This window comes from Silene latifolia, chromosome 1 (assembly GCF_048544455.1).
Source record: "Silene latifolia isolate original U9 population chromosome 1, ASM4854445v1, whole genome shotgun sequence".
In the NCBI taxonomy this organism is placed as follows: domain Eukaryota; kingdom Viridiplantae; phylum Streptophyta; class Magnoliopsida; order Caryophyllales; family Caryophyllaceae; genus Silene; species Silene latifolia.
The window spans coordinates 187452168-187524256 of NC_133526.1; the positions used below are offsets into that span (position 1 = coordinate 187452168).

The 72089-nt window shown below is 38.2% G+C and overlaps 6 protein-coding genes across 7 annotated transcripts; 1 reads left to right on the forward strand and 5 right to left on the reverse strand.

Annotated features, from left to right (window-relative positions):
* Positions 1-4159: 4159 nt before the first annotated feature.
* Positions 4160-23099, reverse strand: LOC141613617 (subtilisin-like protease SBT1.4). The gene is made up of 3 exons (XM_074432361.1): positions 22250-23099; positions 5695-6290; positions 4160-5572 (listed from the first exon to the last, which is right to left on the reverse strand). The coding sequence occupies exons 1-3, from the start codon at positions 22771-22773 to the stop codon at positions 4407-4409; spliced, it is 2286 nt and encodes a 761-aa protein (XP_074288462.1). The 5' UTR covers positions 22774-23099; the 3' UTR covers positions 4160-4406.
* A 106-nt stretch (positions 23100-23205) lies between these two features.
* On the reverse strand, positions 23206-29642 carry LOC141613638 (guanine nucleotide-binding protein subunit gamma 4-like). Of its 2 annotated transcripts, none has more exons than XM_074432390.1 (5): positions 28126-29642; positions 26503-26555; positions 26367-26411; positions 26211-26258; positions 23206-23462 (listed from the first exon to the last, which is right to left on the reverse strand). In XM_074432390.1, exons 1-5 carry the CDS (start codon positions 28234-28236, stop codon positions 23258-23260), a joined length of 462 nt encoding a protein of 153 aa, XP_074288491.1. In that variant the 5' UTR covers positions 28237-29642; the 3' UTR covers positions 23206-23257. The 2 variants fall into 2 exon arrangements, with proteins under 2 accessions (XP_074288491.1, XP_074288485.1); XM_074432384.1 differs by lacking the exon at positions 23206-23462 and adding an exon at positions 25203-25609 and having other exon boundaries at positions 28126-28989.
* On the reverse strand, positions 26679-28077 carry LOC141613629 (uncharacterized). Its single transcript, XM_074432375.1, has one exon. It carries the CDS (start codon positions 27448-27450, stop codon positions 26968-26970), a length of 483 nt encoding a protein of 160 aa, XP_074288476.1. The 5' UTR covers positions 27451-28077; the 3' UTR covers positions 26679-26967.
* Positions 29643-29854: 212 nt separating the features above from the next.
* Positions 29855-32746, reverse strand: LOC141613622 (cation/calcium exchanger 4-like). The gene has a single exon (XM_074432368.1). It carries the CDS (start codon positions 32131-32133, stop codon positions 30181-30183), a length of 1953 nt encoding a protein of 650 aa, XP_074288469.1. The 5' UTR covers positions 32134-32746; the 3' UTR covers positions 29855-30180.
* Positions 32747-44609: 11863 nt separating this feature from the next.
* On the forward strand, positions 44610-50054 carry LOC141613649 (aldehyde dehydrogenase family 7 member B4). Its single transcript, XM_074432394.1, has 15 exons — positions 44610-44794; positions 44916-45053; positions 45843-45929; positions 46072-46203; positions 46898-46970; positions 47174-47196; positions 47282-47345; positions 47530-47575; positions 47683-47863; positions 48287-48463; positions 48544-48708; positions 48987-49127; positions 49224-49321; positions 49468-49617; positions 49735-50054. Exons 2-15 carry the CDS (start codon positions 44919-44921, stop codon positions 49787-49789), a joined length of 1527 nt encoding a protein of 508 aa, XP_074288495.1. The 5' UTR covers positions 44610-44794; positions 44916-44918; the 3' UTR covers positions 49790-50054.
* A 3381-nt stretch (positions 50055-53435) lies between these two features.
* On the reverse strand, positions 53436-54226 carry LOC141616710 (uncharacterized). Its single transcript, XM_074433888.1, has one exon. The coding sequence runs from the start codon at positions 54124-54126 to the stop codon at positions 53704-53706; it is 423 nt and encodes a 140-aa protein (XP_074289989.1). The 5' UTR covers positions 54127-54226; the 3' UTR covers positions 53436-53703.
* Positions 54227-72089: the final 17863 nt, after the last annotated feature.

Genomic DNA, 72089 nt, shown 5'->3' on the forward strand with positions numbered 1-72089 from the left:
GATTATTACTCACCCAACTGTGCAGTGAGAGAGAGAGAAAGAGCGTGGCTGATTGACGGTGCAGCAGGGAAGGTCTAGGGGCTATAGTCGACGTCAATGGGTGGCCCTAGTGGCGGCTATGGCGGCAGGAAAGGTAAGCATTCACCATCTCCTCTGTTTTTCGTATTAGTGTCGGGTTTTTGGGGGTGGTTGTGTGTCTTAGGCAGGCGATGTTGGTGGTTGTTGATGGGGTATAGGAATAGGGTGGTGGGTGACGAGTGTTATGGTGGTGGTTATGGTGGTTATGGGCGGTGGAAATGGCGGCTGTAGGCTTTGTCGACAGAGACAATCAAAACGGGTTTTAGTGCGGGTTTCAGGCAGTTTGAGACGGGTAGGTTTTGGGTGGCACCACCGTGGACTAGGGGGAGGTCGAAACGGTGGTGCTATGAGGTCAGTGTGCGTGGGTTGTCGGTGAGCTGACTGGTGGTGTTGGTTTAGTGTATTGTTGACAGCGGTGGTGGACGAAAGGTGGTATAGGAGCTGCTGTGGTGAGGCACGGTGGTGAGCAGGCCATTTGGTGACCCTGGTTCGACTCGCCGGCGGCAGTCGACCAGGGTGGGGTTGGTTGCCGGTGGTGGGGTTGCAGTGGGTAGCACGGCTGGTGGTGGACGCGGTGGTTCAGGCGATGTGTGGTGAGTTTGGGTGAGAGTGAAGAGTGTGTGTAGTCGGGTTTGATTCGTTTTCTTTATTATTTTAATTATCGTGTTTTGTAGTTAAATTAACTTCCGAGTTATTTAAAGACGGGTTTTCATAATTTAATCGTTATATTTAGTGGTGGGCCGTATTCTTAATTAATTAATTCCAGAGCACATTATAATAATTAAAGGCGAGTTAAGACGGGTTGTGAGTTGTTCAATAATTAATTCGGGTTTCTATTAATCGAATAATCCATTTACCTTTTTATTATCATATCGGGTATTTAATAAAATTCCCGTGTCGTTAAATAATTGAGTTAAGTTAATTCCCGAATTATTTAATATAATTGGAGACGGGATTGAGTCGTGATCGTTTGAGTTGTTTAAGGAATTGATTCGGGTATTTACAAATCATGTAATTCATTTAATTATCATATTAGTTATCCAATTTAATTCCCGAGCCGATTAAATAATTCAAGTCGGGTTTTGGAGTCGGGTTCGTGAAAAGAGAAAAGTTACTATATCGGGAAGGTTTCCATTTTAAGAAAATATACTTTAATAACTCCTATTTTGGGAAGTTGAGTCAAATACTATTCGGGTTATTTTAGCCATCAATTGGGCATAAGTTGGTGTCGGGAATGTATTTCGGGAAAGCCTCTATTTTGGGAGATGTCTATATTTAGTAGTTAGTAATTATACATATTATAATGGTGCTAGGTGACGGATTCGCGAAGGATCGATAATCAATTCATTGCTTTACTTTCTGGACTGCTTAATTGGAATTGCTGGCACCTGAGGTAGGGAAATACACTTGTCCTAATATCGTTGTTGTTGAATTGTGTTGGTTGGATTCGTGGTTGATTTACGTTATCATTTATATTCGGAAAGGTGATTGACTGAAGTGATCATATTGAGTATGATATTACAATATCGGATAACTGGCATGATTTCATGATTCATCAGTTCATTGATTTATATATATTGTGTTGCATCAATTTATCTTGAGCATTCATATGCATTGGAGTTGGAGGATGATCGTATTGAGTATGATATCATTGATTATTCAGGGTATGTGATACAGTGTGGAGATTATTCAGGGTATGTGATACGGTGTGGAGATTATTCAGGGTATGTGATACGGTGTGGAGATTATTCAGGGTATGTGATACGGTGTGGAGATTATTCAGGGTATGTGATACGGTGTGGAGATTATTCAGGGTATGTGATACGGTGTGGAGATTATTCAGGGTATGTGATACGGTGTGGAGATTATTCAGGGTCTGTGATATGGAGAGGTGGAGGATGTGACGAATTGGAAATGGAGTTATGTATTTTGTTGTCGTACTTATTTTGTTTTCCCTACTCAACCTCGTGGTTGACCCTGTGTATTCGTGAACACACCGTGATGATCCGTTTTATGGGGAGCAGACTTGTGAGTTTAAGAGATAGGATGGGAGCTTGATGGGCGTGAGACATTGGATCAGACGACTTAGTGGCTAGATCATCATCTAGAAGACTTTCACTTTTATTTATGTCAGTTCTTGTAATTCGAGTTGAAAAGAGTATTTGTAATAATTAAGTTAAAATATTACATAAATTGCCTTGGAGTTTAATTTGTTATTCACTACCTCGGGAAACCGAGATGGTAACAGTCCGTTTTATTAGAGAATGTCTTGACGAGGACTTCTTTTATAAACCGGGGTGTTACAGCTATGTAGTTTCATTTCCTCTTATATATTTTTAGTAAATACTTTCCTAGTTTAGCATAGTTAGCATTAACTTTTTCTTTCCCTAAATGGATGTATCGCTATTCTGCACTTTCAATGTTTCCTGCTACCAGGATGTAACTATCAAATTTCCCTCTTTGGGGAGTACTAGTCAATCAAACGTCTGCTTCCCACCAAGTTGTCTTCTTATTGCTTGTTGTTGCTTTCTTGTGAACGACTCTTACCTTCACTTCACTAACAAGCCCGTGTGTGTCGATCGAGACTAGGATTCCGACACCCACAACCCGAGACCGATTACGAGTGCCTAGTGCTTGACAAACACTAGTTCCTAACGCTCTCGCTTTCATTCTTGTCGAGCAATGCTATGGACAATCTTTTTAGAGTTTTCTCCGATCCTTCTCCTTTCACATACCAGTAAAATACTCCCTTTGTCCCGGTCATTTGTTGTCCTCTTCTATTTTGGGGTGTCTCAGCCATTTGTAATCCTTTCTATTTTATGAATGAACTTGATGAGTAATTTGATCATTCTCATTCACTTTGTTCCACTTGTCATTTGGTTATTGGTCATCTCCTCTTTTCTTGATCTTTATGCCAAAAGTAAAGGATAATAATTGACCAGGACAGAAGGAGTAATATTCTAGCCACTTGCATTTGTTGTCCATGTAGACAAAACGTAATGCACTCGGAACAAATTTACTTGTCAAGTTGTCATATGAGAAATTGAGAAGATTGGAGAGACGACTGGAGAGTGAAGGTACTTATTATTAAAAGTTTTTAATGGATGATGCTTTGGAGATGGATAATGAGGAAAGTAGAAGTGAAGAAGTCATAAAGAAACTGGATCTTTAATGCAATCAAATGATTAGAAATTTAAAGAGATAAGATGGAATTTTGGAATTATTGGACACGTGAGTAAGCATAAATAATAAGTTGTCATAAACGAAAGCCAACTCCTCCATTCCTTTTCTTTCAAATCTTGTGATGCCTAAACTTTCCACACTTACAAGTTACAAATTGGCATGGGAGTTTTACCATTTCTTGCTACTAAGCCCCATCATCAATCATCAAGTCTCTCAATAAATGATCTAGAGTATGGATAAAATGTGACGCTGGATTATGATCACCCTTTTTTATGACTTTACCAACTAAACTAGTTGACATCTGTATTATTAATTATTAATCTTATTAATGAAAGACCAAGAAATACAAGGAATTCGTTGGATCTAAGATCTAAATCAATCCACCTGCCCTCGCCGATGTATGACATTGATCATCATACCTGGATTTAGTTTTATATCTTCCATTTCTTTTATTAGGATATTAGGCCCATTAGGGCTTAGTAGTGACGGCTACGTTACGATGGCTGTCTCTAGGTTTAAGTAATGCTTAAGGTTTCTTGTAAGGTATTATAAATACCGATCTGATATCAACAACCATCATCTTTCTTTCCATTAGTTGGCTACAAGGGATAAGAATGGCCTTTTCCAGGTAAGAGATGAATGAGGCGTTACGATTTGTACGGGGCATCCGGCTATAGGCTCTCCAGGTACTAAATCTATGCTAAAAGGGAACTAGCACTCGAACAGTCTGGACACCCTTAGGGGGTTAGAGGGAATAACTAAGATAACACAAGGTAACAAGGGGTCAGATGTACGCAGTCTTACTCTTGCATTAGTAACCCAAAGAAACTATCTTCGAATGGCAAAAAATATAAATTGCGTTCAGCACTGTATTTCGCAAAAAAAGAAGTGCAAAGTGTTTAGTAAGTCATTTTTATTATTATTATTATTATATCATAATCAATGACTAAAGAATAACGAGTATTTGATTCCATTAAAAATGGAAAGACATTGCAAGAAGAATAATGGTACAAATTTCAAATAGAGTTCAGCAAATCAAAGAGTATAAAACTTCTTGACTGATAAAAAATCACCTTCCCTTGGCATGCTGCCTGCAATCCATGATGTATATATTCTACACCATTTACAGCATCAAGAATCCGAACTTAGATTGAAGAGACGAAGTGCCGTTGTGTACCTTGGACCCATCTCACAGCAATGGGGCTCCTAACCCGATGACTCCCATCATTCCATTCAATCGACCCAAAGCTTGACGATCCCAAGATTGATTGAAAGGCATTAGTGATACTAGTGAAAGTAATCTCATAAGACAATGTTTGGTGTTCTGCACTGAAAACAAGCTTCCTCGGAGAAACACTAATATCAACATTTACTGGTGCATTTACGCTAACTTCATATACAGCATCGACTGAGCTCCCGACATTTTTCACCAATCTGGTGTATTTTACAACCTCTTTCCCGGATTCAAATACAACCGAGAATGACGGATAGTTCAGATTACCAGGGCTAGACAAGTTGTTGACCGCGCAGTCTATAGTAGCAGGCTTCTTGAGGAAAATGGCAATCTTTTTGGGATCATACCCGATAGAACATAAAAATGCTATATAATCCTCAGTACCAACATCATAAACTAGCCCCGGATCCAGAGCTTTGTTAGGATCAACATGGCCCGACCCAATAACAAATGGAGAAGATTCCTTACCCGTGGCAAGATCAGTGAAATTCTTTCCAGAATTGTCGAGGTAATAGGTTGTCGTCATAAGTGCAGATTTGATAGCTGATGGGGTCCAACTAGGGTAAGCGTTCTTAAGCAAAGCGGCCAAACCACTAACATGTGGGCAGGCCATGGAGGTTCCCGATATAATATTAAACTGGACCCTTCTCGGGTCAACTTCCTGGTCGGTGGGAGAAGAAGCTCCTGTCCAACCGGCTAAGATGTTGACCCCTGGTGCAATAACATCGGGCTTGAGTATTTCAGGTGTGAGGTGATTGGGCCCACGACTGGAAAATGCTGCCACCCGCGGAGATGAGGGCGAGGTGCTTATGACAGTTCCAATGAACTTGATTATAGCTGTTGGATTAGGTGCTGAAGAGACGTAGTCTTTGATCTGGTTCGCAGCAATCTGGCCGACCATAGTGGCGGCAACTAAGTGAGAATCAGCTACCAGTTCCTCACCACTTTCGGCTGTGTTGGCTAGAATCATTGCCGCTCCACCAGCATGCTTTACTGCAGTACCCTTTGCTACACGAGCAGTAGATCCTCGCTCACATAGGACCATTTTCCCAGACACTTTTGCTGAGTCAAGTTCACCTGTCATGACACATACACTCATTAGACTATGCTACTTGCAAAGATAATCTACGTCATGTTCACCGTCAAACGACATTCTATCAGGGGGGAAAAAACATTACAGGACTGAGAAAAGGTAGTACCTTCTAAGCACTGTCGACTGCCACAATCACCACCGTAGACCAGCTCCAAGTACTCACTCTCATTCAAAGGATCCCCAGAATATAAGGACACTCCATTAAACGTCCTTCCATCACCCAACACCACATCAGCCGGAAACTCCCTATCAAGTGTCGAAGCACCAACTGTCAAAATCCAAGGTGCGATATTTGTGACAGTGTACGGGTTAGGACCTGAATTCCCAGCAGAGCAAGAGACCAGGACTCCGCTCTGAACAGCATGAAGTGACCCAATAGCAATAGAGTCCTCATAATATTTCGGAGCCAGCCCCGAGGTTCCCACAGATAGTGAAATCACGTCGACCCCATCCTCGATGGCCTGGTCAAAAGCCGCCAGTATGTCTGAATCATGGCATCCATTACTCCAACACACTTTGTAAGCAGCAATGCGAGCCTTGGGCGCCATCCCCTTTGCCTCCCCTCGTGCATATTGGAAAAACCCGGCGTCAGCAACCACTGATCCTGCTGCTGTCGAAGCCGTGTGGGTCCCGTGACCTTCCGTATCCCTAGGTGATTTCGACTCTTTGGTCTCATTCATCGGCCCTTTATGCGCTTCATACCTACACAATATCAAAACATTATAAGAACCTATGATCAAACTAACCACAATCGTCTTAAACCAAACAAAACGTCACATAATCTTCGACAGAAACTCGATCTTCCACTTCATTAGAATGTGAATTTCAAAGCCAACTAACCTAGATGAGTAGCACCAACTAGTTTATGTACACACTAACTTCACTCAAATTGCAGTGGACTCCTAAGTTCCAAAATCAATTAAATTAAATCCATTACTATTCGATGGGGAACACAAATCGTAGAATAAGACGGTCCTTTAAGATACTAAAAATTTTATTGATTACAAAGTAACTCAAAACATTATCTAGAATAACTACAATGTGATATTAACAATCAACCAATCATGCTCTTGGAACCGTGGTAGGCATAGATGGGTCGAAGATCTTCCCCAGAACATTGCTAACATTGCTTTGGTCGACATCGATTTAATGCATTAAACCCTCCTTGGGTTCTTTCAAAAAAAAAAAAAAGTCGCAACTTTTCCAATATACGGGCGACCGTCTCAACTAGACCCCATAGGGTCATACCACCACCAATCATACTCATGAGTAATGACATACTCCCTCCCATCCAAACCAAATGTTACATTTGACTTTATTACGCTTGTCGAGACGCGTTTTGCAAGGTGAATATCTTTAGTTACACATTATTAAAAATTATAAAAACTTGATATTCTTATACTCCCTCCGTACCACACCAAAGGTAACCTAGGGAAAAGTGGAGTATTTAAGAAAAAGTGGAAAAAGTAAGGGTAAATAGGGAAAAAATAGGTGGGGTATGTAATTGTGGGTTTAATTGTGGGTTGATAGGTGGGGTATGTAATGGCATTTTGTGTAAATATCATAGGTATAAGGATAACTTGGTAATGTTGTGGCCCAAATAAGGAATGTTACCTTTGGTGTGGTACGTCCGTTTATAGTAAGTGTTACCTTTGGTCTGGTACGGAGGGAGTAGCATTCATGACGATGAATCAAACAAGATCTCGCATGACCATGTTTTCTCTTATACATTACTAATAATAATACCAAAGATTCCTTACAATCATAAATAGTGCCAAAAAGTCAAATGCAACCTTTGGTTTGGATGGGAGGGAGTAATTTCGTATAATCATAATCATTACTCCCTCCATACCATACAAATGGTAACGTGGTAAGAAATGGAGCTTTTAAGTAAAGAAGGTAAAAGAAGGGGTAAAGAGGAAAGAAAATAGGTGGGGTATGTAATTGTGGGTTTAATTGTGAGTTGGTATGTGGAGTATGTAGTGACATTTTATGTAAATATCAAATGAGTATAAGGATAATTTGGTAATGTTGTGGGCTAAATAAGGAATGTTACCATTGGTGTGGTACGGCCGTATTAGGTAAGTGTTAGTGTGTTACCATTGGTCTGGTACGGAAGGAGGATTATATACTTGATCATCTCATCTAATCCGCACACGTAAGTTAGCTTAGTTGGTAAAGTCATCAAAATGAACGAAGATTCATGACATAAATTCATACTCATATAGTCATATACTCATGATTCATGACATGATGACATATTTTCATATCATCATAATCATCATAATTAATATACTTGCTCATCTAATCAATATCTATCTATCTATCTATATTATTAAAGGAAGCTTTTTTCGAGTGTTGATAGAGTCTCCAACATTGCCGAAACACCTAAATAATTTTTCAAAAATTCTACCGTCCTCCCGGAGGATGGTACTCCTCACACACAAACACAATCCACCCAAATGCAATATTATAATGGCTTGTGTGTGAGGAGTACCGTCCTCCGGGAGGACGGTAGAATTACTCATAATTTTTATCTATTAAATTCCAATTTGTTACTAAGATAGAGTTTTTATTTTTAGGATAATTTTTAAAGTAATTTTTATCTATTAAATTCCACTAGATAGAGTTTCATTTTTAGGATAGAGTTTTAATTTTTAAAGTAATTTTTATCTATTAAATTCCACTAGATAGAGTTTCATTTTTAGGATAGAGTTTTATTAATGAATTGTTTGTTGATAAAAATTGTGGTTGACTATCAACATTCAAATCAAATTGCCTACACTTCACGTGAAGGGTTCAAATTTACACTCCGTTTTGAGTGTTTGTGTCCTACTCTCACATTAACTCTCTCCGTCTCCACTATATATAGTCATATATGGGGCGTGTACCAAAAAACAAAAAATAGTGTCATATGGGACAACAAAATACACTGCTTAATCATTGCAAATTTAGTGATTTTATTTTTATTATTAGTTGCATTATTTTGTATAGGAAGAGGTTGCCAATAATAGCAGTAAGGATCCTCTGTCCCACTTTTGTGTCTCATTGTGTGTGTCATTGCAATAATTATATTAATTTGTTGATGTGTTAGAAGGCGATTGGAGTGGCACACAGATTGGCACACCAAATGGGACAGAGAATCCCCACTCCAATAATAGACTATTTTATTTATTTTGGTATTTATCATCGATTGTCCTGATTTATTAGGTTTGCATTGTCATTTAATTGTTAATGTTGTTTATATCTAATATTTAGACTTGTCAAAACTCGACTCGACTCGAAAACCCGACTCGCCCGACCCGTTTTTTTAGGGTTACAGACCCGGTTTTTTCGACCCACGACCCGTTTGACCCGAATCCGAAATGACCCGTTATTTTAGGGTCGAGACCCGACCCGAACGGGTCGATCCGTTGGGTCAAAGGGAAATCAAGAATTTTATTAAAATATTAATATTTATATATTATATTTGAAAAAATAGTTAAAAAAATATTTTTTTTATCACTTAAAATTACAAAAACAACCAAAAAATTAATTTTATATAACTTTTATAATATTTAATAATAAAATAATTATTAAAAAAACTTTATTTTAATAATTATGTCAATATAATTAATGTAAACGTTGAATATGATTAAAATATTAATTTTAAATACTCCCTCCAATTCGCTATAATGATTTACATTTTTAAAAAATATTTTATAAATTAAAAAAATCGTTTAAAAAAGGCGTTAGATATTATTTCTTGACCTGTATTCTGACCCTAACCCGACCCGTGACCCGTATAACCCGACCCGTATTCTGACCCGACCCGTATGACCCGACCCGCCCGACCCGTTTGACAGGTCTACTAATATTCAATAGTTTCATCTTTGCATATTCTATACATTTAGCCTATAGTTACGATTTGTTAGAGCTTTACTTTTGTGTTGGTGTTTTGTTAAACACAAATTTTTATCTAAGGCCAGCATATTCGTCGTATTTTTAAGACGGGTCAAATATTATAGGTAAGACAAAAAGAAGGATCCTAGGGACTAACAAAATAATATTCATATCTATTCAAGTAGGGTAGTATTTAACCCGTGTTATATTTAACACGGATAAAAAGAGACAAATTAGTTGTTAAATAAACTGACCCTTTAATGCTTTCTTATATAGATTAGATCAGAGCAACATATAATTTGCAATGCCTAATGGGGCATACATTATTGCATAAAAAGGCAAATAAATGGCTGAGATACTCAAAACAGAATAGGAAAACAAGTGCACGAGATATTCTACCCAATGTACTCTCGTAAGTCATAAGCCTACCACTATGTCTCCAATGTTATTTGTGATTAGAGATATATCATGATTCCCTTCTTCTATCTCTCGAAATATCTAGAGACTTCAATGCTAAAGAACTTGAGCAATGTTAATTATGTTGATTGTTGAAATAAAATGCCTTTACAATATATAATAGTACAACTGGCAAGATGAATCTTATACAAACACAAATACTATGTGAGGTATATATATCAACGGAATTCTAACAACTCTATCTTAACTTGAAAAATTCTTGGGTACACTCGGTGTACAAGATTATCGTACACCCTAACCAATGATAAACCTTTAATCATATTCCACTTAGATTTTGTTTTATTATTTATGGAGAGTGTGGGTAATTCTAATATTCTTATTGGCTATAGTGTACAGTGACGTGGTACACCAGGTGTACTCAAGAATTTTTCAACTTAATATAGATGATAAAACCCCATTGATAGTGAAAAATACCAAGAATAATTTTAGCATTGATAGAACTTTATCAACTCTATCTTTTTATTTAAATAATACTTGCACGTTGAGCATCATAAAAAAGAATGCAATTATGCAAACTTTAGACTACATATCACCTAATTATTAGTTGTGAACTAGTTTTAAACCCGTGCAAAAATTGCACGGGATAAAATATTCAAGAATTTGACTAAATGCGTACATGTTAGAAATAAAATCACACAGTTATAATTTAAAAAATTAATAATATCCAACATACATAATATAAATTATCTAATAAAATTACAAATATTCAATTATATTGTTTTTATTTAAATTGTTTGCCAGTTTAAATTAATGTGTATACCTAAAAAAATTAACTTGACCTGAATGACTCAATTTATACCCAAATCAACACTTAAACTGGGCATCTGAGTTTAACTCATAACCCGAATGACAGGATCAGTAGCACAACATTATATTGAGAAAATTATAAACCTTACAATGATCGTGGATGTACTAAATAAGTCAAATACAATATACTCCTATTATTGTCTTGAATCTTAACTAATAAAAAACTTGTGAAAAATCTTAAGATTACACTATATTTATATAAGAAAAATATTTAAAGTTGTATTTTAAATGTATACATTTAGTTTAATGGTTACATTCTTGTTACTCCATATAATTTATTTATTTCTCCAGTCAAAAGAAAATATACATGTAAAAGTAAACGTAAAGTATTGAGTAAAACGGGGTAGTGAGATAACAAAATATAAAAATATGTATATTTTCTAAAAGAGTGATGTATAATTAGTGGCGAAGTTAAGATTCTCCGTTGGGGTGGGGGGGGGAACGAAAAATCTGAGCGGGGGCGAACTGATAATGTCATAAAGTAAACCTTGGAAAATTTCGAATATTTAAACTAAGAAATCAAAATTCTTAATATCCAGTAGGAGCGAGCGTTCCTGCTAGCCCCCCTAAATCCACAATAAACTGTATATATATATATAACTAGGTTTGGCGCCCGGCTACGCCCGAGCTACCTTTATTTAATATTTAAATTTTATTTTCTATGAAATATGATTTCTCTAAATTTGGTTAACACATACATTTACAATTTATATATTGAAATTATGATGAGAGGTAAAATTAATCAACAAATTATGAGACACGTTCACCTCTCCCGCCGTTAATATCATTACTTTCACTACATCCCTTGTTAATACTATTACGTTCACTACTTCTTGGTTCCTGTTGTTTGTTTTACTATTCCTGCTATTTTTACGGTTGACCCGTTAGTTTTGTCAAGCTCGTATATTTAAATAAATTAATATTTTCTTAAAATCGAATTGTTAGTTAATTTTTCACTCTTTCCGTTGTTCCTACTGTTACTTTAATTACATGTGTTGTGACTACTATTACTTTCACTTCTCCCGTTGTCATTATTTTTTCTTTCACTACTCCCGCATTTATTATTGTTAACTTCACTACCCCGTTGCTGCTAGTATGACTTTCACTACTCACGTTGTATATATTATTGTTGCTTTTACTACTCACATGGAAGGTTACTATCATAATAGTTGATTATCTAGTTGTATTAGAGTTATATATTTAAATAAATCTGAAATTAGATTATAATATTATTTAAGAGCAATCATTATTATTTACTAATTAAATTATAAATCTAATGAATTATGGAATATTATATTTTTTGAAAATATGAATTGATTTACTTACCTTTTAATAATTTCCAAAATATAACAAATACTTATATTATATTTATGTATGTTAATAATTAACATATTTATAGTAATTAATACCATAAGTGGGACCCATTTATTTTAAGGAAACTCGTCATATTCTAATATTCTCTAAATTTATACTTTTAACCAAAACTATATAATATTTACATTGAAATCCCTTGTTCAGGTCCATCACACGGCGCTAACGATTAAAAACTATATAGTATAATTAATGTGTATAGATTTATTTAATTACATGGAAGTCCCTTGGTTTCTGGAATTAATATATAGTATTGATGTGTACATTGAAATAGACGATTCTACATAAGTTTATTACAACGCATTGTTTTAGTAACTATTTTTATTCACCAACAAATGTTTTCGTTTTAATAACTATTTTTATTCACTAACAAATGTTTTTAACCTTCTTTATTCTACCTTTCTATAAAATGGTCAAGACTAATTGAATAGTAAATGACGTAAATGATGAAATACAACCACTACAAATAAAAACAAAGCCCATTTATGAATTACTAATGTACATCTATATACTCTGCAAACAAAAACAAACCCTAAAAAATTGTTTCCTTCACTTATGTTGCCGCCTATGTGTGTACTTCTTCTTCTTCTCTTTCTCCCTCATTTATTATTTGCATTTAAAAGTGTCTCTTATTTCCTCTCAATTTTAATTCATCCCAAATTTTAAAATTAATAAAGATCCTTACAAATTTCATTTATGCCTATTTTTTCTTCAATATGTTGATTAAGATTCACCATTAACATAGATGTATCAACATCTCAAATAAATAGGTAAATGTTTTCATACTATTTTAAACTCTTTATCTGTTCACTCTCAATCTCACCCTTCCATAAATTTAACTGTTCTAGTATTTTTGACTATAAATTTTTAAATTTATTCCACGTTCTTTTCTTTCGAATTGCATGCAATATTTTTTTACAGAAACTTTTTAGTTTTAAATTATTTTTTCACTAATCTCCAGTTTTTATGATATGTTTTTTAATTTTTGTATTTATATGTTGTCTTTAGTTATTTTTGAAAAGCTAATTTCAAAAGAGGCGGTGTATTATTTTATGTTAAAATTTTGATTTTTTACTATATTTTCACATTTTGATCATTACTATATATTTTTTTTTTATTTTTTTAGTATATTTTCACTACTTTTTTTATACTCTTTATTGTAGATCTGATGCTCTTGTTAGTATTAAATCATCCTTGTATTTTTGTTCCGAGAAAATATTCTTTTTTTTTTAATTAAAATCTGTTTTAAGACTTTTTTCCTTTTTAGCATTTTTTATATTTAATTTTTTTTCTATATTAATGAAGTACTTTAGTATTTTTTTTTAAATTTAAATATACTTTCTTTTTGGACTACTATTTAAATTATTTTCTGATGATTATTGTGTTTTTGTCTTGAACCATAGTTAAATTATTTCGATTTCAACAAATTTCATTTTTTTTATTTTTTTTCATTTAAAATGTTTCTGGTATTTTTTATTTTAAATAAAGAATGACTTATATACGCAACTTTATTTTTTTTGCTGGTTATTAAATATTTTATCATTTAGAAAAATAAAATAAATATTTTAATTATTTTTTTAATAATTTAATTAATGACAAAAGTCTGATCAATCATAAATATCATACAGTAAAGGCAAATTAACTTGATTGATTTTTTTTTGTTGAAGTACTACGCATAATGTTCAATGAAAATATGTTTTAGAAAAAATGAAAGTAAAAGCTTCTGAAGAAAAAGAACTATCCAGTTTGTATTAATTTTCTGTACAATTTTCCATTTATTTTATCTTTAATGTAAGATTGAATGTATTTAATTTTTTTTATCATAAGCTTTTTAACCTATGAATATGAATATATGAATAAGATTAATGAATAGAAATTGAGAGGAGATGAGATGAGAGGAAAGGAGAGAGAGTAATTAAATATTGTATAAATCATGGGAGGTCCTACATGCACCCAATTCTCCCAAAACCATCGGTCAATCAGAAGCCAAAGAAAAACCCAACTTTTATACTATGTAGATTTGTATCATCGAAGTTCGTGACAAGTTATTATTATCTTTTATTATGAAATCTTAATCGTATGATGAGTTTTAGTAGGATTAGATCTTAGTGTAATTATCTTTTACTCATATTATGGAAGCTTAATTATATCACCTCTCAAGTTAAAAACCAATCCTAAAAATATTCTATATATACATCCCATCTTACCCATCTCCAAAAAATAAAGGAATACCTTTAGAATTTTGATTGTGATATTTTCTTATAGTAGTTTATTTATGCATTCAGCATTAAACTTAACTTTTGCTCTGTTTGCATCGCATTAATTTTTCATCCTAATTTACTTTTCACAAAAACTCCGGAGAGACGGTCTCTCAATAGCGTTATTGAGAGACCTCTCACATGATGGGGTGAGGGACCCACTGAATTTTTTTTTCCCTATTCTGTCTCCCACTAAATTAGTGGGAGACGGTCTCTCATAAGACCTACTGTTTACTTTTATTTATAATTATAATGTGAGATCTAATGTTCTACTTTTTCTATTTTTTCAGGTAACAATAAAGGTCATCATACGTCATAACGATGATATTGACGGTAAGTTAATAACTACATCCTCTTATTAAGCATGTAAGAGTATTTGATCCGTTTTATCGTTAAAATAGATACGCCGTTTTAAGCATGACTCTATTCACTATAATATACGCCGTCTTAAGTATGACTCTATTCACTATAATATGTAACTTTATCTTCATTATCTTAATAAATGGCAACTATAATTGTTCCCCTAACAAACGATTTTTTTATGTTACTTTTACAAAAATCATATTAAATTAAGGGTTTTTATTATAATTATAATTTTTTTATTTTTTTATTTGTTGCTTTTCATAATCTATATGTACTTCCCAACATAGGATATGGCTGTGTTACGGAGTAGTTTTTATTGTGCAGGGAAGGTAATACTTTGACAGTACGTATGATTTTTTTTTGTAGTTCATGGGTTTAAATTCTTTTTTAAGTGTATCGCTCGGTTTAATGTTACTGGCCTTTATATGGCGTTTGTTAATATTGACTCATATTGAATCCCTCCATCTCATATCAAAGTCATGATATTAGAAATTTGAAACGCGGAATTATATTGTAAATGTTTGTAATTTGATAGTCATGCAGATTTAAAAGTTGATATTTTTACCACTAATCTTCATGTTTGTTCAATGTAGTGCTAATGAGCAATTATAGTTAAATCCTCAAAAGCAATTTTATATTCATGCCAAATTTATGGTACCCAAGCTTTAGAATTTGTGTTAGATATATACACATTTATTCCAGTGCTTTCAGCCTTTGGCGACGGTAGTTAATAAAAAGAGTTTCATGCGAATGCGAGAGCAAGTTGTAAGGCTACACATTCTTTTTTTTTCTACACCCTCCAAGTTATGGGTATTTGAGTCAATAGTACTAAAACATGAGCGATAATGATAAAACTCATCGTTAAAAATTTATACCGTCACCACCCAACTATTTCTTACAACAATAACATTATCCCAGTGCTTCAATGGTTCCCGCAAATTGCGGGGTAAGGGGGGGTCGGATGTACGCAGCCTTCCGAATGACCCAAGATGAAAATTGCGTAGAGAACTACATCAAAGGACCGCTACTTCACAAAAGAAAGAAGCGCAGCCACTTTAGTGAGCCATTTTGATTTATTCCATTATAATCCATAACCAAAGAGTAATGAGTCTTAGGCTCCACTGGAAATATGGAAAAATTTAATTACATAATAGCATTCTACATTTACAAAAATGGATCCTAAATGAGTTTAATTCTAAAGTTTAAAATGAAAGGTTGTTTCATTGTAGTATATATATATATATATGTGCATAGAACTTTAATTCTGATGTGCTTAAACGTTCATTTGAAAATTTGAAAAAAGGTCAAAAAAATAGATGGATTTACGACTTCTTATTTTTTACGAAATATAATATTTCCTATAGTTTATTGATAATTTACGGATTAAAATAATGAACATTAGACAAATAAGAACGGCCAAATTAATACCTCAAAGCAAGAGGGGGTAAGTAAAGGTATAGAAACATAAAAAAATTAAATGGACCGGTTCGAAATGAGATACGTGAAAAACACAATGTAACAGAGGAAATAGTACTATAGCAGGTGAGTAACTTGAAAGACCGTCTTCCCCACTTGGTTAGTATAAGATATAAGAAAAACCACCCTAGAAAGTAAGAAAAAGTAATTTTTAAAAAGTTAAGTTGAGAACACTTAAGCTCCTACAAGTTCAAATCCTAAATGTTAAGCTCTTATAAGTTTACTTCATCTGAAAAGGTAAGCTACTATAAATTTAGTTTAGTTTAGAAAAATTAAGCTCTTATAATTACAGTTTAGTTCAGCAAAATTAGGTCCAAACGAAAAGGACCTTAGAGTATTGTTACATCACAATCACAGAATATTACAAACAGGCCCGGGCATCGCCCAGGCATTAAATCTAGTATATATAACTAAAGGAGGCTTTTTTTTTCTAATTATACTATTAGCATAGAATTAGGAGATAATTAATTATTTAAAATTTTTCTATTATAATTAGGAATATAATTTTTCTATTAGAAATAGGAAATAAATTAATTATTTTACAATTTTCCTATTAGAAATAGGAAATAAATTAACAATTTATTAAGACTTTTTTTTCCTAATTATACTATTAGAATTAGGAGATAATAATAATTTAAAAATTTTATATTATAATTAGGAATATAATTTTCCTATTAGAAATGAGAATTAATTAATTATTTTACAATTTTATTATTAGAAACAGGAAATAAATTAATTATCTACAATTTATTAATACTAAAAAATTATTCATTAGTATTTGTTCACTTTTTATTAAATTAGAAGGAAAAAAAACCTTTAATATATTTATAATATCCAATTTTATGACAACTTTCGATTAAAAAAATGAGGTATTATGAGGCTAAAAGGCCCTAGGCCGAACTGAGTTGTGACAAATGTGCATGCATAATACGGTACTACATGGAATTTACTCATGTAAAGAGTAAAAGGAACGCTGAAATATTCCCCTACGTCTTTTGTTATTGCTAATGTCATATTTAATTATACATAATACGAAGTTTATTTTTCAAATGTCATATGTATTTCTCCTACTAATTTTAAAGTTACTGTTAGCATAGAATTAGGAGATAATTAATTATTTAAAAATTTTCTATTATAATTAGGAATATAATTTTTCTATTAGAAATAGGAAATAAATTAATTATTTTACAATTTTCCTATTAGAAATAGGAAATAAATTAACAATTTATTAAGACTTTTTTTTCCTAATTATACTATTAGAATTAGGAGATAATAATTATTTAAAAATTTTATATTATAATTAGGAATATAATTTTTCTATTAGAAATGAGAATTAATTAATTATTTTACAATTTTATTATTATAAACAGGAAATAAATTAATTATCTACAATTTATTAATACTAAAAAATTATTCATTAGTATTTGTTCACTTTTTATTAAATTAGAAGGAAAAAAAACCTTTAATATATTTATAATATCCAATTTTATGACAACTTTCGATTAAAAAAATGAGGTATTATGAGGCTAAAAGGCCCTAGGCCGAACTGAGTTGTGACAAATGTGCATACATAATACGGTACTACATGGAATTTACTCATGTAAAGAGTAAAAGATACGCTGAAATATTCCCCTACGTCTTTTGTTATTGCTAATGTCATATTTAATTATACATAATACGAAGTTTATTTTTCAAATGTCATATGTATTTCTCCTACTAATTTTAAAGTTACTATTAGCATACAATTAGGAGATAATTAATTATTTAAAATTTTTCTATTATAATTAGGAATATAATTTTTCTATTAGAAATAGGAAATAAATTAATTATTTTACAATTTTCCTATTAGAAATAGGAAATAAATTAACAATTTATTAAGACTTTTTTTTCCTAATTATACTATTATAATTAGGAGATAATAATTATTTAAAAATTTTATATTATAATTAGGAATATAATTTTCCTATTAGAAATGAGAATTAATTAATTATTTTACAATTTTATTATTAGAAACAGGAAATAAATTAACTATCTACAATTTATTAATACTAAAAAATTATTCATTAGTATTTGTTCACTTTTTATTAAATTAGAAGGAAAAAAAACCTTTAATATATTTATAATATCCAATTTTATGACAACTTTCGATTAAAAAAATGAGGTATTATGAGGCTAAAAGGCCCTAGGCCGAACTGAGTTGTGACAAATGTGCATGCATAATACGGTACTACATGGAATTTACTCATGTAAAGAGTAAAAGGAACGCTGAAATATTCCCCTATGTCTTTTGTTATTGCTAAAAGGAACGCTGAAATAATACGAAGTTTATTTTTAAAATGTCATATGTATTTCTCCTACTAATTTAAAGTTATTTCCCTCACAATACACTTCAACTTCTATTGATAATTTGTTATTACATTTACATTCATTTGTCATTATATAAAAGTATATTAATCAAAAATTAAATAAGATATTCACAAATTATTGATAAGTACAAAGTTTGATATTTATTTTTCATGGAGTATTAAAAGATAAAGAAAGTTGCTGCTAATATGCGAATCGAAATATCATATTATGACAAATGAGTAAATGTTTTGAAAAACTTTATTGTGCGATTGTTTTACAATTTAAAGTAAAAATGGTACCACGAGTAATAAAATAGATTTGAATGAGGCTTGAAGGTAAATTAGATACACTTATTATAGAAATATGTAAAATGTTAAGATTCAATTCAAGCAACGATCAACATTAAAAAGAAAAAAAAAAGTCATGATAAACACATAAAAGGGTAAGAGTAGTCTTTCCCTAAATTAGTGACGACCGTCTCTCTCAAGCTTTTCTTCTGACAAATTTACATGCATAAAAAATGGTACTATTCAATTATATGGAGCAAACTAATTATTGTTGATGCTAATTTTTTTTTTTTTTTTTTTTTTTGTAAATTGAGCACATCATCACTATAATTTAGGGAAAGATATGAATTGGAGAAGGGTGACACATATTCGTCATGCAGAATACGATGTTTTAACCACCTTTAGGCAAAAATATAAAAATAAATGAAAAAATTTAAACCTAAAAGGGGGTCACGTACTTGTCAACTCTTCTATAGTTCTCTACCGCATTAATATTCTCATGAAGTTTATGACATTTATTTCATATTAATAAAAAAAATGATTTTACTGCTTTGTACAATTTGTGATTTATAACTTTTAGCTAACTTATTTGAACTTGCTTAAATTTATATATTTTAAGTGAAGACTATTAATTATAAATATGATAAAGATAAAGTTTGATCTTTAATTTCCTCGGAGATAAAAAAAACTCAATTTTTATTTTCTTATAATATACTAATTAAAGGTCATAATGTAAAACAGGAAATTACACCACAATCTACTATTTCAATATGTCAATGATCAACACTCAAAATAGCACATTTGTTATTTAAATAGTGTAAAAACTCTCAAAATGCCAAAAAAATGTTCAATCTGTCGTTATCAAAGAAAACCTAAATTTCTGCATTTTTGTTTTGTTATGTTCAACTTGATCTTTACGGGATTTAAAAGTGATCAAGTTCAGAAAGTAGCGGTTAGTTTTCTGTTAGTTAGATGGACTTTTCAAGAGAGAGATGAAAACTTTGCATTTTAGACCGTTTTATGTGTGAACCGAAGGGATTAAGTAGTGGGCTAAAGGTTGTTTCGAGTGGGAATGAGGTTGATTGCGACGAGTTGATTGACTAAAGTTTTTCCTTAGTAGATATAGAAAGGGGATAATAATTATGAGATAATAAAATTTGAAGAAAAAAGGACAATAAAAATGAGATGGAGGTAGTAAGATTTATTTATGCAAAATGAAATAAATAACAAAGTTCGTGTATATATATAATATTCAAATTTATTCAGTTTACAAACATAGTACCCACACACTTTGTTTGAGTATCTGGAATGGAGGTAGGGGAGGGGACAAGAAAAAGATTAGGAAGGGAAAGGGAGAGAGATAAGGGAGAAATAAATTGTCTTCGATAAGGGAGACGAGGATCCATATTATCTGGAGTAAAGATTGGTGTTTCATGGAGGTGAATGTGATTTATGACTTCTTAGATGTAAAACGTGGCAGAAAGGTAGTGATAGTAGTAGTGGATTGGAGGTTGTTTCAAGTAGTAAGAATTAATCACAGTGGCTGATGTTTTATTTCGCGGTTAAATTAGTGGGGTGGAGGGAGGGTGCATTTGTAGAGGGTGATGAGTTTAACGAGGATAGTGATAATAAATAAGGTTATTTATCAGCAAAATATCGCTTGCGATAAAACATATAGGTAACATGAATAATAACAAGAAACCTCAAAAGATCATACTGATAAACCTGGATGGATAAATTTGAGACAAGTTTCGAAGACAAGGATCGATCTTTCAAGGGATGAGATTGATTTAGATCATGTGTGTGAATAGGGAAGAAAAATAGGGGTCTGCAACTCTGCATGAAGGATTTTGTTTCAAATGAGAAGATGGGAGGCAAGACTATTGTTATAGTGAGGTGTCATAAGCAGCCCCAGTCATGTAGTATTGCGTTGGAATTTGGTTCACATTCAAAGGTACGTCAATAGTTTGACCAGGAGATATAACATTTAACTACCTGTAAATGTTTTTACGTAACTACCATTTGACCCAACAATGATTAAATTATGGTTGTTATTCTAAAGAAGGAGATTTGTTGCATCATTGAGTTGATTAAGTAGATATTATTGTTTTACTTGACCAATTGAAAAACAAACAGGTATTAATGAACAAAATCTAAAAACTCCTCAGTCCCAAGTATCATATATATAAATTTCATATTGGTTTTATTTTCCTAAAAAAAACAACATTGTCGAGAGCAAGAGTTAGTTTCTATTGGATGGTGGGTTTTTCTAGAAGTAGGGGTTCAATTTTTCACTTGGTTGGATAAATTTGAAGGGATGAGATTGTTTTAGATCATGTGTGTGAATAGGGAAGAAAAATAGGGGTGTGCGTGAAAGATTTTGTTTCAAATGAGAAAATGGGGGCCAAGACTATTGATATAGAGAGGGGGGTCATAAGCAGCCCTAGCCATGTAGTATTGTGTCGGAATTTGGTTCACATTCAAACGTACTTCTATAATTTGACTCGGAGATATAACATTCTAACTACCTCTAAATGTTTTTACATAATTACAATTTGATCCTGCAATGATTAAATTATGGTTGTTATTCGAAAGAAGGAGATTTGTTGCATCATTGAGAACTACCTCTAAATGTTTTTACATAATTACAATTTGATCCAACAATGATTAAATTACGGTTGTTATTCGAAAGAAGGAGATTTGTTGCATCATTGAGTTGATTATGCAGATTACAGAGTAGATATTATTGTTTTCCTTGACCAATTGAAAAACAAACATGTAGTAATGAACAAATTCTAAAAACTATTAGTCCAAGTATCATATATATAAACTTAATATTGGTTTTATTTTCCTCAAAAAAAAAGTATTTTATTAATCAAACACTCTTTTTTTTTTATGTCAATATTATGTTAACGAGAATTATTTGTTGGTCATGCGGCATACATAAAATCTTAGACATGAACGATGTACTATATGTCTATATTCCATTTTATGGAGAAAAAATTATCACACATCATTTTAATATCCGTGCAACGCACGGGCAAGAAAACTAGTCTAATCTAATCTATACTCCCTCCATTCAACTCCAATTTGCAACTTTCTCTTTTGCGCATTATTCACAAGCGGACATTCAACTTCATTTTTCTCTCGATACATAAGTGAAAATATATTCATGTGAGATCTTATTTGATTCGTCTTTAAGAGTAAACTTTTATAATTTTTGCAAATACGCAGTTAATGATATTTATCGCGTAAAAATTGCGTTGGCAAACGTGATAAAGCAAACTTGCAAAGTGGAGTTGAATGGAGGGAGTAGATGTTACTTAGCTTAGCTAGTGTCACTCGAGTTCAAATCCCGTTAACATCAAATTACATAATATAAAAATTAAATTACCCTTGGTAAAAAGCACGAGCACCAATGAGTTTCCGATTACAAGAAGTAACCGGAAAAGACGGGCCCACAAAGCACTCCCCTTTCCACGTGTCAGGCACAGGATCATACCCATCATCATTAAAACTAGGAATCTCGGGCCAGATTCCAGAATCCAACACACCAACGATGACGTCAGACGCGTAGCCGGAGTTGGGCCAGAGACCCGACCCGTCAGCGAGGCCCAAGAAATCCGGGGTATGTGTGGTGTGGAGTTGGTGAACCCGGTCGGGTGAGACGGAGAGGACGGTGGGGTGGCGAGTTAACTCGGCGGCTTGAACCGGAGTGAGCCGGGCTGCGAAACCGGTGGCGGAGTGGGAGTATGTGTAGAGGAGGTGAGGGGGTGGTGATGAGGTGGAGGAGAGAGAGTGAAGGAGGTGGGTGTAGGATCGGGTGGAGGGTTGGGTGTGGATGATGTAGGTTTGGGTGGTGGATTGGGTTTGAGGAAGGAGAAGGAGGAGGATCGGGAGGAGAAAAAGAGGGGACATTTTGGAGGTTTGGGAATCATGTGTGAGATTAAGATTCCGATATTTATAGTATTTGTGTGGGGCAATTTGTAGATTATACAACTGGTTGTATGTAGTTTACGTACAACATTTTCAATGTTGTCGAGTTTTGTTATAAAGTTGTCGAGCTTTACTAACAAAATTGTCGAGTTACAATACAAAGTTATTGAGCTTAAGAGGAATAATTATTAAACTCAATAACTTTTTAAATTAGCTCAATAACTTATAAAATAGCTCGACAATTTTATGTAAAGAACTCAACAACTTTAAGGGGTTGTAAGATAGTATTTGTGTGGGGATGATTGAATCAATCATTGAGTTTGAGTTTGATTATTGGTTGTTTTAGGTGTGTTGTTTGGCCTAAGAGATAAGATGGAAATTAAGAGATAAGATGGAATTTTGGAATTATTGGACACGTGAGTAAAGCATAAATAATTATAACAAGAAAAACATGCAGATTTTGCAGTCAACAACAACAGCGACAGCTGCAATCTGAGCAAAGTTTAAACTTGCAACAATTCTGAGGAAAACATGTCAAGTTCTTAAAACCATTACATTTCATACAACAATGGTCCCTTGCGCAGCAACAGCTCTTTGATGTCATCTGCTGATTATTTGCCTCGTTCGTTTTACAGCAACCACTTAAACAGCATTTCCACGGCGATTTGCTCCTGCCCATTATTCCGAAATCTTTAGTCACATTATAAACACTGACAATCAACATGGCATTGGATTAGTTGTAAATTAGATTCATGAGTTGAGCTGCTAATGGTACTGTCTTTTCTGCTAGTTTCATAACACACGGGAACTCGAGTCTCTACTTAGTTTTTCTCTGTTTGACTGACCATAATTTCACTGATGTGCGGGGCCGGGTAGCAAACTGGTACCGAATTAGGTTTTCAAGTCTCAAAACAAAAAGCTCGGTGTTTCAAGGGTCCTGCAAATGGAGGAGTGGAGGACTAAGCGGGTTGGTTTACGGACTTTCTCCCTTGTATCAATAACACGGAGAATCTGTTTCCGCAGACTGATAATGAAAAACTGCATCAAATTACTGTTTAACTTCCTAATAAAACAACTGCAGTCAGTTTATGGAATCATATTGGTTTATCCCATCATAATCGAAAACAAAACAACAATGATTCATTGTCTCGAACTTCAAACCCTTAGTTTTATATATGCTATGTAGTTTCATTTCCTCTTATATATTTTTAGTAAATACTTTCCTAGTTTAGCATAGTTAGCATTAGCTTTTTCTTTCCCTAAATGGGTAGACGCTATTTCCGCACTTTCAATGTTTCCCGCTACAGGGATGTAACTATCAAATTTTCTCTTTTTGAAAGAGTCTTAGTCAATCAAACATCTGCTTCCCACCAAGTTGCCTTCTTATTGCTTGTTGTTGCTTTCTTGTGAACGACTTTTGCCTTCACTTCACTAACAAGCCCGTGTGTGTCGATCGAGACTAGGATTCCGACACCCACAACCCGAGACCGATTACAAGTGCCTAGTGCTTGACAAACACTAGTGCCTAACGCTCTCGCCTTCATTCTTGTCGAGTGTTTAAACAAAAGTGCGCGTCACGCCCCGACTCAAAGTTTCGAACCGTGACACTAGGGGCAGGTACGGGCTGAGCGCGTGAACTGGGCCTCAAAATTCGTGGGCCTCAATGCCTCATATTCATATATCATACACAGTCAAATAATTAACTAACCCTATACTTTCATCAATAGGAGTTTGATAATGCAGTGGTTGATGACTGTTTTGTTTGCCCATGGCCACTCGAGTTCGAACATTGCAACAAGCATTTTTATTCTTATTGTTTGTTTTATGTCTCCTTTGATTAACGGAGTATATGTAATGCATCTCACTAGATTTTAAGGGCCTCCGTTTCATTGTTGCACGAGGCCTCCAAATTATTCAAGACGCCCCTGCATTACTCCATTCATCGCCATATGGTGACGAATTTATGTACATATTATATTAGTCATTTCTTTGATGCATAATTAAAGCTTGTGCGTTTGCTTTGTGTTCATCCGGGTAACAATTATGCCACCGTCTTTGGATTTGCTATCAGTTTTAATCAATTCAATTATCCATTGATTTTAAGATATTGCTATAATGTTATTGGAGATGGAGTAGCTCCTTTATTTAGTTGGACACATTTTATGTAAAATATGTTTTCAAAATTCTTGAACTTTCACTTGTTATATACCCAATTTTCAAAACACCACCACCACCCTAACCCACCATTGCTACGGACTGCCAACTCCACACCGCCGACGACATAGTCGACTGGCAAACCCCTTCCCTAACTAGAGCCGGAGATTGTAGTGTATAAAAATAAAAGGAGAATGGATGTGGGAAATTAGAGAGATTAATTAGAGAGAAGTTAGAAAGGGAAAATGAGCGGGGTATAATTGTAAAAATGTACTACGATGAGTAAAATGTGTACTGCGAAAATCATCACCTTTTTTTTACCACAACAGACACAGTAAATACTTGCAATAAAAACACTATGAGACCTCAAAATTCTTCTTCTCTTTTTGGCAGATCAAATTCAGCAAATACAGATACTATAACAAGAGTAACATGCAGATTTTGCAGTCAACAACAGCAGCAGCAGTTGCAATTTGAGCAAAGTTTCAACTTGCAACAATTCTGAGGAAAACATGTCAAGTTCTTACAACCATTACATTTCATACAACAATGGTCCCTTGAGCAGCAACAGCTCTTTGATGTCATCTGCTGATGATTTGCCTCGTTCGTTTTACAGCAACTGCTTAGACAGCATTTCCACGGCGATTTAAGACAAGATTTGCTCCTGCCCATTATTCCGAAATCTCTAGTCAGTTTATAAACACTGACAATCAAGATGGATTGGATTAGTTGTAAATTAGATTGTGAGTTGAGCTGCTAATGTTTTTTTTAGTTGACCTTCATCCGCCTTCTGAAGTGAATCATTCGAACCACTGAACTGTCTTTTCTGCTAGTTTCATAACACACCGGAACTCGAGTCTCTAGTTAGTTTTTCTCTGTTTGACTGACCCTAATTTCACTGATGTGCGGGTAGCAAACTGGTACCGAATTAGGTTTTCAAGTCTCAAAACAAAAAGCTCCGTGTTTCAAGGGTCCTGCAAATGGAGGAGTGGAGGACTAAGGGGGTTGGTTTACGGACTTTCTCCCTTGTATCAATAACACGGAGAATCTGTTTCCGCAGACCAATAATGAAAAACTGCATCAAATTACTGTTTAACTTCCTAATAAAAGAACTGCAGTCAGTTTATGGAATCATATTGGTTTATCCCATCATAATCGAAAACAAAACAACAATGATTCATTGTCTCGAACTTTTAACGTTGTAAAAGCAAATACAACTCGAGGATTATATAACACAATTACAAAATGGAGCCATGGAGAAATACCTGGTTCTCTTCCCAGAGCCGTCTGATTTAGAAGTCTTTTGATTTCCGCTGATAACATCAGAAAAAAAAAAAAAAAAAAAAAAAAAAAAAACCAGTTTCAGGCATCCTAGTTCTCGAACAAAAATAACAAGATATTGTAGCGAGTAAAAGCCATACACAGCTATCAATGGATCTGATTTTGCTGTTAAATACTCGTTGAGCCTGACAGCATTCACATCAGAGAAGCAAGATCAGACAGTCAAATTTAGACATCGAAGAATATTAAACAAAAAAAGCAGCGACTCCTACGTACTCTTTGCAGGACCTAGAAGTAGGTTGAACATCCTCTAGTGACTTCAACTCTTCCTGCTCGTAATAAAAATCATAAATCATCAGTAATGCGCAACCTACACTAAGTATACAATAGACAGTATTCCGGTCCCATATTTTCTGCCGGAGGAATTTTGAATTTATGAAACGCTTTGATTTGCAGGGAGTGACTATTCGAGTTTTATTATATTGACCTCCCAAGATCACATGAAAGATGATCAGTAAGTATCGGAAAGCTAGAAAATTTCTTATTATGATTTGAGGTACAACTCTAAACACAGGTACAGAAAACGGAAACAAAGATTACTCCATCAGTCACATAATAAACTCTTACATCGTTCAGTCGTTCACATATTTTTTTTCCGACAAGATTCTACTAAAAGATTTAGAAACAAATTTACGTAACCAGGCTGTTAAGGATAAACTGCAGTTGCTTCCTGTGATTTAATCATTCAGAAAACTCGGAATCTGGATGGTTTCCATGAGCAACCTCCTTTCCTTTTTTCGTTCCCTTCTTCCCATGTTTGTTGTGCTTATGACCATGCGGAAACACCACATCATCAATTTCCACATGGACACCGGGATCATTAGAAGAGTAGCTAGCCTCAAACATGATTGAATTATTAACACCTTGAAAATTATTGTTAACATAGGTGTCCAAACCTTCAAGCTCATCACTTGGTAAATCCTCGTGGTCGTGTTCATGGTTCTCATGACGGCCTAACAAATCTCCCCTCATGGTGGCCCCAGTATTGGACCCGGCTAAAGTGATGATACCTACCCCAGATTCATCCTTGTCCCCCAAGTGGTGGCTCCCCCCAGCCAGACGGGTGGTGAGTGCAGAAATCATGTTCTTAATCTCGCGGTCCATATGCCTATGTTTATCACCTTCTATAGAAGATGGATTTGACTTGACCGTCTTAGCCGCCATTGACGTATAAGTTTGTATGCAAAATTGCAAAGATGTTTAATGAATTCAAAGGAAATGTGGTTTTCGATGTTAAGTGATTGTATTTATACATGCAAAAACAATCAAAACAGGATACCTTTCAGAGCAATGCAGGTATATTTCATAGGCAAGGAAATAATTGCTTGATGCTTGGTTCACCAGAAACCAGAGAATAAAACCTCTTAGAAGATTGTCCGCTAACCTCTGTCGGACATTTTTTTTTTTTTTTTGATAAGGTAAGAAAACTAGATTGATCTTCTAGGATAGGACCAGCCTATCTCATCTTTTTTTATGTCGGACATTTGATACTCACGACATGAATATCACACTTGGACACCAATTTAACCCAAAAGAATGAAAATTTTGTTTTTGAAAATAGCAAAAAAAATCTGTCACATAAATTAGATACTAGAAGACTATAAGCCAAATATGAGCCGGGACTTTCCATTTTTGTGTACGGTGTACCTGTGTCGGATACTCGAACATTATTGTGGCCACAAAACTAAGCCAAACGAAGGAAAACGAAAAAAAAAAAAAAAAAAGTTTCAGAAACTACTTTCTTTAGTATTACATAGCAAAATATACTACTACTATAACATAAACATATGTGTATACTTAAGCTGATTAAAATATTGACAACACTTATATAAAAAATACCTGAAGGTAACTGATTTCGTTCTCGAGAATCTGAAGCTTAGCATGTTGACGGCGCTTGCTATACAACTCCACGTAACCCGGTGGTGACTTTGGCCTTGGCACCTCTCCCATTTTTACTTTGTTGATTAAATTACAAAGTGACCCTTATTATAGAAAAGAGAGGCAGAACAATACTGACAAAAATGCCTTGTTTAGTAACACAGTATCATTCTCGAGTTACCAAGGTTTTAAAGGCTGTCATGACCGCATATCAAAGCTAGAGGCGGCAAAAAATTACACGGCACGAAAACACGACACGAACCCGACACGAAGTTAATGGGTTTGGGTTGAGCCTTAATCACCCATTTATGTAAGTGGGTCGACACGAACACAACACGAATGACCTATTTACTAAATTAATCCTAATTTTTCTTGATTTTCATCGCATAAATATACTTCACTTTCCAAATATGGACAAAACACGAAAACACGACACGAACCCGACACGAAATTAACGGGTTAGGGTTGAGGCTTGATGACCCATTTATGTAAGTGGGTCGACACGAACACGACACGAAATTTAATTGGGTCGGGTTTGGGTTGAAGGGTTCGTGACCCGTTTACATGTGACACGAACTCGACACGACCCGATCTGTTTGCCAGGTCTAATCAAAGCGGCATTGGCTGTATTTAAGGCATAACGAGCAACGTCATGACGGGACAAATGATTACAAGATCAAGTGTCAAACCGAGATTTGATACCCGTACCCGGAGCAATAAATGAATAGAAAAAACTGTTGGTGAAACAGAAGAGGCTGTAAAAATGCACGTGATTCAAGAGTACAAGTAACAGTATAGCTTAAAGTAGTTTATCAGAATGATTAAAAATTGAAAGTAGGTTAAATATATTTATTTTGTCAGTAAGAATCTAAGAGCAAGGACGAAGTGGTTAGGTGTCAGCTGCTCCGTGAACATGCGTTTACTGAACCAATGTTTACTGATGCATTCATGACATCACTACTCAAACAGTGAAAACCATGCTCTTTCCTTTTTACTGCTTAACTAGGACTACTTACTGACTACTGCAACATGCATTGTCTCCAGTTTTTTCCTCTTGAGTAATGAAATGCATATGTGCTGCAGTATTATTAGCTACAGGGACTACATTGTCGTTATTACGGTACGAGACGTGTCATTCACATTCTACAGTTCGGAGTTCGGACCCAACGATGAGGCACGCCGCACACCGTCCTAAACCACAACTGTACAGTTCGGACCCAACGATGACAAGACTAATTGGAAACAAAAAAAAATTAGGATTTCACTAACACCGTCCTAAACCACAACTGACCAGAAATAAGCCGTACATGAAATCACCATACCACAAATGATCCGACCTACCAAAGTTGGCTGGTGTGAGTGGTAAGGGTTTTCATCTCTTAAACAAGTAATCATGGGTTTGATTCCCGAGTCTTGCGAATGAAAAGGCCAAACTTGGGAGGGGTCCACCCATTAAATTGCCTTCAGTACTCCGAAGGAGATTGCCCCAGCTGTCGGTAGGGGATACTCCTGATCAACACCAAAAAAAAAAAAAAAACAAATGATCCGACCTGAACACGACCCAAATTATCTGTTTGCCTAATCCCCTTAGGAGTCTCAAGCTAGCCAAGCTAAACGACCGGATGATAGCTATTTGGTAGGAACTACCATATATGAATGCAACTAAAGGGATAATACTCGCAACAAATGGTTATCCTCAGATAAAAGTAATTGTTTTTCAAATGTAGAAAAATGTCACAAATGACGAGCTAAAGACAGAAAATCCTGATGAACAAGATGCTCAAAGCATGGAGCTATACACAATGTGTTCCGCCAAAATCTGAACCAAAACAAGGTTATTCTCCTAATTTTGAATATCTATAGGTACAAACTGCTCCAAGATACAGCAATGGCACTTTCATTTACAAGCATAGCAAAGGATCACACTAGCAGCAAAAGAAACATATTCATAGAACGAGAACAAACACTCAAGGCAGCTCCTTTGATAGTTTGATCATAAGCTATTCAGTTAACAATTTAACCGCCAACACTCATGGCAGTGATAGCCCTAGAGGATAGGAAGATCAGGTATAGGGATATAAGACCAATCCCCAATGTCTTAGAGGGTCGCATATCCTTACGTAGCAAAACCACAATGGCCCATAGAAGTCCCGCTAATAAAAACCCAATTGTGTAAAACAAGCTAGGATCTTTAGGAACTACATACGCAGCAGGCCTCGCTGACAAGGCACCCAGAAGCAAAGAGATACCCAGACCAATCAGTGTGTTGAACATGGGACCCGCGTAGCAACCTGAGAAGGCAATTTGTACTCCATCTCCGCCGTTCAAGGCCAGAGCTATATCAGAGACCAGATCCCCCATTGAGTTTCCCCATGCCAGTACGGTCAATCCCAGAATTGACGGGTTAATTCCTAATATGATGCCTAACCCCACTAAGAGACCAACAAGTTCACTCGCAATGATGTAAAACCAAACAATACTCATAAGGAAACCCCCAATGACCCATGGTAATAAGAATCTCTGAGGTGGACGATCGATCTTAGTGTAACGATATGCGCATACTCCAAGGATGCAACCAATTGCCAGCCCAATTATGTAGGCCACCTCTTTGCCAACCGAACTAGGTTCATTCAATGAAGTCCATAGAAATACGATTAGAATTGGAGCCAATGAGGCACTTGCGACAGCATACGGCTTTGACCATGAATCCTCCTCGACCCTTGGAATTGTTAAACGTCTTGGGACCGACAAAGGAAGCTCCAGGATTGATAAAAGCCTTGGGAAGGAAAACAAGGAACTTTCGGCTTCACCCTGCTCATCATTCCAACCCCAAGGAGGTCTATCACTATCAACTCTCAACGAATTATGTGAGTAAATAGCCACATTTGAAGCCCACATCCACTGTGGTAAAGAAGGATGAAGTTGGGGAGCTTCAGTCTCACTCTCGAAGTCTAGCAGTGGACTGTAAACTGCATCGCCTTCAACATTTCCTTGGGTGAAAACACTACCTCTCACAGGGAGCAACGGCGTGACAGCATCTAATTTCAGTCTATGGGCCCCCCTCTTCAACATCTCATTCGCGGCAACAACAAAGGCATAACACACATATATCATCAAAAAAGCAACAGCTGCCCAAACATTTATCCTTCCAACCACCAAGATCAACAAAAGCGATAAAATAGCAAGGAGAAAGAAGCTAAGATCCCTAATAAAGCATCTCCTATCAATATGAACTCGCTTATTAGCCACCAACAACGAAACAGTACCTACAACGACACTAGTCACAAAAACAGCCCCACCCAACACACTATTCAATCCAACCTCACCAGCACCCGTACCGACAAAAGCAGCAATGCTAGCAAACACATCAGGTGCTCCATTCCCAAGAGGAAGGAGAGTGACCCCGGCAACAGTAGGAGGCAATTTCAAGATACTCGACAGCTTCTCCAGCGAACAACAAAAATAATCAGCAGCAGTATTACCAAGAAGGTAAAACAATGCAGCAAGCCAAATACCCAACACAACATACCCCAACACCCCAAGTGTCTGGCACTTACAATAGAAGAACTGCAGGTAATCCAAGAACCCGCCTGTCGAACATTCCGGATGTGCCTTCAAATACTCACATTTCGAGTTAAAACCCACATGTTTATGCACCCCAACACAAAACACAGCATTCTCTCCACTTAAAACACCATCTGTGAAAGACCCATTTCCCAAATTTGTTGAATTATCACTAATTTCCACCATTTTACGACGAAAAATCCCGACTTGAACATACCCCTCTTTTGATTTAACATGATTATGCTGATAATTATGATTAATCACAGCTGATTTCCTAAGTAATGTATTGGTAACAATATCATCTCTATTATAAAACAAGAAAAACAAGGTCACAGCACATAAACCATTGAAAATCCCATGAAAAGGGGATTTCTTTCTAGGGTTTGACAAACTCAATATACCCATTTCTTTCCACTAATACTATTGCTAATTACATGTGTCATCAAAGTCAAACAATTTCAATTGAAATCAAAAGAATCTAGGGTTTCAATTCCAAAAGAGAATTTGAAATTGAAACCCTGGGGTTTTGAATTGGGTAAGAATGATTACAAGATTACAAATGAAAAATCAATCAGAATTAGGTTAGCAACTTACAAGTTCTTGACTTTAAATTGGGGGTAAATTTTCTTGAGAATTTTCTGGGTAGCTGGAAATATAATTGCAATACAATTGGAGAAAAAGGGTAAATTTTGTAAGCTTTGGATTTCAGAAAATGTACAAAATTGGCTGAAAATTCTGAGAAATTTCTGGATTTGTTCATACGGAATATAAACCTTGTACAAGTACATAAAAGATTGAAGTTGTGATCTGGGATTTGTTGTAGGGCTGACTTAATTGATTATGAAGCCCATTGTTAGCCCACTAATTTTGTAAGCTTTGGATTTGTGTAATCTTTCTCTCTCTGGTTTTCGGGGAATGATATCCGTCTACAATAGATGGATAGGTATCCGAAACTTACAACATTATAATCAAAATTTTGAAGAAATAATGAAAATTGGATCATTCATTATGCCAAAAGTTTTTGGTCTTGATTTTCATTACAATACCTCTTACTTTAAGACTATATCGAAAATATGAAAAGGTTAATAGATAATGAATATAGATATAAAAAAAAAAAAAAAATATAAATAAAAGCAAAATATTATCAATCACACAAGTCTGAGCCGTTTGCGAGCTTTTCGAGCCGAGCTAGCATTAACTTGACTTGGCTCGTTAGTTTCTCGAGTTGTCTCGACTCATTATCACCTCTACGTATATAATCACCCCATTTTAAACGGAATAATAACAACAATGTTTTACATTAAACTCAGTTGTTAGTGATATGAGGTTAAAATTAGGGATCTTCATTTGACCAAGATTGGATTAGAGCAAACTTTCTAGACTATATACCAAAGGTGTAAGTCTTGCTTGCGACGGGTCGCGGGTTGCGACGGGTAGTTTGTGAGAGGAAATGGGTAGAGGGGACAAAGGAGGGTCCCCCCATGTGCTTCCCCACTCAAGGCAAATGGGTAATTTGTGAGGGGATATGATATCCGTCTCTTATTTGTGACGGATACCTTCCGTCACAAATAAGAATTTGTGATACCAAAGAAGGACAAATGTTGGACCGGACCATATTTATATTAGTCCAGTTTGTTCTTGACCCAAATAATGTCTCCCCCATAAAATAAGTAGAAATAGACAAAGCATTTTTAGAAATTTACAAAAAAATCTCGCTAACCGTCCTAATCCCGCTATTGCGCTCAACCAAGGTCTAAAATTTCAACATAATCCTGACTTGTATCCGGTCCAAACCTATTGTCAATCACTTCCGACCTCCAACACCACTAATTGATACCTGATAGCACAATAAAAAGTCATGTTAATTAAGATTAATTATGTAACACCCCCATACTCCAAGTGTCTTACCAGGACCACTCAGGTATAAGGATACTACCATCTCGGTTACCCGAGGCATGATAATCATAAGACAATGAAGAAACATACTTTATTAAATAAGTTTAAGTGATTACATAACCAAAACCAACTATAAGCAAAATACAACTGTTCTTAATCTATCAACTAACTGAAAGGAACTGTCCTAACAAACACAGCGGAAGACTAAAGACTCTGATATGTGATGACTCCATCCCCAGCTAGATCCCACGCGTATCCAAGATATACCTGCCAAGCAACTGCTCACCACCCCCGAATGGATCACCACAGTTTTTAAAACATTTAAACGGGGTCATTACTAATCACACAATCAATATAGATAACAATAATAAGATAAACAGACAGCTGAACTGTCACACACACACACACACACCACCAACCAATTCCCATCATCTCAATACTGACTGTCCACTGGACCGCCACGCGATGGGGACCGCCTGTTCCCACCTAAGCCCCGCTCATCATACCGAGCGATAACCCTGTCCATTAATGTGCACATCCCCTTCCGTGGCGGGTTCCACGAAGGGCGAAACTAGGGCGTGAAGTCACTCCCGCAAGTGACCCCACTCAGCCGAGAACGCATCTCGAGAACCATCAACAAACAATCACAACCACAAACACAAGACAATCATTATATCAAACAACCAAATACAGCACATCACCAATATCCCATTATGGGACTAATACTGAGTAGGAAATCCTACCTGGAAAGCACAACAGTCGGACGGTATCAACAGCTGAGTCAAAAAGCCTCTTCTACGAACCCTCCTCCTATCATATAACACATAAAGGCTACACATCACATACTACACACAAAACCCCCCAACTCTAAATTAGGGTTTAACCAAACTTAACAAAACATTATAAAAATTATATTAAAAGCTTACCCTCGACGCAAGGAACTCAACGACACGAATAACGACAAGAACTGACCGTCCGGGAATTGCTAAGAATACGATTAGGAAGGTGAACTGGTTGCTTTCTCTCTTAAACAGGGATTTAGGTTTTGCAAAAGTGATTTAAAACAATGACGACTATGTTTAAATACCTTAATCGCATAATTAACAAAACCCGAGAAAACTTCCCGAAAAACAGGACACTCGATCGAGTACCTGAGATACTCGATCGAGTACCCCCTTACTCGATCGAGTACCCACGTTACTCGATCGAGTACCCAACAGGTCAGAAACTATTTTAAAACGCAACTCACTATATCGTATCTACCACATATATATCTCTCACGACACCAACTCCATACATAACCAATTACCATCCTCTAATGCCGCTAGCTCCATAATATCATCAACTATCAAATCCAATACCAAGACACTCATAGACATCAAACGGAATGTTACATTCTACCACCCTTAAAAAGGAACTTCGTCCTCGAAGTTTACTCACACTCGTAACCTCATCACCCAACTGTCAACACTAGTGAAATATTCTCACACTCCTAAACATCACGCTACTACAAGCACGGTCATGACCTTTAATAAAAATCACCCACAACACGAATCGATCTTTATTCTACACCAAGACTCAACTTCCGAATATATTACCATATGTACAACCATCAAAATCTGTTTTATCGCATCCTACTCCTCTTAAGACAAATGTTACGTCCTCGTAACTAACTAATACCAAACCTTATCAATACCTCATTACCCTCTTTACCACCACATGTCAAAGATAACCGTTTATAAACCAAACACTCACTATTCTTATATCCAAGGCTCCCGTACATAAACATTTCTCATTCCTCAACTCATTCGGCATAGCACCTAACCTATACCATAAACTCGTAGCAAATCACCATACCCACTCTTCATTATTACTGCCAAACAACATACCTCTCTATGTAAGGCACTTATCTCCCAGAAGCATAACTCACGATCCGCACTCGTTACGTACACGCACACTAGATCCTCAAGTTCTTTCTTTCATTACCGCAAAACTCATGCACAACTTAACATGACACTAATTCCCCCAACACCCTACACTCATTGTCTCAACAAAAGATTATGAACTACCTGCCGCTTTCAGATCATTACAACACATGTTCCGCGAATCATTTTCCATTACCATGTCTCATCTGAAAACAAGATTAAAATTATCAGTAACAACCTCTCACAACCGTGTCCCATCACAGAATATCATTATACCATGACAACAACGAAAACATATTCAACTCTATTTCATATCATACTCTACCTCATTCCCAACTTAACCCGGTAAAGAAAACATCAATAAGCAAGACAACTGTCTACATGTTCAACCAAAACTCACAAAGAACAACAAAGAAACAAAACAACAATCTATGTATAACTGGTATGCACTTTCGAAAACTCGTATCATAATCATCCCGCCTACTCCACCACAACCGGTGACGGCATCACAACACCGCCACCAACAGCCACACCGTAGTGCGAAAATACCCGCATCACAACACTAAATATCGTGCCCGGATCACCACCCGAGGCACCATAACCACATCGATAGACATCACAACTATATACAATTCCATAAATACCGACGGAAATAACCTTTCGGACAAGAAAACTTACTCAAATCCACTTTACTCAATCACAACGCAACATATTATATGAATAAAAAGATAAGCATCTCATAAACATCATCTCTACCATTTCACGGAATACACATGTGTTATTAATACACATAAAATTATAACTAGCCATGTCAATTAATCAAATTATTACCTTTTTGGATATCATTCAATTAAATTACCGTGTCCAACATATATATTCTGAGTAACATTTATAAAACAACTTTATAATTATCACACCATATCACTTCTTGTGAGGTCAGAACCTCACACAAACATTTACACATATAATAGACCCGTAATCACAACCAACTAGTCAATCCTGACCACGTAAGTTACCACTCGATAAAGGTTACCTGTCGCCCGAGTTTAACTCATATGCCCCTCATAACATATTCCCCCATTCGCACAACCATCACTTCCTGCCCAATATAACCATATCTTTACTATTAAACTATTAGCATCCGCCTCATCTAACCACATCTTATACCCTCTCACAATCATACACAACATCAGGTCCCTGCCAAATCAGCCTCTTTAGAATTGCTACCTTTCTAATATACCATCACTCTTAACCACTAGTGATAACACCACAATGCCACCACTGCTCGTATATCAAACCTCTTACACTCATATCAAAATAACATGGTTTTTCTCCTATTTTTGGTTAACATTCCAAATAACGAACATCAAACTCATCCACAAAATTACCTCAACATTATTCCCAATACTATCTTATTTGTATTGTCATCCAACCCTCCACCAAATATCTCGTATCGTGCCAACACTCCACCAACTTCTCACTCCCTTAATTCCTCGAAACTCATTATCAATCATGTTGTCCTGAAACTCCTATATAACCTTCAGCTAACATCCTCGTGATACTATCACATATTTCGATGATTCCTTACCTTTATATAACATAACTCCGGTGAACATTTTCCTCAGCTTACTTTTATCCTTCTTTTCTCTTTACACTCAATAATACCAATTAATAGTTCAACTCCTTATTCCTTCTAGCTAACTCTTTAGAAATCCAGTTACCCCTTCGTTGCTCCAAAACTCAAATTCCATTATTTTCTACCGACATCATCTCACTCTTTCTTACCATGGATCTTCTCTTATTATGCTATCACTCACACTTGCCACTAATCTATCCATAGAATCAACGTTTAATGTTCAAATAATTGCATCTCCCTTTTTTTACATCTCTAGAAATCAGAATTCATTTAATACCGTTAATTACCCAAGGAAATCACACAGTAGTTTCGTCTCTCGATAACACAAATTTCCAAACTCAGTCACTACCTGCAAATCCACGTCGCGACATGTCCCATTAAGTTCGCTATATACCACTATTTCCAAACGACCTTTCATTACATATGTTCTTACTCAACACTATTTCTAGCCATCTCCCTTCATAATTTATTATACATCTCAGGTTGCTACTATCCACATCCTTTCTTTCAATCTTTTCATTCTCACGCTCCATAAACTTACATCATGCCTTGCCCACATTCACTTACATTTTCATAACTCAACATACAATCATGTCACCCATATCGTCTCACACAACATGCTCTATGCCTCAATTAAGTCTTACCAATCCCAACACATATAAATCATGTCCCCCCCACCGAACTCATACTCATCATAGGTGCCACTCTTTACACCACAAAATTGGGTAACTTACGCGTCAAGACCAACATACATGTAAAAAAATGCATAAAGAAGCAAAATAACGCCTTTGAATTAAACATAATATGCAACGAAGTCAAAAGATAAGCATATGACCCAAAACAAGGGTCACTAGATCGAGTACAGGCCACTCGATCGAGTAAGGGACTTACTCGATCGAGTAGGTGAAGATCAGAAGCACGTAAAACAAATCACCAGGGCTACTCGATCGAGTAACTAACGTACTCGATCGAGTGCCCCCTTACTCGATCGAGTACCAAGGATACTCGATCGAGTACCCCAATTCTCAGCACTGTCCAGTTTTCGTAAAACAGTCATAACTCACTCATTTCTTGGTCGTTTTTGGCGTGTGACCTATCGTTAGAATCGTAAAAGAACAAGCTATCACCTCCAATTGGAATCACATCAAAATCATTTATGCATTTCAAGTTATAACAGTTTAAAGACAACCTCTTTATAATCGAAAAACACAACTACTTGATTTTACTTCCAAACAACTTAAACAACAACCAAGCAAACAAAACCAGTCCAAAACTCATAAAATCAGTATTCATAATCATATGTTACTATTTTCAAAAGCCAAACAACAACATTCATCATGCACATAATTTATATAACTTGTCAATTATGATTTACCCACATGTTTTTATTCTATCACTTTTCGTAAACAAAATCACAAATACACGACATCAAGTCCCCTATTCACATGTTACTAGCATAACAACATTATAAAATAACTTCCATTATATAACATGCTTAATCAGGAACCATGTTATCACACCACGATGATTCATCTTTTCCCACTAATTCATCCATCATACCACATATTTACCCACCATATTCGTTCAACACATTCACCCGGCACCTGTTCAATTCACACTCCCAACCTTCTGTACTTTTACTCAACACGACAACAACAACATGTATACTTACACATCGCTTTATATATATATATATAGACAAAACACTTTTCCTTACATAACTATAACATGCCAAATTACATGTATCCATCATTATACTTTCATGCTTTACAATCAACCAACATATAATTCACGTCATCATCATCAATTCATGCAACATACTACTACATAGATACACACAAAGACACAATATGCACATAACGATCCCGACACATATCCCATGGTGACCGGTTCAAAATTGTAGGGCGAGTTCGCGACTTTAGGACGTCTCCCAAGTCTTTGCATTAGCTCCTACAACCTTTACCCCGGGTTCATTTTAATTGACTCCCTATATTCATTGGATTTATTGGTTACGGGTTTCGGGATCGTCGCTCGATACCATTTGTAACACCCCCATACTCCAAGTGCCTTACCAGGACCACTCAGGTATAAGGATACTACCATCTCGGTTACCCGAGGCATGATAATCATAAGACAATGAAGAAACATACTTTATTAAATAAGTTTAAGTGATTACATAACCAAAACCAACTATAAGCAAAATACAACTGTTCTTAATCTATCAACTAACTGAAAGGAACTGTCCTAACAAACACAGCGGAAGACTAAAGACTCTGATATGTGATGACTCCATCCCCAGCTAGATCCCACGCGTATCCAAGATATACCGCCTAAGCAATCGCTCACCACCCCGAATGGATCACCACAGCTTTTAAAACATTTAAACGGGGTCATTACTAATCACACAATCAATATAGATAACAATAATAAGATAAACAGACAACCGAATCACATCACACACACACACACACACCACCAACCAATTCCCATCATCTCAATCGATCGTCCACTTTGGACCGCCCGCCGATGGGGGACCGCAGCCGTTCCCACCTAAGCCCCGCTCATCATACCGAGCGATAACCCTGTCCATTAATGTGCACATCCCCTTCCGTGGCGGGTTCCACGAAGGGCGAAACTAGGGCGTGAAGTCACTCCCGCAAGTGACCCCACTCAGCCGAGAACGCATCTCGAGAACCATCAACAGCAATCACAACCACAAACACAGTACAATCATTATATCAAACAACCAAATACAAAGACATCACCAATATCCCATTATGGGACTAATACCGAGTAGGAAATCCTACCCGGAAAGCTGTGATCGGACGGTATCAACGGTGAGTCAAAAAGCCTCTTCTACGAACCCTCCTCCTATCATATAACACATAAAGGCTACACATCACATACTACACACAAAACCCCCCAACTCTAAATTAGGGTTTAACCAAACTTAACAAAACATTATAAAAATTATATTAAAAGCTTACCCTCGACGCAAGGAACTCAACGACACGAATAACGACAAGAACTGACCGTCCGGGAATTGCTAAGAATACGATTAGGAAGGTGAACTGGTTGCTTTCTCTCTTAAACAGGGATTTAGGTTTTGCAAAAGTGATTTAAAACAATGACGACTATGTTTAAATACCTTAATCGCATAATTAACAAAACCCGAGAAAACTTCCCGAAAAACAGGACACTCGATCGAGTACCTGAGATACTCGATCGAGTACCCCCTTACTCGATCGAGTACCCATGTTACTCGATCGAGTACCCAACAGGTCAGAAACTATTTTAAAACGCAACTCACCCTTACTCGACAGAGTAAGGCCTACTCGATAGAGTACCCAAAGACTTATAAATACGGAGTATTACAAATTATCTATCTATTAATGTTATATTATGGGTCATTAGTTTACGTTTTGCAATAATTGCTTTTCTCATCCTTTACTTGTGATTTGGCTAACTAAGGTTCATTTTGTTAGACCTTTAGAAATGGTAATGTAACATGTTGAGAATGGCTATATTGCATGGTTTAGTGCATTGTAGTGGGTTGAAGATTTGAAGAGAATAAGCCATGTGCTTGTTCAATGAAAGTCGAAGACAAGGTCAAGAGTCAAACCGTCAAAGCCAACAAAAGTCAAGGGTCAATCCCGAACCTTAGTCAACCAAGGGAACAAGTGAAAAGTCAAGAAAAATTAAGCTAATGGAATATTTGAAGCCTTGGCATAGACAAACAAGAGCCACAATGAAGAATTGAAAACTCGGTTTCACAAGGGTCAACTTCAAATGGATATATATCGAGTTCTAGACCTCTTATCGACGCAAGGCCAAGTGGAGGTGAAATATTGTGATCTTATCTTTCCAACGATAGGTCACACGCCTTATTTATCCAAGAAACGAGAGAGATATGGCTCTCGCAAAAACGCGCTGCAAGGCTGAAAAGCGCAGGCTACGCCCCCAACCGCAGTCTGCGCTTTTAACTGTTTCAGGCCTCGCGATTCTCTATTTTGAAGACTCGATTTTGCCTTAACCTAAAGCCAAGAGCCAAGGGTATAAATACCCACATTATGAGATCTTAGAGACAATCTCCTTACCATCAAATCATCATCTATCATTCAATAATCAAACTTGTATGTTGAGTAAGAATTTGGTATTATAGGCCCTGTTATTTTGAACTTAAAGTCACTTAATTTAAGTTCACTTCAGATTCTATAAGTTCAGTTCAGTTCAGTTCAGATCAGATCCTATAAGCTAAGTTCAGTTCAGATCCTATAAATTCAGTTCAGTTCAGATCCTATAAGTTCAGTTCAGTTCAACTTCTATAAGTTCAGTTCAGTTCAGATCCTATAAATTCAGTTCAGATCCTATAAATTCAGTTTAGAAAAGTTATATACATAGTATTATTTTTAAAAAATCGACGCAAAAATATTTGACATTTTTAATTATTCGATACATATGTAATTATTATTTTTATAACAAAATTATCACTCTTCTCATTATTTTTTATCGTAATGTAACCGTAGTATAATTTATGAACAAAATAATGTATATAAAGTGGGAAAATATTATTATCTTACCTTGTGTTTTAGACTATATTTTCTTATCAGTGTTCTCCCTTGGCTGCCCACTAATTTCTTGTAAAATTTTTGTTTAATTTCAATAAAAATTTGCGTTTTTTAAATAATAATAATAATAATAATAATAATAATAATAACAATAGTTGCGGTTTTATAATAATAATAATAATAATAATAATAATAATAATAATAATAATAATAATAATAATAATAATAATAATAATAAAAATAATAATAATAATAATAATAATAATAATAATAATAATAATAATATTTAAGTTAAATTAATTTAAGTTAATTTAAATTCGGATCGTGTAAGTTCAGTTCAGATCCTATAAGTTCAATGCAGATCCTATAAGTTCAATTCAGTTCAGATCAGAACCGTTTCAATCCAAAAGAATAAGGCCTAAGAAGGCAAAGTTGTAAGCTTTATTTTGGGATTTCTATGCTAATCTTTCCACAATTCTTAGATTGTTCTAAGGTTATGGAAGGTTAAGCCTTTAATCTTGATGTAATTTGGTAGACACTAGTACACTACTTTCCTTAAGCTTTGTAAGAACCTCTTAATCCTTCTTCAATAATTATTGCATTTTCCTTGAATTTCATGTTCATGTTGTATGTTAATGTGTTAGGAGTAGCTAACATTGCATTTCATTCTTCCTACTAGTGAAATCTTTGTAGCAAGCTTGCATCTTTATGAATTTGGTTTTAAAGTTTGTATCTTTGTGAGTGGAATTTGCAAGTTAGTTCTTGGTCGGTTGGATTAAGCCTCCTAAAGTATTAATCTTGACTTCTTTTGTTTGGAATTGATCTTAATGCTCTTATGTGTAAACCATGTTGTGGTTTTTCAATTGGGTGACCATATAGGTAGGATTAACTACTCTAACTTAGGAGCAAGTAATCACCATCTTATGAAAGTTGTTGGGTAATTGTTGAAGGAGGAAAAGAGAGGATCTTTATGCTTAGGAAGTAGTTGTTGCACTAAGTTACATCAAGTCTTTCTCTTTATTGAATTCTTGCATGTTACTTGTTTGTTGAATTATCTCAATAGAAAAATCTCCACTTTTACTCTTTTCCATGTTTGTTTCCAAAACCAATGTTTTCTTCTTTTTATGTTTTCTACAAGTTGAATATTGTTAATACCCATTATTTGTGATTAGTTCCAATTGTTGAGTTTAAATTGTCATTAGTATCATAATTAGTAGTTAGAGTCTTGGTTAGTGTTTAATAGTTTAAAAGTCAAGTCTTAGTTCAACATCCTTCTCTTGGGTTTGACCCTTTACTTCCACTTTACACTATTGTCTTGCTTAGAGTTAGTAGAGTCAAGTTTTAGATTTACAAATTACTTGTGTTGATAGGTTAATTCTACTATTTACGACAACCGGTATTATCCTATCAATACCCCATTCGCCCCGATCATTTGTTTAGCTTTGATTTTGGCGCAAAGATCAACGAAAGAAAAATGACCATTTGTGAGTATTATTATTGAGTGACAAATGAACACTGGTTACATGAATGATCAAACTTCCCTTTTAACATATTTTCAATATAAAAAAAAATAAACAAATAAGTAAGACATCTATAAATAAATACGTAAAAAATAATAGGAAGGCTATCATGATCATAAATTTCTCAAAATAATGAAGTCAGGAATTCTGGAAATCAGGTACACGTAACCTCCCTCACCAGAAAGATGCCAATCAAACCTTAAAATTATGCAATGTGTTGTCTCATTACAATCACAAAAATGCATAAAAATTAAGGATAACTACCAAAGTAGCTAGTCCTTGTCACATGTGATCCAAGAATTCTGAACTAATACGTCTCTGTTTCACCATGCTTGGCCTATAAACCAAATTTATGATTCTTATTTAAAACGGATATATGGTCTTTAATAATAAATAAATAATTCAAATAGATAAAACGGATTAAATAGTATTTGACCTGTTTTACTTTTTAATATACATATGACTATTTTAAAAAGAAAGATCTAGTGTACATATAAATACATATCGTTCGATATAAAATTCAATCCGTCTCATTGTACACGACACTATCTATCAAAAGTCATAGATGGATAATAATCCTTTTACAAAATGCAAGTGATAGGACAAATTTTTTTTTGGTCTAAACCATCCGGTAATAACCACATTGGGCCGACTAATCCGAATTTCGGGGCGTGTTCAAGGATTACGGTATTTAAACCCTCCCAATCGCAGTTGTGATGGATCGATCCGCAGACCTCCCTACCAAGCGCAGCCCCATGCTACGACTGCGCCAACCAACGATTGATAAGTGATAGGACAAGTGAAATATCCATTTTTCACCAACTTACGCTATTCACTTTAGTGTACGTCTAAAGTGATAATTTGTGTTCAATTTTAATGTTTGTTATTTGGGAAAATGCACGCGGTGCCCTTCAATTTTGATGTTTTGCCCGAAATACCCAATTTTTTGATCTAGAGAACTTTAAGAGACTATAACTCGTGTTTACGAACTCAGAAAGTGACGATTTTTTTTTTCAAATTGATTATCATTTCGAGAACTACGACTTGAAAAATAAAATTGTCGAGTTTGAAATTCGTGAGCGAGAGATATGGTCACTCAAAGTTTGTTCATTAAAAAAAACTTTGACGTACAAAAACTCCTAGCCACGGGATCCAAATACGATAATTTTTTTTTTCAAATCGTAATTCTCGAAAAGATAATCGATTTGAAAAAAAAAATTATCATTTTCTGAACTCGTAGACACGAATTATAGCCTCTTAAAGATTTCCGGAACATAAAATTGGGTATTTCGGGCAAAATCGAAACTTCAGGGGCTCCACGTGCATTTTCACTTGTTATTATCTACTTGTCGAGAGTGGACGTCTCGATTAAACAAAAAAAAAACATATAAATGCATAAATAATTTGCCCATAATTTCACCCAATTCCACCTGCTTAATTGCTTTATACACCTCTCTCTCTAATAATTTCTCCAACTTATCCACTTTAATTCGATCAACCCATAAAAAAAGTAACAGAAAGGTGACACATTTCTTGCTTTTATTTGATCATTGTTCATCTTACTTAAATCAGTGATTAGTGTTACTTAACATTGTTGATTAATTAAGTTGTTTAAGTGATTAATTTAACTGGGTATATGCAGAAAATGGGATTTGATCAAAAAGAGTATGAATTTCTGAAAGAGATTGAGATTGGACCTCATAATATAGGATGTTATGTGGGTGGAAAATGGAAAGCAAATGGTTCTACCATTTCTACGGTTAATCCTGCTACTAATAAGGTATTATCCTTCTAATGATTTAATTACTTATGTTAATTGTAGATTAATTTCATAATATGCATGGGATTTTTTTAATGTGTGATTTGTTGATTTCATTGTATAAAAGTTATAGTAGTATTATATTATCAAGCCCTATTGGATGTCCTGGACGGTTTTAGATGATGATTCATGTCAGTCGAACCCAAATTATTCTGGGACGTTGTTATTGTTGTTGGATGATTGATGATTCACGTCAGCCGAACCCAAATCATTTTGAGTCGTTGTTCTCATCGTCCTGTCAGCCGAACCCAAATCATTTTTGGGACTAAGTTGTTGTTGTTGTGTATAAAGCTATAATCTTGATGGCTAATTGTGGATTGATTGATGTTAAGCTTGTTATTTGTGTCATGAGTTCAATTGGGGTTTGCTTGATTTTTGTGTGTCAGAATGATTGTTTTGTATTGCCTTTGTTCCAATCATTTGTTTAATGAGTATTTAGTTCTTTGTGATGAGTGTTTTAATTAAAGGTAAACAAATGATAGGGACAGGAAGAGTTGTTAGGATGTATTTTTGGACTTCTTTAGGAGTTGTTCACCAAGCAATATGGTATTGTTTGTGTATCCCATATTGTCACGTTGAGAACTTGCAATGAATTGACTCAATAAGACTGGTACTGTAATTGTGATAGTGTTAGGGCGTTATTTGTTTTGAATTTGTCATATTTTATGATGGTTGATGAGAGAGATGTTGAAATTGTTGTTGGATGTCTAATTGTGTACGTTTTGTCGATTGGATTGTGGTGGATTTTAGCCCATTGCTGAGGTTGTTGAGGGTTCATTGGAAGACTATGAAGAAGGGATGAAAGCTTGTGTAGAAGCTTCGACGATGTGGAAGCAGGTGATTAGTGCTATCTGTTAGACTTGGTCTCTTTTCATTAAATGAGTTTTGGTTTTGTGGTACTGTGGTTCACCAATTTTGTAAGGGCGGTTGTTTGATGGGCCCAATTGCCTTGTTTTGAACTATCTGTCTTTCTTTTCAGTTGCCAGCACCAAAAAGAGGTGATATCGTTAGACAGATAGGTGATGCATTAAGGGCTAATCTTGACCATCTTGGCCGATTGGTCTCACTTGAAATGGGAAAGATACTGCCTGAAGGGATCGGAGAGGTTCAGGTATGGTTTCTTGAACATGTGTTAGCTCTACTTTTTGCACTTCATAATAAGATAAAACACTTGTTTTGCATTGATTAATTAAGATTATGGTCGATTATTCTGCAACCCTCTTGTGTTTGGTACCGAGTTAAGTAGACCACCTTATCTTTGTTGTATGGCTGGTTTCTTGTAGGAAGTTGTGAATCTTCAGAAAGGCTAGTCTTTCTTTACCTTGCTAGATATTCTTGATTTGTAGATTTGACGTGATCGTGTTAATAAGAATGAAATCATTTGTGAAATGACATGACTTTTGTTTGTTAGTCTAAATACTCTTTGTAGTTCCTCGAAATACTCCTTTCAGCATTCACATTGAGCAATCAGATATTGAATGTGTCTTTCATGTTAACTTCTTATTGTTTAGTATTATGGACTCTTCCACAACCGTATTTGGAATTACGATTCATATCAGTCTCATGCATACTGCATGCCTTTATGCTTTCTCATCGGACCGTATTTGGAATTAAGATTAAGTTGCTCAGATCTCAGCCATGGCTTATATGTTATTCTTCTGTAACTCCCTCCGGACTGATACCTTGTTTTAATCTTTTCTAGAAAATGGATGATGGTTCTTTAATTTGGTATCAGTAATTAGCTAAGAGGGGAAGGCATTTTTTGTTGTCGTGCATTAACCTATTATATCAATTTAAATTTTCAGGAGATTATTGATATGTGTGACTTTGCTGTCGGGTTGAGTCGACAACTGAATGGTTCAATTATTCCTTCAGAGCGTAAGTCTGAATGTCACGGTTAATTTTATTGATCTAATGCTCCGATAAAACATGGTAGCTTGAAAAGCTAGCATTGGGTTTGGAGCAGTTACAAAGCTTCAAGTTCATTTTTAGTATTCTGATTTCATGTATAGGAGTCAGGTAGAGTTTCTATCTAACGAGCTTTGCTTTCCTTTCCTAACTATGATACCTTTTTTTTACAGGTCCGAATCATGCAATGCTGGAGGTATATTAATTCTCATGATTGCTCAAGTTAAGTAATGTTCTCACCGATCTTTTTGTTAACATATCAACATTGCTACTCTATATAGGTCTGGAATCCTCTTGGGATAATAGGTGTGATCACGGCTTTCAATTTCCCATCTGCTGTTCTAGGTAATAATTGTTGCCTTCTAGCTAATATGGCTGAGCAAGTGAATGTTGAGACATTACACTCGTGTCTTTTCATTCTGTGTTTGATGATTTCTTATACTTGTTGCGTGTGTGAGTGTGTCGGATGTGCTAGTACAATTTATATTTTTAAGCGCCTCTGATGTTCTCCTGTTACATGGATATGTAGGTTGGAATGCTTGTCTTGCACTTGTATGTGGTAACTGTGTCGTCTGGTAAGTCGCTTCACTAAAGTAAACCTCTTTTTTTTTTTACTGGAGTAAATAGATTAAATCAAGCTTGCATTTGATATTGCCATCCTTCATTGTTTTATTTATCACAGGAAAGGTGCCCCAACAACACCGTTGGTTACTATTGGATTGACCAAGGTCATAGCAAGTGTACTAGAGAAGAATAACTTGCCGGGAGCAATTTTCACCGCTCTTTGCGGTGGGGCTGATATTGGTCAAGCAATTGCGGAAGATACACGTATTCAGCTTGTTTCATTTACCGGAAGCTCTAAGGTCAGTTAATGTCGTTCTTGTTGGAATTTGTTCACTCCCGTCATGTTAATGTTTTATGGATTTGCTGATCTAAAGAGGTATCATGATTTTTGAGATCCCATTCGCCCATTTACTACAAATATTTTAATCTATTTCTCTGTAATTGGATTAATTGGATTAAGCTGGTTGTGAACATTAGTTTCATTGCAAAACAGGGTAAAAACGAACTGACAGAGTGACAGGATATACTTGTAATTTTCTATTTCTTGTTGAACATTATCCGCATTTGTTGGAAGTTGGAACTGAAACTCTGAACCTTTTCTTTTGAAGAATTTTGTCGAAATAAATTGTTTTCTAATATGAGTTTGTCTTTTATTCACTTCTGCATTTGTTAGCTGCTTTGAATTCTATTTGATTTTTCTTTTGTTAAAATACCCGCAACAGGTTGGCCAAATTGTTCAACAAACTGTAAATCAGAGATTCGGAAAATGCTTGCTTGAATTAAGTGGAAATAATGCCATAATCGTCATGGATGACGCTGATATAAAGCTTGCTTCACGTTCTGTTCTTTTCGCTGCTGTTGGAACTGCTGGTCAGCGTTGTACAACCTGTCGTAGACTGGTATTTCTCCTCACTTTCCTCTGCATGATAATTATGAAGTCGAAGACTCTCATGCTGTTTTTCTTTCTGGATTGTCTCAGCTCCTCCATGAAAGCGTATACGAGAAAGTACTTGAGCAACTGCTGGCTGCCTACAAACAAGTGAAAATTGGGGACCCTTTGGAGAAAGGTACCTTACTTGGGCCATTACATACCAAGACTTCCAAGGAGAATTTCGCAAAGGGGATCGAGGTCATAAAGTCCCAGGTAGGAATCTTCTTTAGCTATTTTACAATACACCTTTGATTCAAGCTCAAGTCGATGAGATATGATGTTCAGTTTAGTTTTTAGCATGTTCATGTAGCTGTTCAAAATATTTTATCTGAAGTTCGCTGTCAAATATTCATCAGAATATCAGATAGTATGCATAATCTGTGGCAAGGTGGAATCACTGATTAAGAGATTGTTTTTTACTTGTCTGTTCGACATGAACAGAAGTAGTAGTTTTTCTGCTAGAAAGTTGTTTAAAGGTAAAAGTTTTGCAGGGTGGGAAGATCCTTACTGGCGGCTCCGTCATAGAATCTGAAGGCAACTTTGTTCAGCCCACAATTGTTGAGATTTCTCCTGACGCGGATGTTGTGAAAGAAGAGTTGTTCGCTCCGGTGCTCTATGTTATGAAGTTCAAGGTAACATTCGATAATTATAGTCAATTGGGCAACCTCTTCCAGTATGGTCGTCATTTGTCTTTGTAATTTGTTTTTTACTTGCATCTTTTGTTCCAGACGCTAGAAGAAGCGATAGAAATCAACAACTCGGTTCCCCAAGGATTGAGTAGTTCTATTTTCACTAAAAGACCTGAAGCTATCTTTAAATGGATCGGGTATGTGCTCTTTTCTTCACTTGTATTCCAATACAGACCGTACATTTCTATTGAGATCACCTCAAGTAGTGTGGATTTTACGCGCAACATTGTTAGGAATCTGATTACTAATGCTCAAGTAAATACTGAAATTTGGATTGCTTCAGGCCTTCAGGAAGTGACTGTGGAATAGTGAATGTAAACATACCGACAAATGGTGCTGAAATAGGAGGTGCATTTGGAGGTGAGAAGGCAACCGGAGGTGGAAGAGAAGCAGGAAGCGACTCATGGAAGCAGTACATGAGACGTGCTACCTGGTATGTCTTTATTTGAGCTGTGTGCTGTCACTGCTCTGTTCGTCCATAATTCCGTTCTCTTGGTATTACTGTTCAGAACTTCGAAGTGTGATCAATATGATTTTCCGTTTTTTACAGTACAATCAATTATGGAAGTGAACTGCCGCTGGCCCAAGGAATCAATTTCGGTTAGAAACCACAGAAGTATTGTAGCATTCCTACCCAAATCTTGCGGAAAATGGGTGACCGATCATGAGTCATGATAGTCGAGTTGCTATAAATCTGCTGTAACTTCTTTTGTCGGAAATATGAAGCAAAGTTGGTGGTTATCGTCAACATTGTTATAACTGGAAACTATTCTCATAGCAATCACAGTGTTGTATGCCAATGACTGTCGATGCACAACTCTTTCTCCAAATCAATAAATTTACTCTGGCATTAATTTGCATTCAGCCGAAGCTTATTGATTTTCGTACATCTTATTTTTCCTGAGTCGATTTGAAAATTAGTTTCTAACTGCATGAGTTTCACATTTGAATTATGAAGGGCGTCTTTCTGTGCTGATCACTGCTCGAATCTAGATTAGGAGTAGTTGAATACCACTTTTCACGACTTTACCAGGTTACTAGCTGGATTTTACCAGATTACTAGCTGGTATTTGTATAGTGTGATCTATTACAGGCCTTACCAAGCAGTCAGGCTTGAGTGTGAAATGTGAATGCATCATAAGTTGACGTTCGAGATATTCTGTGACCCCATTAGATTTTGTTTGGTGATTATGTTCAACGTCAAACGCTAATGTAGCTAGGAGTCATGTAGATGGCAGGATGCAAGACGACCGGGTAAAAAAAAAAATGGATATGCACCATGTTGACATGGTGCGATTGGAGCTGGATACGGTTTTGGTGTTTTTGCGCATCCTGTGAAGAGTCTTGACATTTAACACCATCAGTCGCGACTAATGACTATCAATTTGGGTATCCGACTCTGTAATATTTCAACTTAAGATATGCTCCGAAAGATCTAAAATGAACCCGGAATTAATATATTCCTTTCTTCTCAATGAAATGTTTACATATGCTTTATATATAAAGACTAAGGTACAGTGAGACGGGAATCGCTTTTAATAATATTATTAAAAAATAAAGTAAAAAGTAAAACATAATCAAAACATAAACGTAAACTATTGACTAAAATGCAAAAAAAAAAGTGTAAACTATTAACAGAAATGGAAGACGTAGTACTCTATAGTAAACATCACACAAAGTTAATTAATATAGAATGCTGCAATAGTCAATCATACACGACAACAATAATTGTTAATTTGTTATCATATGGCAAAATAAGGAGTATTATGTCATTCAAGTCGTCATCTGTATCCTTCCAAATACGGAGTGTATATCATCTGACCAATGTGCGATTATGAAAATTTATTTATTAGCACTAATTTAATGATATGAGTCATAATTTTTTCTAAACTAATTTTTTAACTAATTCAATTCAAACCACTTTACTAAAAAAAAAACACTCCAAAATTCCGTTTAAAAAACACTAAATATTAGAAACGGTTTTTATAACTTGAATTTTCTAAATATGAAAAGGTTCACATCATAAAGTATAAACTCATTTTTACGGTAAATAATGAAACATTTGTTTATATTTAGATTAGTGATGTGTATCCTCCACGCACAAATTAGAAAAACCGTATTAGAAAAGGTACATCCAATGGTTATTAGAAATAGAAACGTGCTAAGGTGTCTCAACTCTCAATTGCCAAGAGTCCAAGACAATGACTAGACACAAATTCTCATTTATGACGGGTATATCCATCGCAAGTTTACGACGGGTCGAATATTATTCATGTAGGTATATAAGACAAAAGCAGAGTGTCTAAGGAGTAACAATCTATTTTATCTTATCTACTCATATGGGTATTACTTAACCCGTCGCAAGCTTGTCCATTATAAGAGAGACTTGCTCTTAACTAGAAGCCAAATGTTTGATTGTATGAAGATGGTAATACTATTTTGTACAGTATATTGATCATGAACACATGAATCAGAAATCTATCTCCTTTCTCCACTTAGCTCTATGGGACCAAATATGGCAGTACTGCCCATAACATAAGATAAGATATGCTGTAATAATAATGCATCCTTTCTTGTATATATTTTGTTGTCGAATGCCAAATGTCGTTAATTGCCAATAAAGTTATCGGTTTAGCTAATAAAGTTATGATAAAGTTAAACTCTAGCTCTCTAAAAACTCTCACTAACAAACCCTAATCAGTAACCTCCATCATATAACATATTATACAGGGGGCTCTCATCGATTATCAGTCGATCGATAGTAAACCCCAAAAATTTTTCAAATTTCAATCAATAGTATGCACATTTATCTTCTATTCAATAAAAGTCTCTCTTTTGGTGAGAATCGTTTTTCCGTCCCTTATTTTGGGGTTTTTCCATTTATTCGTGGGATTAGTTTCATCAGTAATATAGTCAAGAGCAGTTCGTTGATGGTTTGCAGCGTGTTCTTTCAAAGGGTAAAAGTAATTTGTCAACGATCTTTGTAACCAGTCAGAGGTAAATTTTATCTCATAAATCAAACGAAGGATCCCCTCAGAAGTTACATGATAGCGATAATAGGACGAGCCGAATTGTCAGATGCTGTTTTGAGATCCCTAGTTTATAAGAAAATTATTTTTCTTTGGTTTTCATTAGATTTGTTTCGATTATAATTATTCTTTATAAGTGCCGTAAAACGTTCTATTAATGAATTATTCTTTTCACTCAAAAAAAATAAAGTTCTGATAAAGTTATTGAATAGAAATTATAATTATAATACGGATTATGTAATATTGTGTCTTAATTAAAGGCATATATTAAGATATTCGCTCCAGTCCGGAGTAAGCGATAATTTCATCTTTCAATTTCCGAATTGAGGCATACCATATTTGAGTGCATGTACATTAATTACTATAAAAAGTACGTTCTACGTTCCACTTAATTTCTTGGTACTTGAATTATTTTAAGTTCACGAAGCTGCATAAAATCAACACATGCATTATGCATGGATAATTGGAGGTTACGTTTTTAATTTTGCGATTACGCGTTAATCTTTACAAATGCTAATAACAAAAAACTTAAAAACTAAAATATTAGTATACATTATTGTATATCATGCATATCAGCGAATAAATTACTGTAATTATAAGTAGACAAAATCCTAGAAGATCGTAAGATTCGTAACCCATGCACATGATGTTGATATATAATCGATCGAACACTAACCAGTACGACCAGTTGGCAAATCTCAGATTTAGTGGAAAAAATTATGCAAATACCAATTTAATACTCGTACAATGTTAATTATAATTATCAAATAGATAGTACAAATTGAAATTACAACTGAATCTTAATAAAACAAACATTATACTTAGCTGTCTCACTTTCCGTCTAACAATCTCTTACCATTTGAATATGACGAGTGGCGTAGCCAAAAAAATTATTGTCCAATGTGATTTTAATCTTAAAAACCGATAAATAATCATCAACAAAAATTAGTTAGGTGCCCAAAAGGGTGGAGTCTAGTGGTTAAAACTTGGGTGAAATTAAAGGGCAGGGTTGGCCTCTCAAGAAAGAAAATCTTGTGAAAGCGTTCTTGGAGGTCACGCCAATGAAATTTGGCGCTCATCACCCGGGTGATTTCTTCAGTATACGTGGTTTTGAAATTTATCACGTACACCCGAGGGTTTACCAGTCTTGCACCGAAGGTAGCGGCTGCGGGTTCCTCGTCACCAAAAAAAAAAAAAAAAAAAAAAAAAAAAAAAAAAAAAAAAAAAAATTAGTTAGGTCTCATATAATAAAATTACTAAAAAATTACTTACACTTACATTTTTATCAAAATGCTAAAATATGCAAGGTCTTTAGACCCCACTTTCATACAGGTTCATGCGCAGCTGCGACGGGAAAAAGCCATAAAATTTTAAAAATTACATTGATACGTACTCGACGTCGATAACTTCGATTAAAATAATCTTTCACAAAGAATAAAAAAAAGTAAACAGATCGTTGAAGGAGACGGAAGGGCCGGGTATATTTTTAATCAAATAAAAACTGATCTAGGACTTCTTAGAGAACCACCATGGAAATTAGAGAAAGAAACACCTAAGCCAGGAACAGCTAATGAAGATTCCATAACCATTCTTTGTTGATAAGCTTCTACAGATGCACTTGCTTCCATTATATCCTTAATTAATGATTTATAATATTGCTTAAGTTTCTTGAACATACTCAGTCTTAGCCATTTAAGCCGGGCTCTTCTAAAGAGTTTAGTTAGGAAGAAGCCTCGTCTGCGAGACTTCTTCCTATCCCCGCCTCCTCCTAGGCGGACTATGGGAAGTCGTTGGCCTCGCTTTCTGAGACGGATCTTCGGTCGGGTTGGACGTGGGTTGGTGGTTGTGGTGGTAGGGTGGGGTTTTGGTGAAGGGAGGTTTTTTAGGAAGGCATTGGAGTAAAATGTAGCCATGTGTTCAAGGATCGGAGTGTTTTGTGTGAAATGAATGGAAGGAATTATTCCGGAATTATATATAACCGGGATGGTTGACTAAAATGTTTGGTTAGATACATCTTTATGTGTGATGAAACCTTACGCGTCGACAATATATCTATTTTTATCTTAAATAAAAATTTGTGACGCGCGGATCATATATGTTGTTAACAAAATTGACTCAAGTTGACAAGGTGATTAATTTTGAAGTATTTAATTTAATATAAATATATTATTAGGAAATTTTAATTTAATAATAACCATAATTTTAATTTATTCAAAAAATCCTCCCTATTACTAAGAGAATAAAAACTCTCTTAATTTTCTCTCCAAAAGACATCTAGCTAAATAAGGTAACAAGTAAAAAAAATACATTACATTATTATATTTTCAATTAATATATTTTTATAAATTTATATTTATGATTTTTTCACTGAAATCCATAATTTATTATGGAATAATTTCTATTTACATAAAAATTATTTTTCATCAGTTACACTCTAAAATTACGCAAACCTGCTTCTTATGCAATCTTTAACATAATTATTGTCATTACTTACTCCCTAAAATTATTTAAATTTGTTTCTTATATTATCCTTTATCAGTTACACACTAAATATGGTGTATATTTTAAAGAACGTAACAATTTTGATGTTTTTTAATTAAAAATAAAAAAAAAATATTAGTCTAAAAATCGTCTTTTTAAGTGTGTGGTATACTGTTTGTTCCGGGTGTAATTCCAGAGCAGTTATTTGGTACCACCCGTGCTTGTAGAATGACGTCCTTGATTGAATCCTCCTTTCGGTCTCCTGAAACAATGAACAAACTGAGGGCTCGGCTTTGGACCGAGCGAACTCACTCCGACGCTCAAGTCAGTAAACTTAGAGAGGTAAGTTGTTGTTACTTGGCGAAGTATGTTTTGTAGAGAGATAAGGAAGATATTACCAGATGAATAGTGATTCTTAGGTTAAATTGTGGATCATTTCCTCAATGAGAGTTGAGGAGTATTTATAGACTTTCACCTTTTGTCACGTAGTGGCCAAGTGGCCAATTGGCTAGCAGGTGGAAAGACTTATCTACCCTCGGCCGAGGGACCCATGGCAGGCCGGCGGGCCCCGTTGACTCGCCGCCGAGGGGTCTTGGATATGAGTTCGCGGATGTGTGCCCCGGCTAGCTAGTTGCCCCGGCCGGGACCCAAGAGACAGGCCGACGGACTGCGTAGGTTAGGCTGTCTAAGTCGTTGACTTGCTTGTGGATATCCTTGACCTTGTTCAACGTGTTGACTTGGTCAGCGGGTGCAGAATATGCCCCATCAATTTGCCCCCAGCGTAGTCTATGCCGTGGTATGGGCTCCGATGTATGTTGAGCGTATATTCTGCGTAAGTTTGAAAATCTTTCTACCCCGGCTTCTTCTTCCTCGGCTTGGTTCTGCCTAGGCCGTACCATATCCCCCCTCCACATGGATGTGTGATGGACATCAGATGTGGAAAAGAAAGTGGTGCTGGCCGAGACCGAGGTTGTGAGTGCCGTGTGTTTTTGATTGCCCCCAGCCGGTGCTGACAAGCTTGGTTGATCATGTGGCCGACGGAGAACAGATACTTAGGAATTTGCTGAGGAAGATGAACAGGCAGAGAGATATGAAGGGGCGTGTTGAAGACGCTTGGTCACTGTTGCATTGATTGACGTTCAACTGTTGCAACGATTGACATTCTGTGGTTGCATGTCTGACACGTGTCTGTTCGCTAATTGGATGACGTTTCATGGGCTGTGCCCTGATTGGTTATTCTTCATGGGCTTTCCCTTATAAATAGGGCAGTTAGTCCCTGAAATTGGCCACCAATTTCATTTTCTCTAAAATTTTCTTCTCTCTAAACTTTCAAGGGCTTCTTTCTCTTCTAATCTTCAGAGTCGTTACTTCGGCTAGTGCTTTTCTTCAAGGTAAACAAACAAGTTTTTCCTAATCTCTTTATTTTGTTAAGTAATTGTTGCTACCATGTCTTCTGCTGATGCCGGAACTAGTAACCGTGCGCCGGGGGGTTCCCCGTCGCGTCTTGATGAGGAGGAGATACTAGACGCCATCCCGATAAGGTCCGGGGGCCCTAGGTCTCCTTCTCCCGAAGTCGATCCAAAAGTTTTGGAGGATTGGGAGGATGATGATGACGGGGATGATGTTGAAAGGGCTCACCCTAATGAGGGGAGGCGACGTCATGGATCACGGCGAGGCCTGCATGACTGGTCTTGATCGTGCCTGGACCCATAAATTCGCCAGTTGTTCCGGTGGAAATCTTTTCGAGGGTCATTTCTCCTTCGGTGAGGGGTACAAAATTGTTATCCCTAGGAGGGGTCAGGCGGTCTGTTGCCCTCCCCCGGGTCACATTGGCGTATATATCAGGCACTTGGAGTATGGGCTCCGGTTTCCTTTGAATGAACACGTCACGGCCATCATCAAAGCTATGAACGTCGCTGTGGCTCAACTGCATCCGTTGGCCATTAGGACGATAGTTGGCTTCGTGTGGCTCTGTCTCTTTAAGGGGAGGTCCCTACGATTAACTTATTCCGCCGGCTTCATCATCTTCGGCCGTCGACCCCCGGTAAAGTGGGGTGGTACGGCGTGCGAGATGGAGCGGGCTACATCTCCGTTGATAAGCTTTCTTCCCGCAAGGACCTGGAAGGGGCGGTGGGTGTATGTCGAAGTCGGATGACTATCTGCTGCCCGGTCCTTCCAGCACCAAGTTAATTTGCGGTGCGAGAGCGAGGCAGAGCGTGACAAATGGGTAACCCGGAGTAAGCTTAAGATGGACGCTTCGAAGGTCTATCTTAATGCAGATGAGAAGCGGGCGATGCAGCTTTTTGATGCTTAGAAGGGATGGGTGCCCCCGACTCAGATTATTCTTCAGGATGAGCTGCTTTGCCGCGTCGGCCTCATACCGGCCCTCAACCAGGGTGAGTAGGGTCGGTGTGAGGCCCATCTTTGCCTGTTATGCTCCTGTTTTTAGAGCTTTGTTTTACTTCTTTCATGTAACCCTTGTTTGGTTTCTTGCAGACCGGTTTGGCCAGGATCTGTCCGAGAGGACCTTGAAGAGGTTAGGGCTTGACAAGGACGGGGAGGTCGTTCAGCGGCATCCGCAGGCTGACGCGCGTGATCGTAGACTGGCTCCCAACGAGCTCATGGACAAGCAGCTGAAGGCACTGGATCCGGCGGTAGCTCAAGCACGGGTTCTCGGAGGTGTGCCGAAGAGAAAACCAAAGGCAGCGTCCAGGTCGGCGACGGCGTCAATCCCAACTCCCTCTTCAACCCCAACGGTCCAGAAGGAGCATGTGGAGGTCATCGATGTCTCCGAGGAGGTGGTGACCGTTGCGAAGGGCCCTCCTCCTCCAAAGAAGAGAAAAGAACCACTGCCGGCTTCTACCGCTGCCGGGGAAAAGAATGATTCACCCGGTCCTCCATCTAAGAGGTTCCAGACTGGTACGGACCTAACCTGTGGTTCAGACTTAGCTGGTTCATTATGCATTCCCGATGACAGACTCTCTGATGTGTCAATGAATGTTGACATGGATGCGCTGTGTGAATTTTTTGTAGATCCGTCGTCGGCAGCCGTCGTTCTTACTGAACGGCAATTAGAGAAGCAGCCTGAGAAGGCGGGTGATAGAAATGTCACCGTTGACTCCTTACTCCAGAAGGTTTCCCCCGCCGAGCTTGTGGCAGAGGGTACGAGAATATACAAGAGGTTGGCGAAGTGGACTCAACTAGCCGGCTCCCACATTATGGAGCAAGAAAAGGTCATGGCCCAAGCTGGGCCATTGATCGAACGTCTTAAGCTTGATCTCTCCGCTGCAAAGGGGGAAGCCGGGAAGGCTAAGCTGGACCTCCTTGCTGCGCGAAAGCGTGTGGAGGAAGCTGAGAAGCTGCTATTGGCCGAGAGGGCCAAAGTTGAGGCTGCTGACGCCACCGCTGCCAAGCTGCTGGAGGAGCGGGACAGATATAATGGCGGTTACGACGTCGTTGTTGCCAAGAGGGAAGAATGGAGGGAAATGTATTTGGCTCAGTCGGAGGCACATAGGGACACAAGGGCTATCCTTGCCCAAAAGGAGAAAGATATTGAGATGCTCCAAACTGAAATCATCCCTAACATGTGCGCTCAATTCCGGGATCAGGCCGAGGAGGCGACCAGGGAGGCAATCAAGAAGCTCATTCCTGAAGGCTCCTTCCCGTGGGAAAAATTTGAACAGCTTCTGGATGAGATGGTCGATGCCGCGGAAAAAGCGGCTGCTGAAAAGGCGGAGGCGGCGAAGGTGGCTCAGATAGCTGAGGCCAAGGCGGCCTACGATGCAAAGGTGAAGGAGGCCCATGAGGAGGCTGAGAGGCTAAAGGCACTTGAAAATGACGAGCTTTCCTCTGGGCCGGCCACCGAAGATGATGTTGCTGCTGATGATGCTGCTGCTGCCGATGGAGGGCAGCAACAAGCATAGGGAGACGGGCGGTCGTCACCAGACTCACCCGACATCTCGGATAGCTGTAGCTGTTCGGGGGCCAACTATTGAGCCTTTCCTCCCTGCCATCTTTTGGCGCTTCAAATGATATGTCTGTAACCTTTTGCCTTTCTTTTCCTTGTTTTTGTAAAACTTTGGTAGGTTGCGTTTTGGCTTATCCCTATGGGGACGGCCGTCGTCTGTATTCTCCTCATTTGTAACCTGTTATCATTTTTAATAAGAGTTTACTTGTTTTGCCTCTGGCTTGGCCGAGGTCTTTTCTTGTCTTCTTGCGTTATTAATTGAGCGCTTTTTCATTTTTACCTTCGGCTTGGCCGAGGCAGCTAGAATGCGTATCTCAACTGCGTTTAACGTCTTTTTCTTGAACATGTTAGCGTGTTGGTCGCTTCCTCTTTCACTCTCGGTCTAGCCGAGGCGTCGGATTTGCGCTTCCCAACCGCCGTTGTGAACATGTTATCGTATCGACCGTTGTGTCCTCTGCCAGGCCTTCGGTGGGCCGAGGCGACTAGAGGTTACGGCGCGACAGCGTATATTGGCGTATCGACCGTTGTGTCCCCTCCCAGGCCTTCGGTGGGCCGAGGCGACTAGGGGTTACGGCGCGACAGCGTTCTCTGGCGTATCGACCGTTGTGTCCCCTGCCAGGCCTTCGGTTGGCCGAGGCGACTAGGGGTTACGGCGCGACAGCGTTCTCTGGCGTATTGATCGTTGTGTCCCCTGCCAGGCCTTCGGTGGGCCGAGGCGACTAGGGGTTACGGCGCGACAGCGTTCTTGGGGTGACTGCCCGGCTTGGGCCGTGGCGTCTACCTCGATATGACTGCGGAGGGGGTAAACACGTTGATGGAAAAATTGGGTGATTCTTCATTAGATGTAAACATGCGTTGGGGTGCCAACAATTGTTTTGGACACCTCCGCCGCTACACAAAGTATTTCCTGAGATTGTCAGTGTTCCAATGGCTCATCAGAGGCACACCCTCCATGTCGGTCAACCGGTATGTACCCGGCCTCATTTCTTCAACCACTTTGTAGGGACCCTTCCAGTTGGCCGTTAGTTTACCATGAATGTTTCCTTTGTTGGTGGCGGCCGACTTTCTTAGGACTAGATCCCCTACTTTCAAATCCCTTTTGTGGACTCTCCGGTTGTAAGCTCTTCTCATTCGGTTTTGGTATACTGCCAAGTTGAGGCGTGCTGTATCTCGGCTTTCTTCGACCAGGTCTAGGGAGGTTCTTAAGCCTTCCTCATTTTCAACTGGGTTAAAGGTGGCCGTTCTGAATGTCGGCACCGTTGCTTCAATTGGCGGATCGCCGGACCGTAGACTAAGTGGAACGGACTGTACCCCGTTGCCTCTTTCTCCGTGGTTCGCAGGGACCACAGGACGCCGGGTAGTTCATCGGCCCATCTTCCCTTTAGGTCTTCAACTGTCTTCTTCAAACCGTTGAGGATTGTTTTATTGGCTGCCTCCGCCTGTCCATTGCTCTGTGGGTGACAGACGGAGGAGTATGCAAATTTGATACCAAGTTCCTCCAGCCAGCTCATTATTGTGTCACTCCAAAACTCTCGGCCGTGGTCGAATACCATGACCTGGGGTAACCCAAAACGAGTTATGACATTTTCCCAGATTACCTTCCTTACGGCCGCCGTCGTCTTCGCAGGTACTGCTACAGCTTCAACCCATTTGGTGAAGTAGTCCACGGCGACAATCAAGAACTTTCTTCCACGGATCTTTGTTGGAAATGGCCCTAGTAGATCCATCCCCCACTGTGCAAAAGGAAGGGGACTAAGTACCGGCTGCAGGTCTCGGGATGGCGCATGTATCACCGGAGCATGCATTTGACAGTTGTTGCACTTTTTGGTTTTGGCTCTAGAATCCGCAAGCATGGTGGGTCAGAAGTAGCCGGCTCGGAGAGCTTTGTGGGCTAGTGTTCTTGCCCCCATGTGGTGGCCGCAGATGCCTTCGTGAATTTCTGTCAGTATTAGCTCCGCGTCGGCTGGGCCGACACATTTCAAGAGTGGCCTCGTCACGGACCTCCTGTACAATTCCCCTTCAAACACCAAGTACCTTGCTGCGATCCTCTTTATCTTCTGCGAGAGACTGCGGTCCTCCAGTAATTCATTTATCAATTTGTATTTCATTATCGGAGTCATCCACGTCGTCTCGGTCTCTATGTTACCCACCATGCCGACGGCCTCAGTAATGCTCTTGGCATTCCTGATGTCCACCAAAGACGGTTGGTGACATTCTTGATGGTTGAACTGGCAAGCTTCGAGAGAGCGTCGGCTCGGTTGTTCTCAGACCTGGGAACGCATTGTATCTGAAAAGATTTCAACTTTGAGGTGTCAGCTTTTACCCTTTCCAGGTATCTTACCATTCCGTCGTCTCGAGTCTCGTACTCTCCTCTGATTTGATTAGCCACTAAAAGTGAATCTGATTTCAAAATGATGTGCTCCGCCCCGGCAGCCCTAGCTAGCTCGACTCCGGTTATCACTGCCTCGTATTCGGATTCGTTGTTTGAGGCCGAGAAGGTAAATTTCAAGGCGTACTCAAACTCGTCCCCGTTTGGGCTGATGATAAGTATGCCGGCTCCTGAGCTGTTCGTCGTGGAGGACCCGTCGGTGTACACCTCCCATACTCCGGGGTTTTGCTCTTCTTGGTATGTACACTCGGCCAGGAAATCTGCAAGTGCCTGCCCCTTTATCGAGGGCCTCGGCTTGTATTGAATGCCGAAGCCGGATAGCTCTACTGCCCATTTGATGAGCCTGCCGGATTGCTCAAATTTTTCCAATGCTTTCTCCAATGGCTGGTCGGTTAAGACCGTTACGGGATGTGCGTCGAAGTAGGGTTTCAGCTTCCTTGCGGCGACGACGACAGCAAAGGCTGCTTTTTCAATCAGCGAATAATTTCTCTCGGCGGGTAACAACGTATGGCTGACAAAGTAGATTGGGTGCTACTGCTTGTCCTCTTTCTCGACGATCACAAGACCGACCGTGGCCGAGGTAATCGCTATGTACTGAGATATAGCGTCCCCAAAGATCGGCTGGACGGGGTTGGGAGAGTCGAAGATGAGCTTTCGGTTGCTTGAAAGCGTGCTCGCTCCTCCCCACTGAAGTCTTTATTCCCCTTCAACACCTTGAAGAATGGGGTGCTCTTGTCGGCTGACCGAGAGATGAAACGGGCTAGAGCCGCCATCCTCCCGGTCAGCATCATAACCTCTTTTCGATTCTTCGGCTCCGGCAGGTCTAGGATTGCTTGGACTTTGTCTGGATTGACATCAATTCCCCTGGCGCTGACAAGTACGCCGAGGAACTTACCTGCCTGGACACCGAAATTGCATTTCATTGGCTTGAGCTTCATCTTGTATTTCCTTAGTGAACAAAATGTCTCGTGTAAATCGGCCAAGTGCTCGCTGTCAGACTTGCTTTTTACAATAGCATCGTCGACGTAAGCCTCAATGTTTCGCCCTTTTTGATTTTGGAACACTTTGTCCACCAGTCTTGTGTAAGTTGCGCCGGCGTTCTTCAAACCAAACGGCATCATTTTATACATGTATGTGCCGTTAGCGGTGATGAATGCGCATTTAGGCATGTCTTCCTCGGCCATGAATACCTGATGATACCCTGAGAAGGCGTCCAGCAGGCTTAGCATAGTGTAGCCTGCCGTCGCGTCAATTAAACTATCTATTCGAGGCAAGGGATAACAATCTTTGGGGCATGCTTTATTAAGATTGGTGAAATCTACACACATCCTCCACGCCCCTGACGACTTCTTCACCATTACAACATTAGCAAACCACTCAGGATAAGTACAAGGCATGATAAAGCCCGCCGCCAGTAATTTATCTACCTCGGCTTTGATGGCCTCATCCTTCTCGGCTGAGGAGTTCCTCATCCTTTGCTTGACAGGGCGAGCGGTGGGGAGTACGTTCAGCTTGTGAACAATTACCTCCCGGCTTACGCCTGGCATCTCGGCCGCTGAGTAGGCGAAGACGTCTTTGTTCTTCCTCAGCAGGTCTAGGAGAGCGGCCCTAAATTTTGGTTCCAGGTTGACACCGATAGTTACGGTGCGCCCTGGGTCAATTTCCACCTCTTCAGTCTCGGCTCCCTCGACCATGCCGACAGTTGCATCCTGTTGCAAGGATGGGCTCTTCCCCTTCTCTGACTTCTTTGCCACTTTGAGGGATTGCATGTTGCACCCTCTGGCGGATATCTGGACGTTGACCACCTCGTCCTTCTCGTCCTTGGAGACGAGCTTATGCGCTTCCCCCCGGTCCGAGACATACATCAGTGTCAGGGCCCGGATGGACATCACTGCGTCGGCCTCACTCAGAGTGACTCGGCCTATGAGGACGTTGTAGGAGGACGAGCCGTCAATGACCACGAACTCAGACAGGACGTTTTTAGCCGCATTCCCCTCGCCGAACATCACCGGCACTGATTGACCCTGGGGTACAGGCCGGCTTTAAAAACCGTACAACGGATTGGTGCAGGGGCTCAAGTCTTCAACCTTCAAACCGAGGTTGAGAAAGCACTCTCTGAACATGATGTTCGTGTAGGCGCCTGTGTCAATCAGGCACCTCTTGACTAGGTGGTTGGATATGTCCAAGTGGACTACAAGCGGGTCGCTGTGAGGGGCGATGACTCCCTCGTAGTCCTTCTTTCCAATAGTCATGTCGGGGATGTTGGAAGCGGGGATCGCCGTTTTGGGCACAAAGTTGATGGCCTGATACAGCTCGTTCAGGTGCCGTTTGTGCCCATGAGCGGACCCGCCGTTCTCGTTGCCCCCGATGACAACATGGATGACTCCTATCCGTTCAAAGACGGATTTCTTATTCGAGCCGCCGGCATCAGTCTTTTGGCCTTTGGCGACATACTTGTCGAGGCTCCCCTTCCGGATCAGCTCTTCGATGGCATTCTTCAGATGCCGACAGTTGTCAGTTAAGTGGCCGGTGTGGCCATGGTACTCACAGTACTGGCTCGTGTCACCGTCACTCCTCGGCCTGGGAGGCCTTTCCCACTTCTGACCCTCGTTCTTGCTCAGGGCGAAGACCTCGACGGCGGACACGACCGGGGGGTGTGATCATTGTACCGCTTCGGCGGTTCGTTCGAACTCCCCGGCGCCCGCCGGTTCTCGCTCGGTGGACTGTCAGACCGTGACCTATTATCGTCACGGCGTCCTTCATCCGGGTTGTCCTCCCGGCGGCTCTTATTCTCTGAGTGCCCGGCCTCGTCGTAGCCTACCCAGGTCTTGTGGTAGTCTTCCACCTTAATGGCTTGATCGGCCATCTTTCTGGCGGAGTCTAGGTTCAGGCCGCCGCACTTGATGAGCTCATTTTTTAGGTCTCCTCTCGGGAGGCCTTTCATCAGCGCGAAGGCTGCCAGTTCGCTGTTCAGCTCACGAATCTGCTGAACCTTGGCGTCGAACCTCTTCACATAACTCCGGAGAGACTCGCCTCCCTCCTGTCTGATAGTCAGGAGGTCCGAGGTCTCCACGGCCTTCCTCTTGTTGCAGGAATACTGGGCTAAAAATATGTCCTTTAGGTCGGCGTAACAGTATACCGACCCGTCGGGTAGCCCCTTGTACCAACTTTGTGCCATCCCATGCAGTGTCGTTGGGAAGACTCGGCACCAAACCTCATCGGGTTGCTCCCATACCGACATGTGAGACTCGAAAGCCTCGACGTGGTCGGTTGAGTCGCCTTCTCCTTTGTATGCTATGGGTGGCAACTTTAGCTTAGTCGGCACCGGGGCTCCTAAGACGTAGGTGCTGAGGGGCTGTCTGACCACGTGTCGAACGACACGCGGCGATCGACTCCTCGCATCCCTAGTCCGGCTCCTCTCCCCGTAGTGGGAAGGGCTTCTTCTCCGACTCTGGTGAGTCGGGCTTCTTCTCCAACTCTGGTGAGTCGGGCTTCTTCTCCGACTCTGGTGAGTCGGGCTTCTTTCACTCCTCTGGGGAATGCCTCGTCGGCGCTGCGGCGACGCCGTCCTCCCGCGAGTGCAGGAAGGACTCAGGTCTACCACTAGCGCTGGGCTCCCGGCGTCTTGAGGGCCAGCTTCTTCCGGTGTTCGTTCAAGTCTCTTGGAGTCACATTCGGGGCCCTGGTCTCCTGGACGGGTTCCGCCGCTCTTGTCGGTGTGACGGTGTGAGCCGGCGTACTACCATTAGGTCCGGGAGTAGCTTCGGTTTTCTTTGCATCAACCACATGTCCCATGATGGTGACCCGGTCGTCGGCGGCGGTGTATCTTGTTCCTTTGGCATCCCATTCGTCGTATCGGTGATACGGCGGCGGGACTCGCCCGATTTCGAGTTGTGGAATGTGTCGTCTTGGTAGAATTTATTTTCCACCAGCACCTTCTCTGGTTGTTTCGACATCTTCTTAGCTTTTTGGGTGGGTTTTTGTTTTGTGTTTTTTTTTTTTTTTTTTTTTTTTGTTTGGGAATGAATGTGACTAGCTTCTAGTATCTTTCCCCACAGACGGCGCCAATTGTTCCGGGTGTAATTCCGAGCAGCTTATTTTGGTACCACCCGTGCTTGTAGAATGACGTCCTTGATTGAATCCTCCTTTCGGTCTCCTGAAACAATGAACAAACTGAGGGCTCGGCTTTGGACCGAGCGAACTCACTCCGACGCTCAAGTCAGTAAACTTAGAGAGGTAAGTTGTTGTTACTTGGCGAAGTATGTTTTGTAGAGAGATAAGGAAGATATTACCAGATGAATAGTGATTCTTAGGTTAAATTGTGAATCCTTTCCTCAATGAGAGTTGAGGAGTATTTATAGACTTTCACCTTTTGTCACGTAGTGGCCAAGTGGCCAAGTGGCTAGCAGGTGGAAAGACTTATCTACCCTCGGCCGAGGGACCCATGGCAGGCCGGCGGGCCCTGTTGACTCGCCGCCGAGGGGTCTTGGATATGAGTTCGCGGATGTGTGCCCCGGCTGGCTAGTTGCCCCGGCCGGGACCCAAGAGACAGGCCGACGGACTGCGTAGGTTAGGCTGTCTAAGTCGTTGACTTGCTTGTGGATATCCTTGACCTTGCTCAACGTGTTGACTTGGTCAGCGGGTGCAGAATATGCCCCATCACTGTTTTTACCTCTTATTGTTATAAGGTTTATACGCATTTTAATTAGATTTTACAATTTTACATCACTTAATTGTAATTTAATGTCATAAATTAGTTTCTTGCATGATAAAGCATTACACAGTTAATTTTTATAGTAAAGTAAAAATGGTTTAAGACAAAAATAACTGAACTTAAAGTGTCTTTTGATGGTAATAAACTTTTATTTTCTACCTCTTACTAGGATTATATTAGTACATTATAACATTAAAGGTACAATTAATTTATGGAATTAATATAATGAGAATGTCTCTTTATAAAACAAAACTAAAAAATATCGTGCTTTAGCACGGGGATCTGCACTAGTAAGGTATGAAGTAGGAGAGAGTAATAATGAATTAACTATACTCTTTTTGTTTCAAAAATTGAGTCACTAGTTGATTAGTTGAGTAACTTTACATTAATATTATTATCTTTTGTAATTGTACAAATATATAAAGTACCTAATTTTATAAATATCGAGGGATATAAGTTTTTCCAATGTGATAAATGAGTAAATCTCATATGGAATGGTATCGTGCCTAAAATGGTTGAAGATCCCTAGTGATAAAAAGTTAGCTTTTTGGTCACCCTCATATGAATAATAAAGAGTGATCGATCAGTACGATCACCGGCAAAGATGATAACTATAATAATTTTTTTTTAAAAAAAAAGTCTCTCATAACCTAGCATAAAATATAAAATGTCACTCATAGATGTTAGTTAGCTAATTAGTAAATTCATAAGAAATGACTCCATATCTTGAGATTGAATTACGTCATCAATATACCGGTTTTATGTAATCTTTTACAACAAGAAAAAAAATATTCCAGCGACATGGTTAGCACAAGGCTTGTTCGATAGAAATATTGACAAATATGAATTTGACTGGATTTGAAAACTAAATGTTCCTCCAAAATTGAAATTTTTTCTTTGGAACTTGTGTTGATGGTCTCCCTACGAAAAGTAGGCTTCTAAGAAATCATATAATTGTCCCATCTCAATGTGTTTTGTGCAATCATCCAATTGAAGATAGAGATCATTTCTTTTTCAAGTGTTCCTTGATTGCATCGGTCATCCAAGACATGAATATCATTAGCTTTAACAATTTTTTGGCAATATACGTATATTGCAAGTCAGAGCTTTATAGAGAAACTTAATCATCTTAAAATTTTAATTCCAAAAGCCAATTTCATTAAGATTGTATTTATTTGGTGGAATGCATGGTTCCATAGAAATGACATTATTTTTAATGATGTTCATTTTAATATTAGCAAATTTATCCTTTTATGTAATAATAGCATCAAGATTTGAAATGAGACTAGACATAAGGATCTTCACAATCCTGATAAAGACCTGTCAGTTAGAAATACTACTAGTAAGAAAGAAATTTGGTGGGAGAAACCTAAAAATGGGTTTCTAAAGCTAAATTTTGACGGATAAAAAAATATATGGTAATAAAGCTGCTCTAGGATATTCTATAAGAGATCATAATGGTAAAGTCGTTTTGCTAGGAGAAAAAAGTGCGGATCTAATAGTATTCTTGCTAAAGTATATTTTAGGTATAAAACAATTGTGTCTTTCTCATTGATAATTAGATCGGTATTTATATTACATCGCAAGTCCAGGGTTTCTTATAACATAAGAAAGCAATATAAATCTATCGATATAACGGGCTCGGACTACGAGCCCAATACATCGTATTACCCCCCCTCAAGATGGAGCGGATGGATTTAGGACGCCCATCTTGCCAACTAAAGAGAGAAAACGAGTCGAGCCGAGAGACTTCGTGAAAATGTCAGCAAGCTGAGTAGCAGTAGAAACATGGGACGGAGCAATAAGGCCGTCAATAATTGCATCACGAACAAAGTGTAAGTCGACTTCAATATGTTTTGTCCGTTCATGAAAAACGGGGTTATTAGCAATGTGCAAGGCAGATTGGTTGTCGCAGAAAAGAGGAGTGGCCACGGACTGAGGAACTCCCAAACATGACAAGAGACTGCGAAGCCATTTTAGTTCGCATGTAATGGCCGCCATAGAGCGATATTCAGCTTCGGAAGATGACAGAGAGACAGTGGGTTGTTTCTTTGTCTTCCACGACACAGGAGAGGAGCCGAGAAAGACCAACCATCCACTGAGTGAGCGACGAGTAAGGGGACAAGCGGCGTAGTCGGAGTCACACCATCCAATTAGGGACAATGACGTATCAGATCGTAATAGAATACCCTGGCCGGGGGTGCCCTTTAAGTAGCGCACAGTGCGAAGGGCAGCATCCCAGTGATCTTGGCGTGGAGCATGCATAAACTGAGACAAGATATGGACTGTATAAGTAAGATCAGGCCGTGTCACGGCGAGATAAACAAGACGACCGACTAGTCGTCTATAGCTCTGATACCATGCTAAAGTATATTTTAGGTATAAAACAATTGTGTCTTTCTCATTGATAATTAGATCGGTATTTATATTACATCGCAAGTCCAGGGTTTCTTATAACATAAGAAAGCAATATAAATCTATCGATATAACGGGCTCGGACTACGAGCCCAATACATCGTATTAATTCTTGTTGCTGAAACTCTCGCTTTAAAAGAAGACATTTTAGCAGCTAAATACTTAGGAATCTCGAAGTTAATTGTAGAAGGTGATAATTCATGTGTTATCAACTCAATCCGTAGTACTTGACAAATTCCTTGAGAATTTTCTAGTATTATCAAAGATGTAAAATTGGATTTTCAGTTCTTTGATAAAGTGATAATTAAACATTGCTTTCGTGAAGCCAACAAAGTTGCCGACTTTATGACTTCCATTGGACATTCATGTCCAACTCTTTCGGGGTGGTTTGAAAGCCGGTGACTTCAACTTACTTCTATCATTCGAAAGGATGAGATAAGTTGGTCATAACTTAGAGGATCAATCTAGTTTTATTACCTAATAAAAAAAATCAAAAAAAAAAAATGGCACTCATTTTTTTCCCAATGAAACTAGGAACTCAATCTTGTACTCCTGTTGGACCCTTTGTTGTTACCGATCCCTAACGGAGCTCTTCACTAAAATATTTGGGCCACTGATACGACTGTCTTTTCTCAAAAGCCCAAAAACTAAACAAACATAGCTTTGTCTAAGTACAGCCCATATTGATATGAAGGAACATGAAATCCACCCAAAGTGTTTTAGATGGTCGTCTTGACTCTTGAGCATACCTGATAAATTAACCCGACTCAAATACCCGATTTAATAAGGCTAATCCGAAACCTGAAAATAATCCAAAATGTATAACCTGAAAGTGGCACGATAGACACGATCCGAAAGTGACCCGACTCTAGTGACCCGAAATGAGCGGATTGACCCAAAATAACACGAAATGACTCAAGTAAGGCAAAATCTTAACAAGAAATGACCAAACGAACCAGATCGACCCGACCCAAAATGACCCGATCCAAAGTGACCTGACCCAAAAATAACCCGATCCAATAAATTGTTGACCTAAAAACGATCTGATCCAATCCTAAATGACCTGACCCGAATGACCTATTTGCCAGGTTTATAGTCTTGATACCATTTCAATAATAATAAAGTTCAAATGTAGAACACTTGTGTTTATATAATTTTTAGTTGTATTTTAGTTAAACCTGATATTTTATTATTACATATTTAAAGTTATTATTATGGCTAATTATTTTTCATTATCGTTCGCACTTTCAAACGCTGCCAGCATTGTCCTCTATTTTCGTCATGTTTTGAGCAGGGTCGGTCCTAAACATTTTAAAGCCCTAGACAAAATTATAAAATGGGCCCCCGACTCTTTAAAATCTTTGTTCGAGTAATTCATGCGTCATTATCTAATATAATTCAATAAATGAACCAACAGATGCACAAAAACTTTTGAAAAACACTACATTTTTTTCCTAATTTTGAAATAAAGATGAGGTTGATTCTTGAAGAACCCTACAAAATTTATAAAAAAAAATGATTTTGGATTTGGAGAATTGGAAAGAGGGTACCTTATAATTCAACCCTTTTATCGTCAAAAAATAGCAAAAGATCGAAATTCTTTTAAATTTAATTAGATATTAGCTTTATTAGATGAGTGCATTGAATGTATAATTTGGACAATTATGTTATGATGAATGCAATTTGCATAAAATCTCAGTAGCATGGGTAATAATTTATTAAAATTGAGCCACTAAAATATAAGTGTTCCGGGCGTAATTCCAGAGCAAGTATAGTTACCACCCGTGGCTTGTTGAATGATGTCTTGAGTTGGATTCTCCCTTGGTCTTAATCGTTCCTCTCGGCCTCTCCTGCAACAATGAACGAACTGAGGGCTTGGCTTTGAGCCAAGCGTACCCACTCCGACGCCCAAGTCAGTAAACTTAGATGTATAAGTTGTATGCTAATTGGCTAGGAATATATTGTAGAGAGATAAGGAAGATTATACCAGATGAATAGTGTATTTAGGTTAAGTTGTATATTTCTGGATTGGATCCTTTCCTCAATGAAGGTTGAGGAGTATTTATAGACTTCACCTTTTGTCACGTAGTGGCCAAGTTGCCAAGTGGCTAGCGGTGGAAAGATCGATCTACCCCTCGGCCGAGGGACCTATGGCTGGCCGGCGGGCCCCGGTGACTCACCGCCGAGGGGTCTTGGATATGAGTACGCGGGTATGTGTCCCATTTGGCAAGTTGCCATGCCGAGACCCAGCCGACAGCCGATGGGGCTGGGTCGGCTAGGTCGTCTAAGTCGTTGACTTCTTTGTGGATATCTTTGACCTTGCTCAATATGTTGACTTGGTCGGCGGTGCAGAATATGCCCCATCAATTTGCCCCCAGCGTAGTCTATGCCGTGGTATGGGCTTCGATGTACGCCTGAGCGTATATTCTGCGCAAGTAGTTTGTAGAAAATTTTACGCATCGGCTTCTTCTGCGACGGCTTCTTTTGCTCTGCTGGTCTTTCTTAGGCCGTACCATATCCCCCTCCACATGGATGTGTATTGGGCATCCGATGTGGATAAGAAAGGGACATTTGGCCGAGACCGGGGTTGAGGCGCGGTTATTTTTATTGCCCCGGCCGGCGGTGTCCGGCTTGGTCGATCGTGTGGCGGCGGAGAGCGGATGCTTGGGAATTTGTTGAGGAAGGTGAATAGGCGGAGAGATTTGAATAGGCGTGTTGAAGACGTTTGGTCACTGTTGCATTGATTGACACACAATGTTGCAACGATTGACATCCCGTGGTTGCATGTCCGACACGTGTCCGCACGCTGATTGGTTGACGCTTCATGGGTCTGTTCTCTCGATTGGTCCGCTTCATGGGCTTTTCCCTATAAATAGGGCGGTTGCCCCGTGAAATTGCCCACCAATTTCATTCTTCAAAATTTTCCTCTCTCTAAACTTCCAAGGGTTTCTTTGTCTTCTAATTTCCATAGTTGTTACTCCGGCGATCGTTTTCTTCAAGGTAAACAAACAAACTTTCCAATTTTTAATTTTGTAAGTTCATTGTAAACATGTCTTCTGCTGACGCCGGGCCTAGTAAGCCGGGCCCTAGGTCTCCTTCTCCCGAAGTCGATCCTCGGATTACGGAGGAATGGGAGGATGATTCGATGTTGATGATGACGCGGACGATTTTGGTGATGATCGAGGAGGCTCGTCCCTAATACCGTGAGGCGGCACGTTATGGATCACGGCCTCGCTTTGTAAGGCACGCGTTGACCGAGTTTGGACCCATAAGTTGGCCACTGTTGTTCGGTGAGAAATTTTTCGAGGGCCACTTCTTCTTCGGCAGGGGATACAAGATTGTTATCCCTGAGGAGGGCCAGGCCGTCTGTTGCCCTCCACCGGGCCACACTGGCGTATATATGCGGCATTTGGAGTACGGGCTCCGGTTTTCGCTGAATGGGTATGTTGTGGCCATCCTTAAGGCCATGAACGTTGCCGTTGCCTAATTGCACCCGTTGGCTATGAGGACCATAATCGGGTTTGTCTGGCTTTGTCTCTTCAAGGGGGAGGCCCCAACGGTGAACTTATTTCGCCGACTTCATTACCTCCAGCCGTCATTCTCCGGCCGCGCCGGTTGGCACAAAGATGTGCACACGGAGAAGGGTTATGTCTCTCGTTGACAAACTTTCCTCTTGCAAGGGCTGGCGGGGGTCGGTGGGTGTACGTTAAGGTGCCGGACGACTATCCGCCGCCTGCTCCTTTCAAAGATCAAGTTAACTTGCGGTGTGAGACTAAGGCGGAGCATGACGGATGGGTCTCCGGAAGAAACTCAAAATGGATCTTGGCAAGGTTCTTCTCTCGGAGGACGAGAGGCTGGCAATGCGGCTTTTTGAGGTAGACAAGGGTGGGCTGCCGAAAAGATGGATTCC

Coding starts and splice junctions, on each gene's coding strand:
- LOC141613617 (XM_074432361.1), bottom strand. CDS start 22,773: ATGTCCCCTCTTTTTCTCCTCCCGATCCTCCTCCTTCTCCTTCCTCAA. Junction 6,291..22,249: donor GCTCGTGCTTTTTACCAAGG/GTAATTTAATTT, acceptor GATATTGTGTAG/GTATGAAGCGCATAAAGGGC. Junction 5,573..5,694: donor CAGTCGACAGTGCTTAGAAG/GTACTACCTTTT, acceptor GTGTCATGACAG/GTGAACTTGACTCAGCAAAA.
- LOC141613629 (XM_074432375.1), bottom strand. CDS start 27,450: ATGGCGGCTAAGACGGTCAAGTCAAATCCATCTTCTATAGAAGGTGAT.
- LOC141613638 (XM_074432384.1), bottom strand. CDS start 28,236: ATGGGAGAGGTGCCAAGGCCAAAGTCACCACCGGGTTACGTGGAGTTG. Junction 26,556..28,125: donor ACGAAATCAGTTACCTTCAG/GTATTTTTTATA, acceptor TATTACGAGCAG/GAAGAGTTGAAGTCACTAGA. Junction 26,259..26,366: donor TCAGATCCATTGATAGCTGT/GTATGGCTTTTA, acceptor TGATGTTATCAG/CGGAAATCAAAAGACTTCTA.
- LOC141613622 (XM_074432368.1), bottom strand. CDS start 32,133: ATGGGTATATTGAGTTTGTCAAACCCTAGAAAGAAATCCCCTTTTCAT.
- LOC141613649 (XM_074432394.1), top strand. CDS start 44,919: ATGGGATTTGATCAAAAAGAGTATGAATTTCTGAAAGAGATTGAGATT. Junction 48,709..48,986: donor TCGAGGTCATAAAGTCCCAG/GTAGGAATCTTC, acceptor AAAGTTTTGCAG/GGTGGGAAGATCCTTACTGG. Junction 49,618..49,734: donor TACATGAGACGTGCTACCTG/GTATGTCTTTAT, acceptor CGTTTTTTACAG/TACAATCAATTATGGAAGTG.
- LOC141616710 (XM_074433888.1), bottom strand. CDS start 54,126: ATGGCTACATTTTACTCCAATGCCTTCCTAAAAAACCTCCCTTCACCA.